Source organism: Eucalyptus grandis, chromosome 1 (assembly GCF_016545825.1).
Source record: "Eucalyptus grandis isolate ANBG69807.140 chromosome 1, ASM1654582v1, whole genome shotgun sequence".
Taxonomy (NCBI): Eukaryota; Viridiplantae; Streptophyta; class Magnoliopsida; order Myrtales; family Myrtaceae; genus Eucalyptus; species Eucalyptus grandis.
Window position 1 is genome coordinate 18598877 of NC_052612.1, and position 72089 is coordinate 18670965.

General features: G+C 39.7%; 2 protein-coding genes, 1 long non-coding RNA gene and 1 pseudogene across 3 annotated transcripts; all 4 read right to left on the reverse strand.

Moving 5' to 3' along the window:
• Positions 1–212: 212 nt before the first annotated feature.
• On the reverse strand, positions 213–9181 carry LOC120295903 (receptor like protein 22-like). Its single transcript, XM_039317519.1, has 3 exons — positions 7775–9181; positions 7217–7226; positions 213–2095 (listed from the first exon to the last, which is right to left on the reverse strand). The coding sequence occupies exons 1-3, from the start codon at positions 9092–9094 to the stop codon at positions 213–215; spliced, it is 3213 nt and encodes a 1070-aa protein (XP_039173453.1). The 5' UTR covers positions 9095–9181.
• A 12438-nt stretch (positions 9182–21619) lies between these two features.
• Positions 21620–42214, reverse strand: LOC120292256 (annotated as a pseudogene).
• Positions 42215–46174: 3960 nt separating this feature from the next.
• LOC120292266 lies at positions 46175–47245 on the reverse strand. The gene is made up of 2 exons (XR_005550059.1): positions 47037–47245; positions 46175–46960 (listed from the first exon to the last, which is right to left on the reverse strand). It is a non-coding gene; the product is annotated as an uncharacterized LOC120292266 (long non-coding RNA).
• Positions 47246–52355: 5110 nt separating this feature from the next.
• On the reverse strand, positions 52356–55627 carry LOC108959212 (receptor-like protein 7). The gene is made up of 2 exons (XM_039317526.1): positions 54137–55627; positions 52356–54055 (listed from the first exon to the last, which is right to left on the reverse strand). The coding sequence occupies exons 1-2, from the start codon at positions 55625–55627 to the stop codon at positions 52490–52492; spliced, it is 3057 nt and encodes a 1018-aa protein (XP_039173460.1). The 3' UTR covers positions 52356–52489.
• Between the last annotated feature and the right edge of the window lie 16462 nt (positions 55628–72089).

Genomic DNA, 72089 nt, shown 5'->3' on the forward strand with positions numbered 1-72089 from the left:
AAGTGCAGGTACTACAGATGAATACCTATTTTTCTTTGTTATGGCGGTTTCTACAATAGATGCAGACCTACTTTTTATTTCGATTAGTAAGCAAGAGTTCAATTGATCAATAAACAAAACCTATCTTTTTTATGGTGATGAAGAACTATGAAAAGAAGAAAGATCAAAATTGCTCTTTGTCAAGTTTAATAACCGAACCTCTGTGGAATTCTTCATGGACGTGAGTGTCCGAACAACGCGTTATCCCAGAATCGATAATAAGCAAACCTCCATGATTTGATAAAGGCTAACGGACTGCAAAATATCCAAAAGCCAACCACGAACCCAAGTGGTATGCCCATGTAAAACCACTTCTTCTCGCTATCATCGTCATCACCGCCATCATCTGGGTCACTTTTCAATGGAACACAACCTGCTTCTTCTGTCCTATTCCAGGTAATTGAGCAAGTTTTCTCGAGTGGAATCCCGCACAATCCAAGGTTTCCTCCTAAAGAACTTGAGCAAATTGTTTCCAGTGGAAATCCACACAATCCACTATTATTTTCGAAGGAACTTGCTGAAAAGGTGAGAAATTGTTTGATTGTTGGGATGCATCCCACAAGTTTATTGTATGAGAGGTTCAACACGGAAAGAAAATTAAGGTCTGAAAGCTGTGTGGGAATCGTCCCATTGAGGTCGTTCTGTGAAAGGTCCAAGGACTCAAGCTGTAGCAATTTTCCTAGGGATGGAGGAATTAGCCCTGAGAATGCATTCCTTGATAAGTTGAGGAGATAAAGCCCTTTAAGATTCCCTAGAGTATCAGGCATGGGACCTTCGAAATTGTTGCATGAGAAGTCAATTGAAGTGAAAACAGTCAAGATTTTCACCAGCTCCACTTGCAGACCTTTGAGGGTGACGCTTACTGAGTCCTGATAATAGAGTCCACTCAAGCGAAGAAATGGATATTGGATATGATTAATGTCTACATTAAACTCCATAGCCTCCCAAGTTGTGAGGCTTTTAACAAGCAGACTGCCACTGAAATTGTTGGAAGATATGTCTACAATTTGAAGCATTTTCCAATCGCCATTGGGACGTGGACATCCAAATTTCCCATGGAGCTTGTTGGATTGTAAAACAAGGACACGTAGACTTGCAATGCTCTTCAGTTGACATGGAAACACATCATCAATCTGGTTGTTTCCGATGTCTAAAACCTCCAGATTTGTGCAATTTGCCAATGACTTTGGGAACTTCCCTTGTAATAGATTATAGCTCAGATCCAAAGTCTTCAAACCACATGTTTCGGCGAAATTGAAAATGCTCCCATCCAAGGCATTATTTCGCAGATTTAACACCTTGAGAGACTTCATCACTAAGCAATCAGGAATATTTCCTGTCAAATTATTATGAGATAGGTCAAGTACTTCAAGATATTCAGCGTTGCAAATGGATTTTGGGATAGACCCGTGGAACTTGTTATTAGACAGGGAGAGAAATATTGCCCCAGAGAGATTAATACCAATACTAGGTGGAATGAATGAAGTGAAGTTGTTACTCGAGAAGTCCACGTATATGGCCAATGGCGGCAGGGGCAATGTTTGTCCACGGAGCCTGTTCTTATGGAGGTCAAGAACAAACAGACTAGAAGTAAGATTAAGTGATGGTGTTTCAAGATCGTCTAGTGAATTAGACGAAAGATTAAGATACAGAAGATTTTGAAGCTTCCATATCCATTTTGGTAGCATGCCCTGAATTTGATTGTTAGAGAGGTCTAGATATACCAATTTGGGTTGCTCAGCCAGGAAATCACGAAAACTCCTCAACTGGCAAGAAGCCAACTTTAAAGTTGTAAGTTCAGGGAAAGAAGATGCCTGGGAAGTAGTATTTGTGGCGTCAATGGAAAAATGATTGTAGGAAAGATCCAAATAAGAAAGATTTCTTAGCTGGCGAACCAAATCAATATGGAATGAGCCACTGAAATTATTGGAAGAAAGTGAGAGGTACTTGAGCCCTTGGAGTTCCCATATTAACACCGGTAGTTCTCCTCCTATATTGTTGTTGCTCAAATCAAGTGTATTCAGTTTGTGCGATGTGGGATTAAAAAATCCCTTCACTTGACCAGAAAATTGGTTGTTGGAAAGTTTTTTTTTTGGTAAAAAGATAACTTGTAATATATTAGGTAACATTACAAATAAAAGCCGAAGCATCCGAAGAGATAATACGAGGAAATTAGAAGGAAAAGAAGCCGCTTGGTTGAGGGCCTTGATCCCTCAGGGCCTTAGCGGCCCACCCGCTGCACCATTTGCCTATCGACGAACGTGTTGAAGCGAAAGGTTAGGGCATCGCTGAAGAAGATCGCTGAGGGTCGCAAAGAGAGAGCGTTCCTTCCATGGCGGCGGCTTGTTCATCCGAATGATCTCCACCAGTGTTGAGCAGTCAGATTCGATCACAACATGCTGAGGATGGAGATTCTTGTGGAGCAGCCGTTGAATAGCAAATATGAGGGCGTAAATCTCAGCTTGGAACGCCGATTGGGCAGGCACCGATTGGGTAAGCATATCTGTTAAAATGCCTCTACTATCTCTGAAAACACAAGCGATTGATCCTTTCTCCGATTCTTGCCGAAAAGCCCCATCAATATTACACTTAATATACCTCCGCCGGTGGTTGCCATCTATATTCGAATCGAATTATCGTCCGTTCCATCTTCTGGGCGAGACCGTAAAACTTGAAGATGGTGTTTTGGGCTAGGGCATCATTGACGGCCTGACGGGGATCAAGAGGGATCTGACGAAAGATAGCATTATTCCGCTGTCTCCAAATCTCCCACAGAAGATGGGCGATCACAGCAAACTCAGGAGATGCGTGTGGGAGGGAAGCTCTTTCTACTAACCAGGCATCAAATCGGTTCACTGAGGTAGGTAAAATTTTGACGCCTATGTCTTCGTGAGTCCAAATTTCAGTTGTCCATGGACAGCAAAAAGATATGCTCTACGATTCCGGAATGCATTGATTGCATAGAGAACAAAAGGGGTGAGGGGTGATATGGCGTTGATAAAGATTGAGTTTTGTAGCAATGGCATTTTTGCAAGCTAACCAGAGAAAAACCTTAAGCTTTGGGGCTGTACACATGTGCCAAATTTTCCTCCATAACATGGGTGGGTTAGTATACGAGGATGAGGGCTGGTTTAGTGGTGGTCGAGATTGTTTAGATAGAGAATGATAACAACTCTTTTCTTGTGTAGGTATGTAAGGAGTTTCTGTCCAAACTAGTTGATCCTGAAGGAGAGATGGAGTGATAGGGGTATTGAGAATTTCCTTACTGACCTGATCATCGAAGAATGTAGTAACAAGCGTGGACTTCCATTCGGAATGCGCAAAATCAATGAGGTTAGCCACTCGGTTAGGCTCCCCTATCTCTGGTAAGCCTCCTATCGGGCCTAATGGCAGCCAATTATCTTCTCTGATGTGTATCTTCGTGCCATCTCTGACTAACCAGCGTAGTTTAGGAGTAATTGCTTGACGACCCCTTAATAAACTCTGCCATCCCCAAGAAGGACGATGTCCTGAGGGAGCAGATTGAAAAGATGAATAGCGAAAATATAAACCCTTAAAGAGCTGACTCCAGATAGCTTGAGGTTGTTGAAATAAACGCCATGCTTGCTTTCCAAGCATTGCAGTGTTAAAGTTGATTAAATCTCTAAATCCCATCCCCCTACAACTTTTGAGAGCTTCAATTCTGACCATTGTTTCCAAAGTGAATTCCAGATTGACTATTTTGTTTACTCCACCACGCCGAGATCTTTCGTTCAATCAATCTGCATAGAGACAACGGAAGCTTGAAGATAGACATGGCATACTGTGGTAAGGCTTGAATTACTGATTTCAATAAGATTTCCTTGCCTCCTTTCGATAAAAATTTTTCCTGCCAACCTGCTAACTTAGCATTTACTCTTGCCAGGATCCAGGAAAACATCTCCTTTTTGGAACGGCCCCAATCCGAGGGAATGCCCAGTGTATTTACCATACTTATCGAGAATAGGGACTCTTAATTCTTGTGCGAGATTTTGTTGTAATGAGATAGGACAGTATTTGCTGAAAAATACACCAGATTTGTTTCTATTAATAAGCTGGCCTGTAGCAACACAATATTGGTTTAGGAGATTGGCAAGGTTATGGCATTCAGAGAGAGTGGCTTTAAGGAAAAATACGGAATCATCAGCAAAAAACAGGTGAGATAATTTAGGACAGTCTCGATTGAATTGAATCCCCTTTATATGGCCAATAGCAACAGCTTGAGTAAGAGTAGTGGATAGAGCATTTGCAATTAAAATGAAGAGATATGGAGAGAGGGATCGCCTTGGCGAATCCCTCGAGTAGGCTTAAAATAAGGGAGCCGTTCACCATTAAACCGAACACTAAAAGAGACCGTAGTAACACAAGCCATTACCTCGAGTAACCCAAATGTCATGGAATCCCAATTGCTTCAAATAGGCTTCTAAAAATCCCATTCAACCCTATCGTAAGCTTTCGCATGTCTGTTTTGAGAATAAGATTGAAGCGTTTCTTGCATGCTCGCACTTTAAATTGATGCATGACTTCTTGAACCACCATAATGTTGTCCTAACTGTCTATTGCTAATAAATGCTGCTTGCTCTTTGGAAATCAAAATAGACAAAAGAAAGGTTTAAGTCTCATGCCATAATTTTTGAGATGATCTTGTAAGCAAAGTTGCAAAGACTTATGGGACGGTATTGTTCTATACTTTCGGGATGCTGGACTTTAGAACTAGGGCAATAATTGTTCTACATTTAGAGTAAGGGCATACAACCTGTGGTAAAGAACTCCTGTACTGTTTTAATGACGGTTGCTTTTATAACATGCCAGTGATGCCGATAGAAGAGGCCTGGAAGACCATCAGGACCAGGAGCCTTTGACGCTCCCAACTGGAAGGTAGCCTGGTAAATCTCCTCCTCTGTTACCCTGCGCATCAAATGTGTATTCATTTCAGGAGTTACCACCGGTGGACATTGATCGAGGAAAGGCCTAAAAGCCCTGTGGCCTACAGATCGGTAAAGCTGAGAAAAGAAGCCCTGAGTGAGGTCTTTTAGCTGTTTTGGTTCTCTGATCCATTGCTGGTGAGTATCCATTAGCATAGTAATTCGATTTCGTTGTCTCCTTTGCATAGTATGTGCATGGAAGAACCTTGAATTATGATCACCCCATTTTAACCATTGAATACGAGAACGCATAGCCCAGAACTGTTCATCTTGAGTCCATAGTTTCTGAATTTCAAATCGTATTGCATTGGCATACTCCTTATCCCCTTCCTGATAGGATGTTCTATTTATAATCATCTCAGCTTGAGATTGCAAGTGATGGATGCGTTGATGACAATTACTGAACCGAGCTTTACTCCATTTTGTTAATCGCGTTGCAACTGCTTGTAATTTGGATATCAATGAGGTACTACTATTGTCCCAAGCCTGTTGAACCATGTCTTTACACTCTGTATCTTGGTTCCAGAAAGCTTCATATTGAAAAGTCTTTGCATGTTTGACATATGATGGCCGAGTTTGCAGCAATATAGGACAATGATCCGAACCAACAGACGGAAGGGCAAATGCTTCGCGAAGGGGTAAACAAAGAACCATTCCAAAGAACAAAATACACGATCCAGCTTCTCCTTTACTAGAGCATCCCTTCGCGATTATTGGACTAGGTAAATTCACAACCTTTACTTTGAATTTTGAGTAATGCACAATCATTGATCACATTCCGAAAGGAGGTCATACGCGGTAATTGGTGGTCGCTTGCCCATTTTTTTCCCAGGAGAAAGGAAGTCATTGAAATCACCTATACACAAACCACGGTAAGTGATTTGCAGCATGAATAACTCGAATGGTATTCCAATTCGACGTAGCTGATATATCGAGGTGCGTGCAGCAAGTGATATGCATGGAAGAGTTCGTCCCTAGGATCAAGTGCAACAAAATCAACACACGATCATCCGAGTATACCAAGGTAACTTTGAAATTATCATTCCGCAAGGCTGACCACCCTTTAAACCATCGATCCTTCACAAAAGAGTTAGAAAATTTAAACTTACGCTGAATCTTAGATACGAAGTGTTTATCCTTCTTCATTTCCATTAAAAACACAAAATCGGGGCTTATCACAAGCTACCATCGCCTTGAGGCTTGAATTGTCGGGATTGCCCAACCCCGACAATTCCAACCGAGGAGCTTCATTTGGAACACGGTGGCCGTTGAGGGCCAGCCCGCCAAAGCCCAAGGATCGTGGATATCTCCTCCACAAATCCGAGTATCAAGAAGAAGGGACTCATCAAGATCTTTGAGTATGGAACTTTGAGTTCATATGGTGTGTATCTTTTGGTTTTTTTACGGAACCCCATGTGGCATTGGCCATGGAATCTTCGGCCTCTTCTGCTGTTGAGTATCCACTGGAAAAGTCTGAGTGTTTTTCATCTTTGCTGCTGCAGGAACTAAATCAGTAGTGAGAGGCGTGGAGGTAACCGGATGCCATTGCTTGGAAGCCCCTTGAGGTAATTCAGGGTTCGAAATAACAACCTCTGTAGCAGGGATAGGAGGGGAGAGCCGGAAGAGTGCATCGCATTTGAGGAGGAGTTTGCACTGTCTCTTCCATGGACTCAACTTGATTTTAGGATTGTAAAAGGCATCCCAAGTAAGGGCTAAATTGTTTAAGTTCAGCTTTGAGCCAAGGTCCATAAACCATCGTGTCACGGCCATCAAATTGTGTTTCAACATATGGAAACTCAGACGAAGTTGCATAGTGACCAAGCCGTCCACAGAGTAGCAATAATGGGACAAATCGCTGCTCATACCGAAAATCAAGCCATACGGTTTTACCTTCAATACTAATAAGTTTACCATTTTTCAGAGGATCTTTCAAATCTAACTCTATCCGTATTCTTGCAGAAATATCTGTTTTCACCTCCAAGATTTACCTATCTGGGATGCAGCTCGACGCAAAATAGGTGGAGAAGTCCACTCAAAGGTAAGCCAATAACATGCACCCAAAACATACATTTGCCGAAATCATACTGTTGCAATGGAGTATTAGGTTGCCATGGACGTAGGTTAACTAAGTGACCAGAAAATAACCAAGGGCTACCATCCAGAATACGACGCTTCTCCACTTATGTTCTAAATTTGATGATATATAGCCCTGTATCTGCCGAAGTGATGTCTACATGATCCATTCTCCAAGCTTTCTTCATAGCAACTTGAAAGGCAGATAAATTCACCGAAGGATTGGTAAATATGTTGCCTACCAGATGAGACGACAATCCTTTAGTTTGGCCGACGCAGGATGTTATCCCAAACCTCCAACGGCTGGTCTCGAGCATAACCGGCCCAAAGGACATTACGAGGGAAGCAATTCGTGAGGTATTATCACCGTCTTCCATTAGTAAAGTGAATAGACAGACGTTAATATGGAAGATTGAAAGAACAGATGACTAAATCGAAGAGTTTCGAAGATTGCATGTTGCAGATCGGCTACATGCAGAGCAGGAATGGCGGGGAATTGCAAGAGAACAAAAAAACAACGGACCCAGGTAGAAGAAATTGCGCATGCAGAAGGAGGAAGGACGAGGAGAAATAGCTAAGGTGAAATGGGCGGAGAACGACGGTGATGCATAAAGACCGCAAAGTTCAGAGAAGGAGCTGAGGAAATCGAAGACATAGTGAAGAGCTCGAACATCACGCGAGAGAAAACTCTAACATAAGCGAGAGAGAAGCGAAATAACGGTCGCGTTGTTGGAAAGTTGAAGCTTCTGAATTGATGGAAGTGTAAATAGAGATGAAGGAATATTTCCTTGAAGTGAATTGAATCGCAGGTCAAGAATAAGAAGACTCGAGAGATATTTCCATTCGGTCGAATTAATCGGACCAATTAGATTATTGTGGGACAAAGTGATTTGTGTCAGATTATTGGACTTGCTTAGTGATGGAATTGAACCACTAAAATTGTTGAATGAGAAATCCAAATAAGTCAGTTGCGAAAGATACGTGAAAGAGCTTGGAATATTTCCACCAAAGCTGCAATTCACCAATTCTATTCTTGACAGATTTCTGAGTTTACCAATTGAATCTGGGAGCCTCCCGGAAATGCTTGTGAAACTGAGAAGCAGTGTCTGAAGAGAACCATTCTCCGGAAATTCTGGCAAAGACCCCTGAAGAAGTTCGTTGAATGATAGGTCAAGGGTCTGAAGTGTTTGTACCTGGAAGATTTTTTGAGGGAATACTCCCTGCAGGCCACAAGAACTGAGATGCAGAGTTTTTAAATTGCTGAAGAGGGCAAAGAACTCCGGGACGGTGGTAGACAGATTATTGCCGTCCAGTTTAATCACCGACAGAGAATGAAGTTTCACGAGGGAAGAGCAAGACTCAATGGGACCTGATAAATAACAACTCGTCACGCTCAACACTTGAAGCTTCAGCACCGAGGAAGACAACGCATTGCACAATTCATTGCCTGTGGCAGACATGTTCACTCCATCAAGGTACAGCTCTCTCAGCTCGCTAAGATTCCCAACAAGCATCTTTAGATTCGGATTCTCGAGTTTCAGTGAAGTGAGCCCTGGAAAATAAAGCATGGATACATCAAGAGTAACCAACCTTGTCAAACGTGATATTCCAATTGGAACCTGTCCTGTGAAGCCCGCATTTGAAAGATTCAGGTAAACCAAATTGGTAAGATTACCGAACCCAGATGGGATCTCCAAAAATTGGAAGCGGTTGAAGGCCAAATTCAGCCTCTGAAGATACTTGAGTCTGAAAAGACTCGATGAGTCATTAAGTCCACCAGCGATACTGTCGTTGCTCAGATCAAGACCCGTAACTTGGCCACCTTCGCAGGTCACGCCATCCCAAGAATCATTGCTCTGATTCCATCCGACCAATTTGGAGGACAAAGAAGCAGTGAAGTTGAGGCTATTCTTCAATTCCAGCAGCAGCGATTTCTGATCGCCAGCGAGACACTGCCCCGAAACCAAAATCCTGCCTGTGCTGAAGGGGTTGGTTTGCGCGAGTATTAAGACCAGCCATAGGAGGGGCCAAATCCTCATTTGTTTCAAGCAGATTAGGAAACACTATTTTACAGAGTTTGTGTGTGAACACATACAAGGAGTTGTGTTCTTAATGGAAGGCAGATGAACATGAACTTCCTTGTATGAGATTCCTATGAAGCTGTGTTTGGTCTAATTCATTTTACATCCTATCATTAATTTTTTAGTCCCTACTTGTCACTATCTAAAGTTGACTTGACTTGCGATTGCAAATTCACCAAGTCACTTGGTTGAGCCAAGGCCTTCAGTGGTTGTGGACTGTTGATGAAGGAAAACCAAGAAAGAAAAACGAGAGCAACTCTTTCCCTTGCATATCATTCCCCGCTTTCTACGGTACAAGTTCCCTTCTAGAGAACAGGTATTCATTTCGCTCCCATTTTGTTTCTACAAGGTCTATCATTCTTGGAGATTTTCTGATTAATGGTCACTATTGGGAAAGTAAGACACTCAAAGATGGAGCTCTCAAGACTCCTTTTCATGTTACATTTAGACTGATCTTCGAAAGTTACGGAAAATGGAGACATCAGCCGGAGCACATCACCAATAAAACTTAGTGATTCGTGTTTCTTGGTCTTTACTTTTTTCATTAATTTCTATATATCAGATTTTTTTTTCCCTTTCAAACTACGTCCTTATTGTGCCTATGGAATGAACAATTAAGGGTCGAACGGTTTTCTCTAATTATCCTGTCTTATGATTCAGAGCTGAACTCCTGAGGTACATTTCCGCCTTACAAATATCTAAGCAATGTTGGGATTTCGAGCAGCGCTACACTGCTGCTGTTTGTGTTCGAAGCATGTCTCCTCTAACGTTGATCCTCATGAGATGTCTAATGAGTATTGACCAGGAGGCTGCGAAATTCGTCAATGATCTCCCTATGGATGTCAGGTTCGATATTGGCTCAAGCTACTAGACCGAGTAAATCGGGGAATTGGCCAAATACCACTGGAACAACTGGCGTGTGAGATGGACAGGGATTAAGCCCGAGCACTTTGGCAGCCCTTGGTGCTTCGTTACGGCTATTGCTGCTTTCGTTCTCTTCGTTTTTAGCATCTTTAAGGCCTTCTTCATCGCTTATGCGTATTATCATCCCAAGAACTAACCAACCTCAGGAACTCAATTTCAGAAACATATTTAGAAAAATCGTATCAAACCAATGAAATATGTGACATGCCTGGCTTCATTTCTTAATATCGCTTTGGCTGCTACTTATAATTGGCTTTATATTGCTTAAAACTTGCATCTTCATTGCAGCTAGATCATGGGCTACCACATGGAACTAATCTTGATAGATGAAGAGCACCATATTGATGCTAAAATTTAACATTTTCAGAAAACTAACAAAATGTTATTGCAGCCAATCGAAATTAGCATACCATATTCTTCATCCAACATGATTGTGGACTTGCGAGTAGCAATAATCAGTGATCAGACCAATGATGAAGTGAACTAGTCAACCAGGTCCAATTTCAAGCACATGAATAAGCAAGAATTTGTAAACCTTTCAGGATCGAAATTTTCATACCCAAAAACTCCACGCAGCTTCTTAGAGCTGGGAAGATTGCACCTTTGGTCCTGTTTGGTGGGCAAACGCGTGAAGAATCTTTATTTTTATCCGAACATAAAGAATGTTTTTAATTGGAGGACTTTTTGACAATAGAGAATTATGGAAAGAAAAGACAATTGAACTTAGTCCAACAAAGCATGATGACCAAAGTACACGCGTTAGCTTTTAGTTGACTTGACTAGGGAATGCCACAATTTCGTTTTAATGGACCTCCCCCATTCAGTGTTCTATAAAATTCCGTTGACGAAAAAAGCAAAATTTTTCCTGTGGAAGGTAATTATATAACATCGACAAAAAATTCAAAATACTGACAATGACATGTAAAAAGTGATCAATATCTAGTTAATTCGATTAGCATTTTGAAATTAGCGATGAAATAACAACTTTATCATTGACAAACTCAATGATATATTACCACTTGTTTTTAGATTTTACAAATGGACTCGTAAGTAAATGTTACAAATGAAATAACAATTTTATTATCCACAAATATGGTAGTAGACTAATTTTATTTTTATATTTTACAGGCAAATGCATAATTGTTTGTAAGTTACCAATGAAATAACAATCTTACTATCTACAAACCCAATAATAGAAAACCATTTACCATGTTGTGATTAAGTTTTGAGTAGTAAATATATAACTAGAACATTTACGGTTATAAGTCACTAATATTGTTGCAAAATATCATCGTATCATTAACTTTAGTCCCTAAGCGCCGCTATCTTAAGCTGACCTGACTTATGAATGCAAATTCATCGTTCCCTGCTTTCTACAGTACAAGTTCCCTTCTAGAGAGCAGATATTAATATCTCCCATTTTATATCTACAAGGTTTATTGTAATCAGGACCCCGTTTTTCTATCTAATGTTCACTATTGGGAAAATAAGGAACTCAAAGATGGAGCTCACGGACTTGGTTTTCCTGTTACATTTGAACTGATCTTTGCGAATTAAGTTAAATGAAGACATCAGTCCAAGGAGATCACTAGTAGAACAAAGGTTATCTGCGTCTCTTGGTCATTACATTTGCATTCTCACACACATATGTCAGATTTTTCTCCTTCCGAACTAAGGTCAAGCCCTTATTGTGCCTATCAAATTTGCGATTGATTGTCCAACAATTCCTCTAATTATCCTATTTCATGATTCAGAGCTAATATCCTGTATGTTTCAGCCTTTGAAAATATGTAAGCAATATGTTGGGATTTCGAGCAGCAGTGCACTGCCACTGTTACCATTCTGAGCTCATCTCCACTAACGCGATCCTCATGAGGTTGTGGGATTCTTCAATGATCTCCCTAAAAATGTGAGGTTCGACATTGTCTCCACTGTTACCATTCAAAGCTAATCTCCCTAAGGATGATAGGATTTCACCTTTCATACACAACATGATAGTTGACTATATTGGGTCAAGCAAGCACGTGAAAAACATTGAACTTACTCTGATCAAGCCTCAAACCGAAGTACACGCAATAGCATTTAGTTGATTTGACTAGAGAATGGAAAATTATCATTGCATCCCCCTCTCCCAAAAAGAAAAAAACCCAAAGTACACGCGGTAGCATTTAGTTGACTTTACTAGATAATGCAAAATTATCGTTGCGGTGTTGGGTCCCCTAGGGATGTCCAAATTCCCATTTTTTAATAAAAAATAATTGCAGTAGGTTCGAAATGTTGGTAATAAATTTGAAATGTCGATAATAACAAACTCAATCGTAGATTGTCACTCATTTTTCTTTCTGTGAGTGACTATGTAAATGTTTATAAGTTACCAATAAAATTAAAGTTTTATCATTCACGAACTTAGCAGTAAATTGCCACTTATTTTAGTTTCTACAAGTAGACGCACTACTTTTTGTAGATTGTCAATTGAAATAACATTTCTAACTTCCACACAACCCAATAGCAATTACCACTTATTTTTTAGATTTTACTAGTAGACACGTAAGTAACTGTTTGTATGTTACCAATTAGATAATAATTTTATCGTCCACAAATCAAATTGTGAAATTAGCACCTTTTTTTTTTAATATTTTACAAGAAGGCGCATAACTATTTGTCAGTTATCAATGAAATAACTATTTTACCATCCACAAGCTAAACAGTAAATATGTAGCGTAGGTGGTAAGTTATTAGAACATTGACAATCATAAGTTTGCACAAACAAGTCAATTTACTTAATCAATAGGTAGCAAGTTGGATGATGAACCACCGTTATATAAAATTTATGGATGGTGCTACAGGTTTATTATTGAATGGAAGCTATTATGTATGGGCCGAACAGAATATTAGACATTGTCATGATTTTTAGACGATTCATCACGACCAAGAATAGAGTACATGGTTTCCATGGCATTTTCTTCGGTCCTACTGTACAGGGCAATTTATTTGATAGCCACTTTGCAATCTTCTCTTGTTTAATATTTTCTGGGCTACAAATAGGATCATGTTTTGGACAATTTCGGCCGTGAAACACAATATGGAACGGTATTCCATACTGTCGAATTTTTGTAAGAGTTTGCCATTGTAAGACCCCGATGGTAGCAAAAATTGACCGATGACTTGCTTGGTCTGTACGTTAGTAATGTACAATCACTTCTTCTTTTTTAAAGTACCAGCTTTATTTGATTACTTGAAGTTAATTATAATTCTATAATTTACCAACACTTATTTTCTTAAGCCACTAGCTCATTAGGCTCGTTTGGTAACATTTCAATTTTTCTATTTTTCTATTCTTTCGTTCACTGAATAGAAAAATAATCGAAATTCGTTTAGTAAAGTTAGTTAATTTTTTCTATTTCCTAAAATAGAAAAGTGGTTAGAAAATAGATTTGAAATAGAAACAATAAGTTAAAAAAAAATTACTTCGTATTCTTGGGAACAGTTTTTGGAATAAGTCATTTTCTTTCTTTTCTTTTTTCTTTTCCCTTTTCTTCTTCCTCCTCTACTAACTAGTCGCCGCCACCTGCCACTAGTCGTCAGCAATCGCCGCCGATTGTTGGTCTTTGGTTGCCAATTGCTGGTCGCCAGTCACCAGCTTGTCAATCACCGGTCACCATTGCTACCACCAAGAAGAGAGGAAAAATGAAAAATCTCAAAAAAATTATTAAAAATTATTAAAAAATTAAAAGAAATTATATCACAAAATTTTTTTGTAGATCGTACAAAACACATTATTTTTTTCTATTATGGGAATAGAAATTTTATATAGTTACCAAATACGTTCTTTTACTCAGAAACTGCTCTTGAAATTGGAAATAGAAAAAGACTATTCTTGAAAAAAACATGATTCATTGAAATAGAAATGTTACTAAACATACCCTTAAAGTTACAAATTTTCTAAACAAAACTACCAACCTTAATTTGAGTCACTTAGCAACATTTTTTTTCCGATTTACCAACCATTTCGATAGTTCATGAAATTTTGTTAAGTCAAATACAAACATGATAAACTTACCTCATAAGAGTTTATTATTCTTCTATAAGAGTTTAGTCGCGTGTAGATTGTAGGTTACTGAGACAGTTGTTGAATGCTAAATAATAAAATAAAGGTCGGTAATTTAGTTAAATAAAGTTAATAATTTCAGAAAAAGTTTGTAAGTTTAAATTCCACTGATAAATTATTGTAATTACCAGAATCGTTGGTAATTTTGAAAAGAGTTGATAATTTCTCTTATATTAAACTAAAAGGAAGAAAAAGGAAAAAAAAAAGGCAAAAGTAAAACGCTGGAAAATGGGCCTTATCTTTACTTAGAGGTATAAAGTAGGGGTGAGCGGTTCCAGGTTCCGGTTCGGTTCCGTCTGGAACCTGGAACCTACCATCGGGTACAGTTCCTCAAAATGAGGAACCTAGAACCCACCGCGTGGGGAATGGAGAACCTGGAACCTACACTGTCACAGGTTCCGTGGTCGGTTCCGTGTTCCAACAGTTCCTTTTTTTTTTTTTTTTATTTTCAGATTTGAACTATAACATATGCGCACGTTACCCAAAAAAACTATAACGTACGCGCACGTTACCAAAAAAACTATAACATATGCGCACGTTACCAAAAAAATATAACGTATGCGCACGTTATCAAAAAAAACTATAATGTGCACGCACGTTACTAAAAAAAAATATAACGTATGCGCACGTTATCAAAAAAAACTATAACGTGCACGCACGTTACTAAAAAAAAATATAACGTATGCGCACGTTATCAAAAAAAAACTATAATGTACGTGTATACTACATGGTAACTTCCCATTGACATGTTATCTTGATACATTAACTTCGCACTGCACAACAATAATAGAATATAATTAGAAATCTCAAAACAAATAGCAAACTAGAAAGTAGAAATAAAACACCACTAGAACAAGAATGTCTAGAGGTACAAGTTTTGAAAACAATTTCGATTAAACCCTTAAATGAACTCAGAAAATTTTGAAATTTGGACACGTTGTATTTAAGACCTAGAGGTACAAGTTTCATGAAGAAATCGTAGTCCAATTCGTTCTGGATTAAAAGATAAAATCGATTTACTTTTCCTATTCTCTACTTGCACATATTTTGAAATTTTTTTGGTTAAATAGGTAAATGAACTAAAAAAATTACGAAATTTAAATATGTTGTAGGGAAGACATGAAGAGAGATATTTCATGCAGAACATATTTCCAAAAGAACCTCATACAAAATGATATAGTCCACGCATTGCAACTTACAAGATCCGAACACATCAGATTGCACAGTTTTAGAAACATTTCCGATTAAATACCCAAATGACCTTAAAAAATTATGAAATTCGACTATGTGATAGCCAAGACCATAAGGTAGATACTTCATGAAAACATCAAAGTCAAATTCGTCCTAGATAATTAAATATGGATGGTTAAAATCCCTGTTCATAGTATCGTAATTCCAGATCTAACCATCTCCAAAGTACCACGATTTCACCTACCTATGCTTGTTTTTTTTCTCTAAATTTTTTATATGTGGTACCTCAGGATGTCCTTTACAACTTTTGTTAAGAAACCGAAGTTAAATTTTGACAAAAAGGTTGCCTTACAGTCCATGCATTCATCAAGGGTCGGTCCCAAAATCTCCAGATCCAGTCTTTCCAAAGAATAACGATTTCACCCACTTATGCTTATTTGTTTTGTCCCAAATTTGAGTATGTTATACTCTAAGAAGTCCTTTACAACTTTCATTTAGAGGCCGAAGCCAAACTTCAACTAGAACATCACATACAAGTCACTAGAACATCCAAGGTCGAGTTTTTTCTGCCCTAAGTAACCGGTTCGGCCCGGTTCCGAAACAGGTTCCGGTTCCGAAATCGGTTCTGGTTCCGGTTCCGGTTCTGGTTCCGATTCCTAGAAAAAAGGAACCGGAACCGGAACTGGTCCCCCTTGGAACCGGGAACCGGAGGACTCTCCTCCGGTTCGGTTCCAGTTCCCGGGTAACCCAGGAACCACGCTCAGCCCTAGTATAAAGGATAGTATAAAGGAAAATAAAAAGAGGGGAAAATCTGGAAAGGTTTAAAATTAAAAGAAAGAAAAATAAAAAGCGAAGTGTAGGCGCAGGGAATTGATCCATCTTTGCACATTGCACGCCAGACAAGTACCATGGCCCACCTCTACCGGTCCAAAGGATTATTACCGTACTTTCTCTCCCTTGTGCGACCTTCACCATACATAATGGAAACGCGTGTTAGTTGGTTAAAGGAGCGTCGACGTTTCACCCATGACAAATTCTAATACTCACCCCCGGGTTTATTCTTTTTGTATTGCATATTGATATATTTAAAGGATTTCTTCCTTCTTTTTTGTTTCGGAGTGAGTTTTGCTATGTTAAGAGTGGTTTGATACAATTTTTTAAGCTTTTATTATTATTATTATTATTATTTGATTGAGTAGTCAAGTACCTAGTTAACTTCCAATAAGACTAAAAAACCAAGAACATAAGGAGAGGAGCAAACTCTCTTCTTATCTAAAACAACACCCGACTATTAGATTTTTAATGTAATTAAATTGTCAAAATCTTACATTAACCAGAAGGGATCCTATTGAGTGATACATAAATAAAAATCAACCCTCCAATGAGCACCACATTGCTCTAGCTAATGGAAAGCTCTATCTTCTCTTTCGGTGCAAGATTTTGACAATGTAATGTGAAAACTAGTTATCCTAATATTGACAAGTGCTAAAGAAACATCATTAAATTGACACCTCTTTTTTAGACAACCTTCATAAAACTGAATGGAAATCCAACTTGATTGCGGCACGCTAAACTAAACCACCCCATGGTGCTCTACTCCTAAATGTTCGACTTGAGCGCCCACAGCTGCCTAGACATTTGACAATGACTTTGCTCGTCGATGATGCTCGCAATTGAAAGAAAACTTAACACGTCTACGGTACATAGGTGTTGCAAATTATTGCAAATTGGTGCATTAATGGCACCATATAAAGCTCTATTTTGTGTTTTTTTTTTCATTTGCAATTGAAAAGGACAAAAAAAAAAGAAAAAAAAAGAAACTAACACCAAAACCAACAAACCAACAGTAATTTGATTTTGACAAAGTAGCAGAGCCAATGACCACGATCAAGAGAGATGCACAAATGAGTGAAGCTAGAGAAAAAAGAACCTCGACTTTCGGTAGACTTCATTAGCTCAATGATGTTTCCGGCATGACTAATGACGCCTTAGAGAAATGGCAACTTCCTCTGGCAACGGGAGAGACCATTGACTCACAAGATAGAGCTATTCTCAGAGACAACGTGACCATATTTGTGACTATAACAAGCAAATGCCTATGGGGTACTCTAGAAGAAGATGACTCGAAAATGAAAATATTAAAATGTTATATCTTTACTTAATAATTTATCTTTATAATGTGTTACAATCAAGGGGTATATATACCTGAACAATATATACAGAAAAGGAAGTAATTTAATGTAACAAGCAAATTAGTTATCTTAATCTAAGAAGGAAACTCTAGGAGATAATCAAATGTCAAAGCAAGATCCCCAATATCTAATAATATCTCTAATAAAAATCTTTTAAAAGGAAATTCTCTAATATTCATAAATATAAAGTTCATAAAAATGAGGACATGTGAGGGAGGCATCCAGGAAATTTCGTGCGAAATGGACAATTTCAAGAACAGAGAAATGCAGCGGGGCGAGGAGGAAAACAAGGGATGCTTCGGCTTGGAAACAAGGAGCAGTCAAAGTAAACTTCTGCTGGTGGGGACGATTCTGTCTAGCGTTAACGTAAGTTGCGGGACTGATGATGTTACTTACTCTGTGGACTCATGCGTCGGGAATAGGAGCAGAAACGCGTTTGTGTCCATTGGCCTTTCTTTTTTCGTTTGTGGAATTTTTGGTGTCAATTTACGTTACGCTGGCTAGACCAAGACAAATCAAACTGTAATGGAGAGGATATGACCAGCTTAGGGAATTGGTATATACACTTTGGTTAGTGATGAAAATATAGATAGTTAAATGGTTGCCCAAATCCAAAGGTTGGTTTAGTATTAGGATGATCAAGATATTGCACTTCTAGAAGCACAAGATTTTATGTTCGGTTCATTCTTGTTGCAGCCACTAGAGCCAAGATTGAATCAGAGATGGATTTGGTTTTCATGTGAATGGTCCATTTTTTGGATTGGAGATATTTGACGAACAAAAGGTTGCTGAAAATTTCAAAAGTTCTCTAATAAAAGAAAGTGATTTTTGTTCACTTGTTTAAGATAGATAACTAATTGAAAACGAAAATTTTTTCTATCGATTGATGATTGTTCTTTTGTTAATGTGTGCTTGTGTCTACTTAAGTGTTCCAACTATTTCAGTAATCTTGACTAGTGGGCAAATGATTCTTATTTGCATACTCAATTTAATTATATCATAATTGTATTGTGTGTTTACATTGGGAACGTATCCGCTAAGGTTGAACCCCATAGTTTATGTAAAGTAATATTTCATGTCCAAATTTTCTTTGCTTTGCCACACTAAATAATGTCGTCTTGCACAAAGTCACACAATACGCAAGATTCTCTTTGAATGAATGTCCAGTGATAACCAAAACTAATTTCTAAATGGTGTCGGGAATATTTTTTAGCAGGTACATAAAAGAGGTCTAATCGATCAAATTGATATCAATATTTGAATTAGACTGGACAAATATATATATACTTGACTCAAACTTAATCTTGTAGAAGCTCAACTTTTTGGATCGAGTTTGACTCGTGAATTTTTTTTTTTTTTTTTTTAAGAAACTTGAAATGACAAGGTTGGATTTGACTTGGGTTATTATAAATGAGTTTTTGTGGGAGCTTGATTCAGCTTGAGCTCAAATTTGAATTTCATAAAATTTGAATTGATGAGGCTTGGACTTGACTCAATCTTGCACTTGAATTAGTAAATAATTTAGGCGATTTCAAGTAGCTTGATCGGTAAGAAGCAATTAAAACCTGATTTCAAAGAAGCACGTGAGAAAATGATAGGAAAGCACATAATCGTTTCAATCTTGAGTGTCATGTATTTCAATCTAGTTAATTTTTTCTTCGAATTGGGTTAAATATATTTTTAATCTTCTAATTCTTAATATTTGTGCGATTGCATCCTCAAGAAAGCAAGCCATTACCACTTCGATGGATAGTTGGAGTCCACCACGACCGCTTCTCCGAAAGTCAAGCCTTTGATAAGTTCTTCAAATTTTCTAACCATCACCAATCATCGCCGGCGGTGGCTGCAGCCACGAAATCCTCCACACCTTCTCGCATCTATCAGTTTTGCACCTTTTTCTTCTACATTTTACTTTCTTATTTTTCCTAAGATAAAACTAGTTTCATTTGACTTATTTCACTTCGAAAATTACTGAGGAAAATCGTGACACTGCGCAATAAAATTACTAAGGATGTCAGGTTCCATATTGGCTCCAGCTACATGACCGAGTAATTTAGGCGAGTGGCCACATACCACCGGAACAATTGGCACATGAAATGGAGGGAATCGGGCGCGAGTACTTTGGCAACCCTTGGTCCAGCTACTACTACTTACGTTCTCTTTGTTCTTACCGTCATTAAAGCCTTCTTTGCCACTTACATATTTTATCATTCCAAGAATTAACCAACCTCAACAACTCAGTTTCAAAAACATAATTAGGAAAATCTTCTTAGACCAATACAATTTGTAACATGCTTGGTTTCACTTTTTCATATCACTCCGGCTGCTACTCGTAATTGGCTAGATTGCTTAAAGCTTGCATTTTCTTTGTTGTGCTGCCACATGGAACTAGTCCATGACAGATGAAGAGCATCATATTAACGCCGGGATTTGATATTTTTAGAAAACTTACAAAATGTTATTGCAGCCAATCGAAATTAGCTGACCATATTTTTCATACAACATGACAGTTGACTTGAAAGCGGCGATAATCACTAGTCAAACCAATGATGCAGTGAACCAGTCAAACCAGGTCCAACCTTAAGCCCATGAAATGGGTTGGAATTTCATGGCCTGGAATTCGAAAACCTTTTGGGATTGAAATTTTCAAACACCTCTTCATGATTAATAAACGACTCATCATGATCAAGACACGAAAACATCTTTGTCTCAAAATGGCGAGTTTCCTCTTGGAGTGGTGCTTGCAATTTCAAAGAGCAAAGGAATTATTTTAAGGGTGCATTTGTTTCATTAGAAAAGTCAAAATAAGAAATAACCCCTTGCATCGCTTATGAAAATGAATAAATACAAAATATTTTCATCACTCATCAAAATAATTAGAAAAAAATTGTTGTTGATAACGAAAATATTTTCTTTTGATTAACTTCTGATATGACCAATCATTTTTCGAGAATTATTTTTAAAATCTTAATTTTTTTTTCATGGAATTTCAAACAAGAGTGCAAGTTCCAAAGGTATTTTCCTTTGTGCTATTTTTACAAGGCATCGTTTGTGATAAGCTACTTTGCAATTTCCGCTTGTTTTCTGGGCTACTAAGAGGATTAAGTTACTTCGGCCCTAAAAAATGGCTTATGTTTCGAGAAACAAGACACGGAACACCATCGGCCATGGCTCATGAATGCAATGAATAACTTCGCTGAAGCTGCTCTCAATTGTCATCAACAATCTTGCAGTGGCTGCAAAGCCCTTTGGGACAAAGCTCACATGTATTCAAGCTTTGCATGAAGAGCTCAGGGGCATCCATGGCCGCAGCCATGGGAACCGATCTGGTCCAGAAGTTGGGGGCATCCAGTAACCATCACTAGGCTCATACACGAGGTTTGCGGCAGTAACCACTTCTGACTCTTTCAAGGGAGGGTCCTAGGCAATGATATGAGGAAGATGATTCTATAATTCAACGTGTTTCAGTATTTTTTAGTTGTTCATCTCTTAAAACTCTGTTTTACTTTCCAATATGTTTAGGCCAACATCATTTAGTTCTTAATTTGTTAATTTAAAAAAAAAATTCAGTTTTTCATCCCTTAAAACTCTGTTTTACTACTTCCAATATGTTTAGGCCAACATCATTTAGTTCTTAATTTGTTAATTTTTAAAATTTTAAGAATTACTTATAGCACCACGTCAGTATACCGCTTAAGCACCATTGACTATGTCATCCACCACAAAGAATAATTTTACTTGGAAACGATGATGATGGTCGATTTCGTCCCTCAAATAAAACTTATGTGATTTTTTCGGGACATCTAGTGAAGTCACTTTTATCCCCCAAGGAAAAAAATAAAATCTTCCTCGGAGTTTTGCCTAACATTTTAAATCAAAATAAGAAACCTTATCTACTTAAGAGAGATGGATGAATATTATAGACAATTATAAATTTTCTTTTAAGTATTACCAAAGGAGATGGTAGAAATCCGACTTCCTAGCCTTTAACAATCTCGGGAAGAAAAATATCGATCATCACTTTTCAACCGTTCAATGAAAAATATGGATAAGGTGAACAGTGAAAGATTAATATGAAACCAAAGGATTCTCAATTGAATTATACTATTGCATGATATACAATAGCTCATCACAAGCATCGTTTGCTAAGGATATCCAAGCTCTCTATTTTCATAGAGAAAACAATAGCAAACTCTATCGACTATTAACTACAAACAAGTGACAGGAGGATGATGAGTGAATTTGTCACCTTTCCTCAGCCTATAAAGCAAAAAACCACAGCTCCTATACGGAACCCTCAGCTGTTGCCGAAAGCTGCCGAGAGACTCTAGCCACTAATCCAATAGGAAATCTAACGTGCTGGTCAGAATAACTCTTCTTCACAGTAGGGACTCAATCGTCGGACATTTCTTCTTTCTCCTGCCTCTGGGCTTGGATCGAATTGCTCATCTAACTCCTCAAAATCATCCTAAACCCAAGGAGCCAAATTTTTTAGGCATGAGGATCATCCAACTCATGTAGTAAAAAGCTGGATTTCAAAAGAGCAGTGAAATTGAATTTCAATATTTGAGAGAATGAGAGAATAGGGCTCACTGGAGTGTAAACATGGCAACCACTTTTCTCATGATGGTCTCTCACGTGCTTACACGCGAACTTCTTGCCACAATCCTTATAGCTGCATACAAATGGCCTCACCTCAAGATGAACAGCCTTCACATGGTGACGTAAATTAGATTTCTGTCAACATGAAAAAACATCAGCAAAGGCACACTCAGCAGCTACACGATAAAAGAACTCAAACTTCAAAGTTTCGAAACAATTATATTCCATGCCAACTAGAATCTACTTTATAGGTGACTACATCTTACTGTTGAAAAAATGCGGAGACAACCCTCAACATCACATCTGAATGCTTCTAAATCAGTCGAATTTTTCTTTTCATGCGTGCGGAGATGTCGTCAGATATTCTTGCTCGACTGCTTAGTCCCACATATGTCGCAATTGATTAATTGGTGAGCCAACCGCTCGTGCTCCTTCAGATAGTCAACATTGCTAAAATATTTCACGCACTCACAACAGAAAGCCTCCACAATCTCTAGTTTGACTGCAGTAGTTGAAATGCCATTATTATTAAATAGCACATTAAACAGCTCGTAGAATCATTTGGCTTCACCAACACACCTTCATAATTAAGTGACTTACCCTGAGAATCCTCATGCTTTCACAACTTCCATGCAAACTTGAAAACCTTTCCACACCCAACCTCCAGAAAAAACATGCTACTTCAGACTCTTACATTCACCAGGCGTTGATGCTAGCTCATCATTGTGAATTTCATTCACATGCTTCTTCATGTTCCCTTGATATGCAAATGACTTATTGCAACCATCAGCAGGACAGCTGAAAATCTTGCCTTTATGCTGAAGAAAGTGACGAGCCAAATGGTCTTTTCTCCTATAGCTGGCAGGGCAATCCTCTATAGAACACTTGAAAGGCCTCTGCAAATAAAATTTAGCATATTGACAGATAGATACAAAGCATACCAAATCTCTAGACATCAATAGAAAAAAAACAAATAATGCTTCAAACCTCAAAATAGAACATGCGTGAGCAAGGCTGACTTGATGGATCTTCTCAGGTGGTCCCCCAACCTGATACTAGTCCAATCAAGATACAAGATTGCAGCCTCTTGCATCTTGGAGTTCTTTTTGGTGGTATGCAATGTGTCACGCCATTATCATATCATAATCAGATGAGCCAACATACTTTATCCTGCAATGTCTTGGTTTCAGTACAGGTAAACTCGTAATAGACAAATGGAAAAGAACAAAACAGCTTCATTTTGCAATCAAAATCAAAAAAGTTTTATCATAGAATTCTATCTTTAACCACACTAAAAGATTGATGCTTTTTCGATGGTGCTTCCATTTTATGATGTTCCACAAGATTACAGCACTATCTTTATAGGTAATCACCATTCCACGGCCCGGGAAATCATGTACATCCCCAACGATAATATCTGAATTGCTGTTTCTGACACCTTAATTAGAAGTTAAAAATGTGAAAGGTTTGAAAGCAAACACCACAACCGAGCATTTTATATCAAAGCCATCTGTTCAACGAGACTGGTGCGACCTTAATGAGAACCTCCCCACTTTACAAACTGTACCTCACCGTCGACTACCTCCATCATAGGTCTAATCAAGTCGAAACTTGACTAAAACTTTCAAAGAACTTGCTTTCATGTTGCATTATGAATAACGAAACAGAGAGTTCAACATAACTCGAGCGAATGGCCCCGCATATGCTGCCTCAATTACCCGGGTTTCTTAAACGTGGCGCCGCATCCTTCGCAAGTATTAGCTTTCGCTCCTTCCTTCACCTCAACCCCTCGAGCCATTGCCCCTTCCATCTCGATAAAGACCAAAGAAACACGAAAACCACTTCACAACAGTGCCCATCGCAGCGGAAATTCAAACGGGAGCTAATTCCGCAAACGCAAAACCAGAAATCGCCGATCGAACTAGTCATATCGTAGCATCAGAACTCGCGGCCCAAAATGAACCGCGCTCCTTACGAAGCATCGAAAGGCGACGAAACGAGGAGAATTGACCTGGCGGTGCGATTGGATGTGAGAAGTGACCGGGGACTTCTAGGAGCTGCAGATCCCGTGGTGCTTGGATCGGTGTTGTTCTGGGCCTAACTTGACTGGGTTCAAAGCTATGATCAGTTTGGGCCCAAATTAGGCCCAGCCCGTTAAGCTTTCCATCGAACGAAATTAGATCTGCGAACAGGAAGCTGCTTACTTCGCCATTGTTGCGTACATAATTAGATACGAGCATGAAGATGTATAGGGAGTTACCGTGAGGTAACTAATCCGCATTGAAACCTAATAGACATTTCATCGAACAGATCGCAGTCAACCGATTGAGGAGCAGATTTTTGCGATTTCAAACTCGTATTTGTGACCTTACGCAAACGAAATGATGTGAAATTCAGAATCAAATACATGACTATAACATGAGCGATCCTAATTGGAGCAAAACGAGCTTTACATTGACTTCTCCTTCGCCAGAATCACAGCATTATGGAGAATCAGAGATTACCTTATCAATGGAGCCAGGCTAAGTTGCTCAGGTAAATTTAATAAGTTATAAGGCAAATTGATGTGGATATATTATTTTCGAAATATCCTGTCACAAAATTCGAATCTGAGCACCTCAGGTAAATTTCCGTAGTTCAAATATTTAACAGCGGTGCTGGCATTTCGAGCACAACGCTACTGTTAATGGTCCAAGCACATCAGTTAAGTGATCCTCATAGGATGTCTTGCGAACATGCGCAGGGATACAGCCTACTAGTCTCGGTGAAGTATTATCCTGGGACTTGATCAGGAGGTTGCAAGATTCTTCAATGATCTCGATATGGATGTCAGGTTCCATGGTTGCATGAGCAAATGGCACCCGCGATGGACGGGGATCAAGTGTGCGTACTTTGGCAGCCCTTGGTCCTCCATCTCGGCTGCCGCTGCTTTCATTCTCTTAGTTCCTACCGTCATTTTGGCCTTTTTTAGCCATTTACGTGAATTATCGTCCCAATGAGCCAACCTCAGCAACTCAGTTTCGGAAACATATTTAGATACATCTTATGAGACTAATGAAATTGGTGAAGTACTGGTTTCATTTCTTGATAGCGCTTTGGCTGCTACTCTTAATTTATTTTCTCGACCATGTGCCACCACATGAAACTAATCCAAGACATAATTTAAGGTACGATGAAGAGAACTGAACTAAATGCCTGCACCGCTGATGGAGATTAGCAGACTATATTTTTATACGACATGATTGTTGACTTGAAAGCAGCAGCAATCAGTAATCAGATCATTGATGAAGTCAACGGGTCACCCCTGCTCCAATTGCACATGCCAAACATGTGAAATCCGTGCACCTTGTTAGAGCTGGGAAGAGGGCACCCTTAGTCCGGTTTGGCAGAGCACATATTTGAAGAAATTTTTGTTAAAATATTAATATATTTTATTATGATTCCAATATTCCATTCTCAATAAATTCCCAATTGATTCCCTATATTAATTCCAATTATTGCCCTTTATTTACCCACGTGTATTAAGTGATATTTGTCCGTTATTACATTACCATAATGGTCTTGATGGGAGATACCGGTAACGTAACCAACGGAATAAAATCGCCAGTCGTCCGTTTCAAACCCTAACGATACGTAAAACACACCATCAAGTTTTTGTGAAGGGGATTGAGCAAGAGAACAGACGTGTGTTTTCTACATTGCAAATTTCTTGTGCTGTGTTGTGTGGATCCATCAAAGATCCGGAGGTTTCCCACTTCTAGATTTCATCAATGGCTGGAGGTAAGTTGATATTATGTTTCCGCTATTCGATCCCGGATTTGTATGAATTTACCTGCGGACAAATTCGGGATCTTCAAGTTTTGTTTATATGCACATCTAACAGTTGGTACGTAGCCTTTATTAGCAATCTCGCCTTGGTGAAGCCTTTTGGAATTTATTTTATTGAATTATATGTGGAAAAATTTCGGATTTGATATGGCTTGATCGGAATTGAGAATTCGACCAAATTCGGGCTACCCCATGAAATAATGGATCTGAATGATCACACCGCCATTAGGAAGAGAAATCTATAAATTTTTTCGACATATTACTGATCCTCGAAGAAATCGAGCGGTGAATTTTTGTGGTTAGGGTTTGATAGGGCAGACTTTTTTTTTGGCTTAATTCTGGTCCATATATGGTCGTTTTTGCCGGATCTTGAATCTATTCGTTCGTCCCGGCGTTTTCGAAAACCCATCATCCAATTTGGGTCGACATGGGCTGTGGGAGGAGACCTGACGGCGGAACAGAGGCGGTCGCGGCGGAAGAAGCGGCGGAAGAAAGCCCGAAAGAAGACTCCGGCGCGTGCGGCGCACGCGCCCGAGCGCAAGAGCCAGGCGCGCGTGCAACGCACGCGCCCGGGGGCCGCAGCGGGCGCGTGGAACGCACGCGCCCGAGAGGCTGCAGCGGGCGCGTGAACGCACGCGCCCGAGTGGCTGAAGCGGCGCGCGTGCACGCGCCCGAATGGGAAAGCACGCGTGAGTTGCACGCGCGCCCGTGGTTTCTCATTTTGCCCCTCCGCTTTAGGAAAATTGCGATTCTGTCCTTGCCCGCAAAATTCTCAATTTTGCCCCTCCGCCTTTATAAAAATTGCGATTCTGCTCTTGCCCGCGCAAAATTCCAATTTTGCCCTTTTTGGCGTGAAATTCTGTTTTACCCCTTAAAAGTAAAATTCCACTGGCCTTGCGTGCAAAATTTCAGTTTTACTCCCTTTGCACGTGATTTTACTGTTCTACCCTAAGGTGCAATTCTATGAAGAAAATTAAATGTTTAGTGATCCGTATATATTTAATTAATTAAGGATTAGCCACAGCATCTTTGATTATATTAAATTATATACATTAAGAGCCTTTGGATCACATATGGTTAAAGACAATAATTGTAATTATTCACATTAATATTATGAATTTTATCCCACAGGAATTTTCAATATATTAATGTGATTAATTAGGATGAAATATTATTTTATCTTTCTTAATTTACCCACAGGGATTAAGGAAGGAATATAATTTGATAGTTTCATCATGAAGTAATTATGAATCAATTTAAATTAGAAACTTAACCCACATGTAGTTTTTTGATGTTATATGATTCATATTTTAAAACATGTTTTACATTGGTAAAATATGATCTAAGTTTATTTGCCTCAAATATATTGATACATAAGTTTCCTTTGATTATAATGCAGTTTTACCACCTACGACACTTCTGGTATAATTGTTCCCGAGCTTACGGGAAATAACTTCAAAGAATGGAGAGAATTAGTTCTTCTCCAATTGGGGTGCATGGATCTTGATTATGCTCTTAGGTCGACGAACCACTTGAACCTACCGAGAGTAGTACTCATGTTGAGCATACTCATTATGCTCAATGGGAGCGGTCCAACCGTCTCAGGTGATGTACATAAAGACAAAACTCTCTCGCTAGCATTCGTGGTTCGGTCATTCAGCATAACAATGCCAAGGAATTGCTGAAGGCCATTGATGCACAATTTGAGTCTTCTCAGAGAAGGCGCATGCCATGACCCTAATTATGAAGTTCTCATCATTGAAGCTTACCAGTGTAAGAGGTGTGCGTGAGCACATCATGAAGATGAGGGACATTGCAGCCACCAAGAATCTTGAGGTTGGGATATCGTAATCCTTTCTTGTATACTATATCCTAAATACTCTCCCACAAGAGTATGCTCCCTTCAAGATCTCTTATAACACACATAACACTAAGTGGTCAATTAATGAACTCATGACCATGTGTGTTCAAGAGGAAGAGAGGCTACTTATGGAGAAAGGAGAAAGTGCTCATATGGCAACACGGGATAAGTATAAAGGGCAAGGCAAGCAAAAGGGGAAGGGTAAGATGTCTCTACCTCCCCAAGCTGGCATTAAGAAGGAATCCAAGTGCTTCTTCTGTAAAAAGAAGGGGCACATGAAGAAGGATTGCGCCAAATTTAAGGCGTGGCTCCAAAAGAAAGGTAACCAACTCACATGTGTATGTTATGAAACTAATATGGTTGATGTGAGTCACAACACTTGGTGGATTGATTCTGGTTCTACAATCCACATTTCGAATTCCTTGCAGTGGTTTTCTTAACCAGCGAATCCAAAGAAGTGAACAAGGCATCTATTCAGAAACAAGATGCGCTCGCGTGTGGAAGCTATTGGGACATGCAGATTAGTTCTCGTAGTGGTTTTGTTTTAATTTTGAAAAGACCTTTTATATTCCTAGTTTTTCTAGGAATTTAATTTCAGTTTCAAGACTTGTACCTTTGGGATACCTTTGAATTTTCAGATTTAATATTCAATTTATCGTATAAATCTGAAATTGTTGGGAGTGGTATTTTGTCCGACGGTCTCTTTCGAATTAATTTACAAGACAATATCGTTAATAATGCGATGCACGTTCATGATAATGCTGGGATAAAACGATGTGTTGTGAATGAGAATTCTCTATGTTGTGGCACCGGAGGTTGGGACATATCTCCATGGATAGAATTAAGAGACTAGTAAATGATGGAGTACTTAATACTCTAGATTTTACTGATTATGACACTTGTGTGGACTGTATAAAGGGAAAACAGACCAACAAGTCAAAGAAAGGTGCTAAGAGGAGTATAGAAATATTAGAAATCATACATACAGATATTTGTAGTCTAGATATGGACTCAAATGGTCAGAGATACTTCATTTCTTTCATAGACGATTATTCACGATTCATGTATCTCTACTTGCTTCGTAATAAGCACGAAGCATTAGATGCCTTCAAGGTATTTAAAACCGAAGTAGAGAAACAATGCGACAAGAAAATTAAGATCGTGAGATCGGATAGAGGTGGAGAATACTATGGTAGATACATCAAGATGGACAAGCACCGGTCCATTTGCGAAGTTTCTTGAAGAGCATGGGATTATTGCCCAATACACTATGCCCGGTTCACTGCACCAAAATGGTGTCGCAAAGAAGAAACCGAACATTATTGGACATGGTGCGGAGTATGCTTAGCAACTCCAAACTTCCTAAGTTTTTGTGGAATGAGGCTCTTAAAACAGCTATGTACATATTAAACCGAGTTCCAACCAAGGCTGTTCCAAGAACGCCTTTTGAATTATTCAAAGGTTGGAAACCGAGTTTGCGACATGTACGTGTTTGGGGATGCCCATCTGAGGTAAGAGTCTACAATCCACAGAAAGAAGTTAGATCCAAGGACTATAAGTGGGTATTTCTGTTGGATATGCCGAAAAGTCCAAAGGATACAGATTTTATTGTCCATCTCACACCACTAGGTTTGTGGAATCAAGAAATGCTAAATTTCTTGAAAATGATCCGATTAGTGGGAGCGATCAATTCAAGGACTTTGTCCACGAAGAAGGTCATTCGATACTCAACCTTCCACCTCGATACCGGATTGGTTGTTTCTTACAACATCCCTTTCAGCTCAACCGGTCTGAGCAACCAATCATTGAAGATCCACAACCAACATATTGATCCAAGACCAAACTGCTCAGCAATTACCAGATATCGTTGAACTTCCAAGAGAACAGCATACTCCTCAGAGAATGTTGATGCGGCATTAAGAAGGTCTACTAGAATGAAGAAATCAGCGATTCCTAATGACTACATTGTGTATCTACAAGAATCTCGACTATAATGTTGAGCTGAAAGTGATCCCCGAGTCGTTTTCACAAGCCATGAGTTGTGATAAATCTAATTTATGGTACAATGCCATGAAGGAAGAGATGAATTCTATGGCATCAAACGAAGTCTGGGATTTAGTTGAATTGCCTGATGGTGCAAAGGCCATTGGTTGTAAATGGGTCTTCAAAACTAAGAAGGATTCATCAGCAATATAGAGAGATATAAAGCTAGACTCGTTGCCAAGGGATTTACTCAAAGGGAGGGAATCGATTACACGGAGACGTTTTCTCCCGTATCCAAGAAAGATTCTCTTCGTACTATTTTGGCATTGGTTGCTCATTTTGATATGGAGTTACATCAAATGGATGTGAAAACGGCATTCCTCAATGGAAAATTAGAAGAAGTGGTTTACATGAAACAACCGAAGGATTCTTCTCTAATGCTGGTGAGCATTTGGTATGCAAGCTTAAGAGGTCTCTATATGGCTTGAAACAAGCATCCCGCCAATGGTACTTAAGATTCCATGAGATCATCTCTTCATTCGGTTTTAAAGAGAATATCATGGATCAATGTATATACCAGAAGGTCAAAGGGGAGCAAAATTTGTTTCCTTGTGCTATATGTAGATGATATTTTACTTGCAACCAATGACAAGGGGTTGTTATATGAAGTGAAACAATTTTCTCTCTAAGAGTTTTGATATGAAAGATATGGGTGAAGCATCTTATGTCATTGGCATTAAGATCCATAGAGATAGATCTCGAGGTATATTAGGACTATCTCAAGAAACCTATATCAATAAGGTCTTAGAGAGGTTTCGGATGAAAGATTGTTCACCAAGTATAGCACCCATAGTGAAGGGTGATAGGTTTAATTTAAACCAATGCCCGAAGAATGATTTTGAAAGGGAACAAATGAAGAACATCCCATATGCTTCTGCTGTTGGAAGCTTGATGTATGCTCAGGTTTGCACTCGACCTGACATAGCCTTTGCTGTGGGAATATTGGGAAGATACCAAAGTAATCCAGGTATGGACCACTGGAGAGCTGCAAAGAAGGTGATGAGGTATCTTCAAGGAACAAAGGGACACATGCTTATGTACGTACGGACGGACAACTTGGAGGTAGTTGCTTACTCGACTCAGACTTTGCTGGCTGCATTGATTCCCTGTAAATCAACATCGGGATATATTTTTATGTTCGCGGCGGAGCTCAGATCCCGGAGGAGTGCAAAACAAACCTTGGTTGCCACTTCCACTATGGAGGCAGAGTTCGTTTCCTGTTTTGAGGCCACCTCACATGGTGTGTGGTTGAAAGGTTTCATATCGTGGCTTAGAATTATGGATTCCATTGCTAGGCCATTAAGAATATTTTGCGACAATTCAGCTGCAGTTTTTATGGCTAAGAACCACGAAAGTGGTGGTCGAAGTAAGCACATCGACATCAAGTATTTAGTCATCAAGGAACGTGTTAAAGAGAAGAAAGTAGTCATAAAACATATAAGTACTGAATTGATGAAAACCGATCCTTTAACTGATGGCATGCCACCAAAGAGTTATAAGGATCATGTTTCTAGAATGGGCATTGGTCCAATTATGTAAATTTTTCTTTATATGGAAGAATTTATGAGACTTTTATTCATTTATAATGTTTTTTCAATACAGTTGTATACATTCAGTTATTATGAGAAAAATAATTACGTTTGACCTGGAGTAAACATAAGGTTTATTCATTAAGTTATTTGATCACATATGGACTGATGAAATACATTGTGATACACGGAAGACAATACTCGCTCTAAGAGGACTCATCGCCGTGATTCATGTGTTTTATTTCAGTATGAAGTTTTGTGGGTTTGGGTTAATAACTCATTTGAATGAATATTGGGATCAAGTGGGAGAATGTTAAAATATTAATATATTTTATTATGATTCCAATATTCCATTCTCAATAAATTCCCAATTGATTCCCTATATTAATTCCAATTATTGCCCTTAATTACCCACGTGTATTAAGTGATATTTGTCCGTTATTACATTACCATAATGGTCTTGATGGGAGATACCTAACGTAAATTAACGGAATAAAATCGTCAGGTCGTCTGATTCAAACCTTTACGATATAGAAAAACACACCATCAGGTTTTGTGAAGGGGATTGAGCAGAGAACAGACGTGTGTTTTCTACATTGCAAATTTCTTGTGCTGTGTTTGTGTGGATCCATCAAAGATCCGGAGGTTTCCACTTCTAGATTTCATCAATGGCTGGAGGTAAGTTGATATTATGTTTCCGCTATTCGATCCCGGATTTGTATGAATTTACTTGTTATGGACAAATTCGGGATCTTCAAGTTTTGTTTATATGCAATATCTAACAATTTTATGTCGTACAAGCTTGAAAAATTTCTTTATTGAAGGGATTTACTAGCACTAGACGTACGGGTCTTGAATACCTTGAGTCCAATCATCTTCTACCAGATGCACATCCTCAGTTCTGCTTCGTAGACCTTCGACAGTTTATGATGGACAATCATGGAGACAAAAAACTATGATCTTACTCCAATCAAGCCTAACGACCAAAGTTCAGTGAACATGATAACATCGCGAAAGTCTGAACAGCAAGTCATCCCAAAACTGATAATACGCATGCCTCCATGGCTGGATAAACATTAGGGGTCCGCAAAAGACCCAGAAGCCAATAACAAATCCGAGTGGCATGCTCATGTAAAACGACTTCATGTCAATCCAGCCGTTGCCCTTGCGATGTTTGGACCTTTTAGTAGGAACAGCAGTTATTGGGCAACTTTTGTCAAGTGGAAACCCACATAGTCCTTCGTTACCTTCAAACGAACCTTCTGAAAATGTGAGAAACTGTTTCCTTGCTGGGATCATACCAGCAAGTTGATTATAGGAGAGGTTCAGGAATGAAAGGAAGTTCAGATCTGAAAGCTGCATCGGAATTGTCCCATTGAGGTAGTTATGTGACAAGTCTAGGGACTCAAGCTGCTGTATTTTTCCTAATGAGGGGGGGATAGGACCTGAAAACACATTTTGCGACAGGTTGAGAAAATAGAGTGCTTGAAGATCTCCCAACGCTTCTGGTATTGGACCCTCCAATCTATTGCTCGAGAAGTCGATTGAGGTGAAAACAGTCAGGATCTTCTCTAGTTGAAGCTGCAGACCTTTGAAAGTAACACTAACAGTGTCCTGATAATAGAGATTGCTCAACCCAAGAAACGGATATTGAAGATGGTCAAAGTGCGAATTAACCTTCATGACCTCCCAAGACATCAGGAAATCTTCAGGAAGCATACCACTGAAATTGTTGAAAGCTAGGTCAACAATTTGAAGCATCTTCCATGTGCCATTATTGACTGGACAACCAATTTGCCCGTGGAATTTGTTGGAATGTAGAACAAGGACTCTCAGAGTAGGTATGTTCTTCAACTGGCATGGGAATACATCCTTAATCCGATTGTTTCCAATGTCTAGCACCTCTAACATGGAGCATTTTGCCAAGGAAATTGGGAGCTTTCCTGTCAAGAGATTACCATTAACATCCAAAGTCCTCAAGAGGCAAGTGCCTGGGAATGTATGCGGAATTCTTCCCGTCAGGTTGTTATTCCTCAAGTTCAACACCTTGAGATTCTTCAACATTAAGCACTGAGGGATGGTTCCCATCAAATGGTTGTTTGAAAGGTCAAGTACCTCAAGATTCCAGGCTTCGCAAATTGATTCCGGGACAGGGCCATGGAAATGATTGTTTGAAAGAGAGAAGAAAATTGTGGAACGCAGACGTTTACCCATATCGTTTTCAAGAACTGAACTGAAATTGTTACTCGAGAAATCCAGGTAGACAATTCTCCGTGGCAAAGGTAACGTTTTCCCTGGAGATTGTTTTTGTGGAGGTCAATAACAGACAGACTAAAAGTGAGATTTGGTAAAGGTTCTCCCAATTTATCGAAGAAATTGATAGAAAGATTGACATAAGAAAGAAATTTACTCTCCCATATCCAATTTGGTATCACTCCTTGAATTTGATTGTCAGAGAGGTCTAGATATCTTAGCATGGGTAGATTTTCCAAGAATTCAGGTAACGAACTCAGCTGACAGGAAGCCAACTTTAAAGTGGATAGAGCATGGAAAACTAACGCAGCAGAAGTGGAAGCAGTAGCATTAATTGACAAACGATTGTGGGAAAGATTGAGATATGTGAGGTTCTTGAGCCGCTGAAAAGCATCAATGTGCAATGAGCCACTGAAATTATTAGAAGAAAGTGAGAGGTAGCTAAGCCCTCGAAGTTCAAAAACATACGCTGGTATGGATCCCTCTAAATTATTGCTGCTCAAATCAAGCAAGGTTAGTTGATAGCAAGTGACGTTTAGAGACCCACTCAGCTCACCAGAAAACTGATTGTTGGATAAATTTATGATCTTGACCGAAGGAAGTATAAAGAGAGACGGGGAATGCTGCCCTCCAGTGAGTTGTACCGCAGATCTAGATTTACTAGGCTTAGAAGTTCTTCCCATCGAGTGGACTTAATCTCTCCTGTTAGAGCATTGCGGAATAGCATAATCTGTCTCAGATTCTTGGACATACTGAGTGAAGGAACTGAACCAGTAAGATTATTTAAAGACAAATCCAAATAAACCAGCTTTGACAGATTCTCCATTGAGCTAGGGATCAATCCACTCAATCTGCAATTAAACAATTCTAATCTCAACAACTTTCTTACATTACCGATTGAATTTGGAAGGCTCGCTGAAATATTCGTGTCACTCAGGATTAGAGTCTCTAGAGAACTGTCCTCTGGAAAATCGGGCAAAGAAACCTGAAGAAGTTGGTTCAATGATAGGTCAAGGATCCGAAGTGTCTGCAGCTGAAAGATTTTACGAGGAAACTCTCCATACAACCCACAATAACACATATGCAGAGAGGTTAGATTGGGGAATCTGGTGAGGAACTCGGGAACTGTGGTTGACAGGTTGTTGCCATTGAGTTGAATGAATGACAAATGATGAAGATTCACGAGAGAAGAGTCAAAAGGACCAGAGAGAAAGCAGTAAGACATGCTCAGCACCTCAAGTTTTTGCACTGAAGAGGACAATGCATCGCACCACTCATTCCCCTCGGAAGACAGGTCTACACCATCAAGATGTAACTGTATTAGCTCCGTCAGGTTTCCAATCAAGGTCTTCAAATTGGGATTCTTGAGCTTTAGTGGATCAAGTCCAGAAAAAGGAAGAAGAGAAAGATCAAGAATACTTAACTTCCTCAAGCGTGCCAACTCTATTGGAATCTGCCCTGAGAATCCAGCATTGGACAAGTTCAGATAAACCAGGCCATGGAGATTTGAGAAGCCAGGCGGAATTGCAGAGGATTTGAAGTTGTTGAAAGCCAAGTTTAGCGTTTGAAGATGCTTTAGTCTAAAGAGACTCAACGAACTGTTAATATTGCAAGAGATTGATTCGAAGCTCAAGTCTAGACCGATGACCTTTCCATCCTTGTCGCACATCACACCATTCCAGGGGCGAGTGTTCTGATTCCACGTGACCAGCTTGGAAGACCGGGATGCATTGAAGATGAGGCTATTTTTCAACTCCACCAGCAAAAATTCTTGATCGCCGAGACATGGACTAGAAGCCAATACCAAATAAATTCCGAAGAAACTGGTGCATATGAATGGCAAGAGAAGGCACAACAACTGCGAGGTTCTCATTGAGTGCAAACTTGGATGCAATTTTACAGAGTTTGTGAGTGAACAAGGAGGTGTTTTGTTCTTATTGGAAGGCAGATGAACACGAACCTGCTTGTATGGGATTTTAATGGAGCTGTGTTTGGCTTAATTCTTCTCACATCAGATCATTGACTTTTTAGTCCCTGTGCCCCACTATCTAAAGATTACTTGACTTATGACTGCAAATTCACCAAACCACTTGATTGAGCCAGTGGCGGCCTGCGGTGGTTCTTGACTGTTGATGAAGAAAAGCCAAGAGAACTGAAAAACAAGAGCATATCTTTCCCCTGGACATCATTCCCCACTTTCTACGGTACAAGTTCCCTTAATCAGGACCCAATTTTCTATTTAATGTTCACTATTGGGAAAATAAGGAAATCAAAGATGGAGCTCTCAGACTCGGTTTTCCTGTTACATTTGGACTGATCTTCGCAAATTAAGGAAAATGAAGACATCAATCCAAGGAGATCACCAGTAAAGCAAAGGTGATCCGCGTTTCTTGGTAATTGCGTTTGCATTGTCACACATGTCTGATTTTTCTCCTTCAAACAAAGGTCAAGCCCTTATTGCGCTTATCAAATTTATGATTGATCGTCGAACTGTTTCTCTAATTATCCTGTCTCATGATTCAGAGCTACGTTTCGGCTTTTGAAATATATAAGCAATATGTTGGGATTTCGAGCAGCGGTGCATTGCTACTGTTACCATTCTGAGCTCGTCTCCACCGACGCGATCCTCATGAGGTTGCGATATTCTTCAATGATCTCCTTAAGGATGTCAAGTTCGATATTGGCTCCAGATACATGACCGAGTAATTTAGGCGAGTGGCCATATGCCACTGCTACAATTGGCACATGAAATGGAAGGAATCGGGCGCGAGTACTTGGCAACCCTTGGTCCAGCTGCTACTACTAGTTACGTTCTCTTTGTTCTTACCGTCATTAAAGCCTTCTTTGCTGCTTATATATTTTATCATTCCAAGAATTAACCAACCTCAACAACTCAATTTCAAAGACATAATTAGAAAAATCTTCTTAGACCAATAAATTTGTAACATGCTCAGTTTCATTTCACTTCGGCCGCTACTCGTAATTGGCTAGATTGCTTAAAACTTGCATTTTCTTTGCTGTGCTGCCACATGGAACTAATCCATGACAGACGAAGAGCATCATATTAACGGTGGGATTTGATATTTTTAGAAACCTTACGAAATGTTATTGTAGCCAATCGAAATTAGCAGACCATATTTTTTATACAAAATGACAGTTGACTTGAAAGTGACAGTAAATCACTAGTCAAACCAATGTGCAGTGAACCAGTCAAACTAGGTCCAACCTTAAGCCCATGAAATAGGCTGGAATTCGAAAACCTTTCGAGATTGAAATTTTCAAACCCAAAATTTCCATGCACCTTCCGAGAATAAGAGCTGGGAAGATAACACCTTTGGTCCAATTTGGTGGGCACATGTGTGAAGAATCTTTATTTTGTCTGAAGTTGAAGAACTTTTCTGATTGAAGGACTTTCCGACAATAGACAACAACAATGAGGAAAAACAATTGAACTTATTCCAATAAAGCATGACGACCAACTACGTGCAATAGCTTTCAGTTGACTTGACTAGAGAATGCAAAATTGTCGTTTAAGTGAGGTCCCTGATTCGGTGATTTATAAAATTCCATTCACGAATAGAACAAGCAAATGTGTAAAGAATTTTTATTTTATCAAAATGTAAAGAATGTTTCTAATTGACGGACTTTCCGACAGTAGGCAATTATGGAAAGGAAAAACAATTGAACTCACTCCAATAAAATATATTGACCAAACTTCACACAATAGCTAGAAAATGCTAAATTGTCGTTTAAGTGAGCTCCTTGATTCACCAATTTACAAAATGCAGTCAACCAGATCCAACTTCAAGCCCGTGAACTGAGCAGGAATTTGAAAACCTTTCGGAATTGAAATTTTCAAACCAAAAATTTCCATGCACCTTCTTAGAAAAAGCTGGGAAGGCCTTTGGTCTAGTTTGGCGGCCAATACACGGCGGCTACACACATTCTTAGAAAATTATGGAGAGGAAAAACATTGAACTTACTAACTACAATCAAGCATAACGACTAGTTGTTTTCAATTGACTTGACTAGGAATGCAAAATTGTCCTTTCAGCACAACTCCTCAATCCGGTGATTTATAAAATTCTGTTGACAAATAAAACAGAAATTTTTCCGTGGACTGTAATTATGTAATGTTGATAATAAATTCAAAATACTGATGGTAAGTAAAAAGCTATCAATAATTTATTGATTAGCTCATTTGTAATTGGCGATGGAATGACAATTTTACCATCGATAGACTCAATATTATATTTCCACTTCTTTCTTTTTTAGATTTTACAGATGAACACATAAGTATATGTTGCCAATGAAATAACAATTTTATTGTCCACAAATCTAATAGTTGATTGATGCTAACTTTTGTATTTTACAAGTGGGTGCATAATTGTTAAGTCACCAATTAAATAACAATTTTACAATCCACAAACTCAATATTAGACAACCATTTACCGTGATGAGATTTAGTTTAAGTGGTAAATATATAACTAGAACATTGACAATTATAATTCACTACTATTGTTGCAAAATCATCAATATACACCATCATTGAAATTTCAGGAATGGTATTACAAATTTACTATTGAAAGGAAAATTATTCTATTTGGGCGAGACGTAAGGTTAAACACTTGTTTCTGATTATAAATGACTCATCATTGTCAGGAAACAAGAAAACAGCCACCCTTCCCTTGTCTCGATGTAGCAAGTATCCTCTTGGAGGGGTAGTCGCAAGCTCGAAAAGCAAATGAATGATTTTAAAGTTGCATTTGTTCCACAAAAAACACAAAATTTAGAATACATTTTTTCGAGAAATAATCTTTTGTGTTGCTTACAAAAATAAATGAATAAAATATATTTCCATCACAAACGAAAATAGTTAGGCATAGCTTGTTATCGATCATAAAAACATTTTCTATTGATTAACTTTTCTAATTGATATAACCAATAATTTTTTCAAAAAAATACATTTCACATCTTGAATTTATCTTAAAACAAATGCATCTTGAATTTCAAAGAATATGACAGGCTTCGACGCCATTTTCCTTGTGTGCTACTTTACAGGGCATTGTTTGTGATAATCACGTTGCAATTTTCTCGTTTTCTGGGCTACGAAGAGGGAAAATTTTTTGGACACCATCGCAACGCTCATGAGCGCAGTTGAAAACTTGGCTGAAACTGCTTTTAATCGTCACCAGCCCATCCCCCTCGTTGCACACACACACTCTCTCAGTCGAGGTATTGCTCGCGGCCGTGAGAACTCCCGTGGCACGAGCCTGAAGCTCAGGGTGGCTGCGCTGCCCTCTGGGATAGAGCTCACATCCATTGAAGCTCTGCCCGAATAGCTCATGGGCATCCATGGCTGCAGCCATAGGACCCAATCTGGTCCACTGGTTGGGGTCGCCCAACCTCGATCTGGACCAGATTCCAGGCAATAACCATCGCTGGGCTCATACTTGGGGTTTGGGTGACACTCACGAACGACTCTTCAAGAGACGATCTTAGGCAATGATACGAGGAAGATGATTCTATAATTCAACCATTTTCAATAACTCCAATTTACTTTCCAACATAATTTGGCCAAAAACATTTTAGTTTTAATTTGTTATTTTTTTATTAATTTTAAGAACAAATTAAAGCGCGAGCATCATCCGCTATGAAAAAAGATAATGATGGTCACTTTCGTCCCTCGAGTAACTCCGTCATATTTTTGGGACATTTGGTGAGGTCATTTTTATCTCCTGGAAATGCGTACATTATCTTTCTTGGGATTTAGCTTGACATTTAAATTAGAAGTAAGAAATTTTATGTGCTTAAGTGAAATTATTTTTATAAACAATTATTACTTCATATAAAAGTTACCAGACGGGAGAGTACAAATCCGACTTCCAAGCCTTCAACAATCTCGGGGAAGGAAAATATCGGCCAAGACTTTTTAACTGTTCAACAATAGAAATTGATCAAGTGAACAGTGACAGATTAGTATGAGACCAATGGTTCGGTTGAATTTTACTATTATATTGCATGATTTACAACTGACAATAGCCCATCACAAGCATCTTTTGCTAAGGATTATCAACTCGCTCTCTTATGTCCATACACAAAACAATAGCAAGCTCTATCTACTAACTACAAACAGGTGATAGGAGGATGATGAGTGAATTTGTCACCTTTGCTCAGCCTATAAAGCCAAAAACCATAGCTCTTATACATAACCCTCAGCTGCTGCCAAGTGCTGCCGAGAGACTCTAGCCACTAATCCAAAAGGAAATCTAGCTCGTTGGGTAGAGTAACTCTTTTTCGCAGTAGGGACTCGATCATCGGGCATTTCCTCTTTCTTCCGCCTTTGGGCCTAGATTGAAATTGCTCATCTAACTCCTCAAAATCACCCTGAACCCAAGAAGCCAAATTGCTAGGAATGAGAATCATCCAACTCTCATGTGGTAAAAAGCTGGATTTCAACAGCAGTAAAATTGAATTTCAATATTTGAGAGAACGAGAGAATGGGGCTCACTGAAGTGTAAACATGGCAACCAGTTTTCTCATGATGGTCTCTCACGTGCTTATATGCAAACTTCTTGCCACAATCCTTATGGCCGCAAACAAATGGCCTCACCCCAAGTTGAACAGCCTTCACATGCTAACCTAAATTTGATTTCTGTCAACAAGAAAATAATCAGCTAATGTACACTTAGCAGGCACGCGATAAATGAGCTCATGCTTCAAAGTTCCAAAAGATTATAAATCCATAACCAGCCAGAATCTACTTAGTAGGTGACGGCATCTTACTGTTGAAAAAATGCGGAGACAACCCTCAACTTCACATCTGAATGCTTCTGAATTAGCCGAATTTTTCTTCTCATGCGTGAGGAGATGCCGTTGGATATTCTTCCTCAACTGCTTAGTCCCACATATGTTGCAATTGACTAATTGGTGAGCCGACCGCATGTGGTCCTTCAGATAATCAACATTGCTGAAGTATTTCATGCACTCACAACAGAAAGCCTCCACAGTCTCTAGTTTGACTGCAGCAGTTGAAATCACATTATTATCGACTAGCATGTTAAACAGTTCATAGATATCATTCGGCTTCACCAAGACACCTTCATAATTAAGTGACTCACCATGAGAATCCTCATGCTTTCGCAACTTCGTTGCAAACTTGAAAACCTTTCCACACCCAACCTCCGAACAAACATGCTGCTTCAGACTCTTACATTCACTAGACGTTGATGGTTCCTCATCATTGTGAATTCCATTCAAGTGCCTCTTCATGTTCCCTTGATATGCAAATGACTTATCGCAACCATCAACAGGACAGCTGAAAATCTCGCCTTTATGCTGAAGAAAGTGACGAGCCAAATGGTCTTTTCTCCTATAGCTGGCAGAGCAATGCTCTATAGAACACTTGAAAGGCGTCTGCAAATGAATTTAGCATATTGACAAATAGATACAAAGCATACCAAATCTCTAGACATCAATAGGAAAAGAAAAAAAAGGAGAATGATGCTTCCAATCAAGATACAAGATTGAAGCCTCTTGCATTTTGGAGTTCTTTTCAACGGGATCCAATGCTTCACGCCATTATCATATCATAATCAGATGAGCCAACATACTTTATCCTGCAAGGTCTTGATTTCAGTATAGGCAAACTCGCAGTAGACAAATGGAAAGGAACAAAACAGCTTCATTTTTCAATCAAAATCAAAACTTTTTTTATCATAGAAACCTATCTGTGAAACTAGACCACACTAAAAGATTGATGCTTTTTCAATGGTGCTTCCATTTTATAATGTTCCACAAGACTAAAGCACTTTATCTATAAGTAATCACCATTCCACAGCCCAGAAAATCAGGTACATCCCCAACGATAATATCCGAATTGCTGTTTCTGACGCCTCATTAGAAGTTACAAATGTGAAAATTTTGATAGCGAAGACCACAACCGAGCATTGTGCATCAAAACCATCTGCTCAACAAGACCGGTGCGACCGTGATCAGAACCTGTCCACTTTACAAATTGTACCTCACAGTCGACCACCTCCACGACAGGTGTAATCTAATCGAAACTTGACTAAAATTTTCAAAGAACTTGCTTTTCATGTTGCAGCATCAATAACAAAACAGAGAACTCAACATACCTCGAGCGAATGGCCCTGCATATGCTGCCTCAAGTACGTGGGTTTCTTAAAAGTGGCGCCGCATTCTTCGCTGGTATTATTAGCCTTCGCTCCCTCTTTCCCCTCGACCCCTTGAGCCATTGCCGCTTCCAACTCATCCTGATAAAGACCGAAGCAACACGAAAACCACTTCACATCGGTTCCCCATATTCCCATCGCGGCGTACATTCAAACGCGAGCATATTCCACAAACGCAAAACCGGCAATTGCCGATTGAACTAGTCAAATCGTAGCGCCAGAACTCGCGGCCCAAAACGAACCGAGCTTCTTGGGAAGCATCGGAAGGCAATGAAGGGAAGAGAACTCACCTCGTGGCGCGAGTGGATGTGAGAGGCGACGAGGGACTTCCTGGACCTGCAGATCCCGCAGTGCTCGCGGTTGTAAAAGCCACCAACTGGGATAGACGCTTGGATCGGTGTTGTTCTGGGCCTAACTTGATTGGGTTCAAAGCTATGATCAGTTTGGGCCCAAATTAGGCCCGGCCCGGTAAACTTTCCATCGAACGAAATTAGGTCCGCGAACAGGAAGTTGCTCACTCCGCGATTGTCGCGCACATTATTAAATACGAGCATGAAGATGTATACAGAGCAACCGTGAGGTTTCGTTGCAGAGATTGCTGAGGTAGATTTTCGTGAAGGACATGGAGGTTGACGACGGTTTGGAAGCACGAGGTACATTATTCTTGTTTTATTTCATTCACTGATATTTGTCCTTCTTGACCTTTTCCTCTTACAGATCAAGAACCACCAGATTATACTCAAACGCTACATGAGTTTCAAAGCTACGATTTGAGATCAAGACACCCAGACTCCAGGCTGCACATAGACAAACTTAGCCATCAACCGTTTGTATTCTTACACAAACAACTGATATCGGTCACAATCTCCAGCCTCTGCCTTTAACCGTTATAATCCACCGTGACTCATACACGGACTCGCAAGGAAACCAAGCGGGAGAGACTAAGGGTGTGCATGCAAACGTTTCTGTTTCTCTTGGTTTTACTCTTTTGTTCCCCGGAACAAAAAAAGAAAAACCCTGTTTGCTAACGCCACATTGTTTTTGTTCCCGAATAAAAACTTAGCCCTGGAATGGTTTGGGAAACGAAACAAGAAGCAAAAAAAGTTGCTTCTTGTTCCTGAACAATTGCTAGAAACAAGCTAATTTTCTTTTTAATTTTCTTTTTTTTTTTCTTTTCTTGCTGCGACCACCATGAACCGCACGGAGCCACCGCCGCCGCCGCCGCCGCCGCCCGCCCACCGGCGCCGCCGCCGCCGGCTGTCGCCCGCCACGGCCGCCGCGCCCCACCGTCGCCGCCGCCGCGCGGGCCGCTGCCGCCGCCGTCTGGACGCCTCGCCGCCGTCGCCGCCGCTGCCGGACGCCCGCCGCCCGCCGGGCCGACGCCCTCCGCGCCGCCCGCCCCGGTTGCCGGACGCCCGCTGCCGGCCGGGCGCCGGACGCCGCTGCCCGCCCGATCCTTCGACGCCGTCGCCGGACCGCGCCGCCCGCCGCGCGCCGCCCGCCGTCGCCGCCGCCTCCGTCCGCCGGTCGCCGTCGCCGGCCCGCGCCGCCCACTGCTGCGCACGACCGCCGGCCGCCGACCGCACGCCACCGCCAGCGCCGGAAGCCGCCGCCGCCCGTCGCCGCTCGGCCGGCCGCCGTCTCCGGGCCTCGGTCCGCCAGCCGCCGCCCGCCGTCGCCGCCACCTCCCGCCGCCCGGTCGCCGTCGCCCGGCTCGCCCGGCCACCGCTGCCGCACGACCGCCGGCCGCCGGCCGTCACCGCCGGCGCCGCCCAAGCCCATCGGCCGCCGACGACCGCCGGTCGCCGCCGCCGCGGCAGCGGCCTCTCCGCCTCGGTCGCCGCTGCCGCCCGCCCGTCGCCGCCCTCCTCCGCGCGCCGGTCGCTCGCCGGCCCGCCCGGCCACCCCGCCACGACCGACGACCGCCGCCGACCGTCACCGCCCGGGCGCCGAAAGCCCATCGGCCCCGATGACCGCCGGCGGCGGCCCGCGGTCGTCGGCGGCCGATGGGCTTCGGCGCCCGGCGGTGACGGCGGCGGCCGGCGGTCGTGCGGCAGCGGTGGGCTGGCGCGGGCCGGGCGACGGCGACCGGCGGCGGGAGGCGGCGGCATTCCGTCGGCAAGATTAAAAAAATGAAAAATACAAAAAGAAATTGTTGCGTTATCAAACGCATTTCTATTCTTTTCTATTCCCAGAGTAGAAATTTTGTGTCGTTATCAAACGGGTTCTTTTACTCAGAAATTGTTCCCCGGAGCGAAATAGAAAAGAACCATTTCTGAAAAAAAACTCTTCCCGGAATGTAAACGTTTGCATGCGCTACCTAACACGGTAGAAGCCTCGGTCAAGAATGTCACCAGAACTGAAGGTCGAGAACAATAACGCCAGATCATATACTCATCGCCCACAACCATTGGAAATCATCGGCGACGTAGCACAGAACGAAGAATTATAATGGTTAAGAAACGTATTCGGCCATTGTGAAAACATCAGAACTCATGCTTAAGTGACTTGAAAATCAATTAATATCACTTAATCTATGTCACCATACTTTCGGATTCCGAAAAGGACGAAACTAATCCGCATCGAAACCTAATAGACATTCCGTCGAACAGATTACAGTCAACCGATTGAGGAGCAGATTTTTGCGATTTCAAACTCGTATTCGTGACCTTAGGCAAACGAAATTAACATGTGAAGTTCAGAATCAAATACATGACTCTAACATGAGCGATCCTAATCGAAGCAAAACGAGCTTTACATTCGCTTCACCTTCGCCGGAATCACAGCATTATGGAGAATCGGAGATTACCTCATCAATGGAGCCAAGCTAAGTCGCTGTCGGCAGTCCGATCAGCTAAGGGAGCTCTCATGATCGTCATTGTCAGTTAAAATGAAGACCGGTAGAAGAGCTTCAAGCAAGTTTCGGCCACTTCAATCTTCACGGCCACGAAACAGTATTGAACAGGGGGCTTCCCGGGAGGCGGCCGTCCGGCGATGGCGACGTCGCCTGGGGTGGTGATGAGCTAGACGCGAGAAAGAAGTCTCTGGAAATAGATTCCCGAAGGAAATCCGAAATGGGCTCCGATTTGGCAATCGCGGAGTGAAAGTTTATGGGTCAAGCGACCCCACACGTTGGTTGAAGTCTTATGGGTCACATTCATGAGCAAATGGGTTTGGGCTTGAGTTGATGGGTTTGGATCAAGCTATCGGGCCAAATTTAAATTCAGAATCGTCCAGTGGAGCATTTGCCAAAATGTCTTGCCGACTAAAGATAACTTGCTTAGGTGAAGAATATTACCTGACCTAGGGTGCCCATCCTATCACCATGAAGTTGAGACGATCAAGCACCTCTTTCTACTTTGTCCCTAGACTAGTTTCGTTTAGACAAACCCTGCCATCCAAATCCATATTTCGAGTTATAACGTCTCACGAATAGAAGGTTGGTTGAGTAATTTTCTCGGACAACAAAACCACTCATCTCCCTTTGACACAATCGCGGCTACTCTCTTGTGCATTTTTCTTTTGTGCTACTTTTACAGGGCATTGTTTGTGATAAGCTACTTTGCAATTTCCTCTTGTTTTCTGGGCTACTAAGAAGATTAAGTTTCTGGACGACTTTGATGTTTCGTGAAACAAAATACAAAACACCATCAGCCACGCTCAGGAATGCAGTTGAATAACTTCACTGAAACCGCTCTCAATCGTCATGGACGATTTCGTGGAGGCTGCAAAGCCCTCTGGGACATAGCTCACGTGCATTCAAGCTCTGCATCAAGAGCTCGTGGGCGTCCACGGCCGCAGCCATGGGAACCGATATGGGGCGTCCAGTAACCATCGTTGGGCTCATGCATGAGGCTTGCGGCAGTAACCCATCTCTGACTCTTTCAAGGGACGATCCTAGGCAATGATCTGAAGAAGACGATTCTCTAATTCAACGTGTCTTAGTATTTTATTTTATTTTTCAGTCTTTTCGTCCCTTAAAAACTCTGGTTTCCTTCCAATATATTTTGGCCAACATCATTCAGTTCTTAATTTGTTAATTTTTTAAATTTTAATAATTAATAAAAGCACCACGTCAGTGCACCACTTGAGCACCATCAGCCATGTCAGCCGCCACAAAGAATAGTTTTACATGGAAATGATGACGACGGTTGATTTTGATTTGTTACGCGATTTTTCAGGACATTTGGTGAAGTTTTTTTTATCTCTTGAGGAAAAAAAAATATCTTTCTTAGGATTTGACCTGACATTTTAAATGAAAAGTAAGAAAACTTATGTACTTACAGAGACGGATGAATATTACAGACAATTATTAATTTTCTTTGAGTATTACCGAAGGAGATAGTAGAAATCGGACTTCCAAGCCCTCAACAATCTTTCACATACATTACATATTTTTCCCTTTCTACATTCGGGCGTGCTAGGTGGCCCAGCAAATCAGCATGACCCTATTATGGTTTCAGACCTGATCAATGAAGATTCAAGCACATGGAATGAACCTCTAGTACTTAATACTTTTGAAGAAGCTACGTCGAATGAAATTTTGGCAATTGATCTCAACACTCACCCAGAGAAAGACTGTCTTGTGTGGACAAGAAATAAGACAGGAGAATACACAGTGAAGAGTGGTTATAACGGAGCCCCTACCCCTACCAAATCTGAGTTCATCAGAGCTTCCTGCTCTTACACTATGCCGAGATCCTTGTGGACTAGAATATGGTCTATTTCTATACCCCCAAAGCTGTGAATCTTTTTATGGAGCTTATGTCAGAATGCTATTCCTACAAGAGAGAACTTGTACAGAAGGCGAATCATCCCTGAACCCCTATGCCCCTTCTGTTCTACCCACATGGAAACAACAGAACACCTGTTCCTGCTGTGTAAATGGACAAAACCTATATGGACTGACCCTCGCATCAACATTCACTGCCAACCCAGCAACATCAGAAGATTCGATATATGGCTCATGGAGGTTTTTCAAGGAAAGCAAGGCTTACCGGAGCAAGAACTTGCCTCAACCGTATTTTGGAACATCTGGAAATCTCGAAACAAATTTATCTTCAGAGCAAAACCCCCTCAAACAGCAGATCTTGTCGACCTTGCACAAGAACATCAACGCAATTTCAGCAGATGACAAATCAGAACAAAGGCAAACCCTAAAATCCACAACGAACTTGGTCAATGGAAGCCGCCGGAGGGGGATGCGTTGAAGCTCAACGTCGACGCTTCGTAGCTCCCAAGAGAGTTCCTCTGTTCAACCGCCGGAATCATCCGCGACTCGAAGGGGATGGTGGTTGCGGGATTTGCTTGTGAAGCTAGGGCTTCCTCACCCACACAAGCCGAAGCCCTCTCTCTCTTGCACGGGTTGAAGTACTTGAAGGAAAAAGCTTATTCCCACGTGAAGCACTTCTCGACTCAACCGGTTAGATGGGTATGTGAAAGTAATAATCTGACTTTGGTTGAGATGGTGTTGGGCCGGGCCGAACCCCCATGGAATTTAAAGGAAATTGCTGAAAGTTGCCGAGACATGATGAATCTTTGCAGTCCAGTCCAGGTCTTATATGTTCCACGCGAAGCAAATCGAGCGTCTGATTGGGTCGCAAGGTCTCACCGTGCAAAGAAGCTTCCTGTTAATTGGGTGAGTCATCCTCCCCCTCCTCTATCGGAAATTATATGTTCCGAATTTTACCCATGGATGTCGTGTAAGACTTTTACACTCTTATGAATGAATGAAGTATCCTCTTTTCCGACCAAAAAAAAAAAAAAAAAAAAAAAAAACTAAGGCAAAGCAATTGTAGTGCCCCTTAAATTTAAATGTTTATTGGTAGAATTCAACAAAATTATCAAAAAAATCCTAGACCTATTACATTTGTGCCAATTTAATCCTAAACATGTTGGCCAATGAGGGTGAGGAGGCCCTTGCCCCGCCCAGACTAGGCAAGTGCCTAGCGACCCTTGCCAATGGCCAACGAGGGTTATAAAAAAAATGGAAAGAAAAAAAGTAGACAAAATTTTAAAAAATTATTCATGTCATCACCGGTCATGCCACATGAGATTTAGAGATTTGCTCAGCTCCCCGGAAAACTGATTGTTGGGCAAATTTATGATCTTGACCGAAGGAAGTATAATGAGAGACAGGGGAATGCTGCCTTCCAGTGATCTTGACCAAAGGAAGTACCGCGGATCTAGATTCACAAGGCTTAGAAGTTTTTCCCATCGGGGAATTAATTTCTGTTAGAGAATTGTGGAATAGCATAGTCCGTCTCAGATTCTCGGACACACTGAACGAAGGAACTGAACTTGTAAGATTATCTAAAGACAAGTCCAAATAAGTCAGCTTTGACGGGTTCTCCATCGAGCTTGGGGTCAATCCACTCAATCTGCAATTAGAAAATTCCAATCTCGACAATTTTCTAAGATTACCCATTGAATCTGGAAGCCTCCCTGAAATACTCGTGTTACTCAGCACCAGATTCTCAAGAGAACTATCCTCTGGAAAATTGGGCAGAGTACCCTGAAGAAGTTGGTTGCCTGATAAGGATCTGGAGTATCTGCAGCTGAAAAATTTTACTAGGAAACTCCCCATAGAACCCACAATAACTCAGACACAGAGTAGTTAGATTGGTGAATCTGGTAAGGAACTCAGCAAATGTGGTTGACAGGTTGTTGCCATTGATTTAAATGAATGACAAATGATGAAGATTCACGAGAGAAGAGTCAGCAGGATTAGAGAGAAAGCAATTAGACATGCCCAGCACCTCAAGTTTTTGCACTGAAGAGGACAATGCATTGCACCACTCGTTTCCCCGGGAAGACAGGTTGATGCCGTCAAGATGTCACTGTCGTAGCACCATGAGATTTCCAATCATGGTTTCAAATTGGGATTCTTGAGCTTTTGTGTATTAGTTCTAGGGAAATAAAGAAGAGAAAGATCAAGAATGCTTAACTTCCTCAACCGCGCTAACTCCACCAAAATCTGCCTGGAGAATCCAGCATTGGACGAGTTCAGATGAACCAGGCCAATGAGATTTGTGAAGCCAGACGGAATTGCAGAGAATTTGAAATTGTTGAAAGCCAAGTTTAGCTTTTGAAGATGCTCTAATCTAAAGAGACTCGATGAACCGTTAATATTGCAAGAGATTGATTCAAAGCTGAAGTCTAGTTCGATGACCTTTCTGTCCTCGTCGCACGTCACACCATTCCAAGGGCGAGCATTATGATTTTACATGACCAGCTTGGAAGATCGGGATGCATCGAATACAAGGTTATTTTTCAACTCAACCAGCAGCAATTCTTGATTGCCGAAACATAGACTAGAAGCCGGTACCAAATAGATTCCGAAGAAATTGGTACATATGAATGGCAAGAGAAGCCACAACAAATGCGAGGTTCTCGTTGAGTGCAATTTCGATACTATTTGACAGAGTTTGCGAGTTTACTCATGCAAGATGTGCTGATGTTATGGGAAGGCAGATGAACATGAACCTCCTCGTATGGGATTCCAATGGAGCTGTATTTGGTCTAATTCATATCACATCGTATCATTAATTTTTTGGTCCTCATGCGCGACTATCTTAAGTTGACTTGACTTGGATTGCAAATTCATTAAGCAACTTGGTTGAGCCAGTGCTGGCCTTCAGTGGTTCTTGACTGTGGATGCAAATTTTTCAATGATCTCGCTAACGTTGCCACATTCAATATCGACTTGAGCTACTTGACGGAGTAATATGGGCAAGTGTAGATACCACCGGAACAAATGGCGCACGAGTACTTTGGTAGCCCATTTTTCTTTTTGTTTGATGTTATCCTATACCTATTTCACAATACACTTTTCTGAGTAGGTTGCGAAACATCGCTCCCTCACTTACGCATCCTCACCTCAATGCCGAGAATGATGGAAAATGAACTCCATACCTCCCCATTTTTAAGTGGGAAAAGTCGCCACTTGAGCAATTCCAATAGTTATAGTTTTCTAGCCCTTGCTCCTTCATTTCTGTTGCTGTTTTCTTTCACTTTTTTTTTTTTACCCTACTTAAGACATTCACCTCAAAGTTGACTAGAGAATGCAAAATGGATATTTCTGTGGTGCTAAAATTCCGCATAAGACGGACAAAAATGGAAATTGTTCCGTGCGTTGTTAGTTAGTAACAACGGTAATAAATTTAATATTTTGATGATGAGTTGATTACAAACTAAATAATAATTTTTCCATCATCAAACTGAATAGTAGATTATCACTTACTTACATTTTACAAGCAGGTGCATAAATGTTTCTAAGTTATCAATGAAATATCAACTTTACCACTCATAAAACACAATATTAGCATACCACTTGTTTTTTTTTTTATTTGAACAAGGGGGGCCCATTTGTAAGTTACTAATTAAATAACAAATTTATCACTCACAAAAGCCAATAATATATTGTCACTTTTTTTGTGATTTTATAAGTGGCCGTATAAATGTTTGTAATCACCAATGAAGTAGAACCTTTACTATCCACAAACCTAATAAAAAATTACTACTTGTTTTGGTTTTTACAAGTAGGCACATAGCTGTTTCTATGTTGTCAATAAAATAACAATTTTACCATTAACAATACCAGATAGTAGATCCGCATCTGTTTTTAGATTTTGCATGTGGGCACGTAAGTGTTTGTAGGCAAGCATGGTAGTCCATTACCACTTGTTGCAAGTTTTAAATGTGGGAGCATCATTATTGGTAGGTTATCAATGAAAAAACAATTTTATTATGTATAAAACCCAGAAGTGGGCAGGTAAGATACCAATAAAATAACAATTTTACCACATTACCGATATACTCAAAAATAATTTACTACTTGATTTTAGATTATACAAGTGGACAGGTAGCCGTCTGTAAGTTGTTAATGAAATAATTATTTTACCATCCAAAAATCTTAATACTAGATTCTCACTGATTTTTTATAATTTACAAGTGAGTGCACGACAATTTAAAAGTTACTAATGAAACTACAAATTTACTATCCATAGACCCACTGGTAGATTATCACTTATTGCGTTATGATTGAGTTATGAGTAGTGAATACACAACATAATTGGAAAGCTACTAGAACATTGATGGTCGTCAGTTGCTAATACTGTTGCAAAATCAAGTCAATATACATGACCAGCAGGTAACAGGTTGCGCGATTTTACCACCGTTATTCATAATTTGTGGATGTTGCTACAAATTTACTGTTGAACGGAATTTTCTTGTACGGGCCACGGAATGCGAGACACTTCCTCGTGATTCTTAGACAACTTATTGTGAGCCAAAAAAAAAAAAAAAGTAGCACCGTCCTTCCCTACTCTCAACATTAGCAAAGCTTCCTCTTCTAGTTTTCTTTCTTCCACAGACGTCCATATGGAGTGTCCACGTCAGTTTGATCCCTAACAGCAAATCAACATTTTTTTTAACGGCATTTAATCCACTTGAGAAAAAAAAAAATCATCGCTGTAACTCCTCAAAATTGGACAGAGACCCTTTTATAAATATGAGGACCATTTTGAAGAAAAGAAAAGTAAAAAAACAATTTTGAATTTCAAGTAAGAGTACAGGGTTCTGATAGCGTCTTCCTTCTATCCTACTATATTTCATGTTTTATATTCTTCTAGTTACAAAGAGGATAAGTTTTGGACGATTCTACTGTTCCGTGAAATAAGGGATATGTGCTCTGAAAGTTCTAAAATTTACAAAAAAATGCAAGCAAATTCTAAAACTTGCTAAATTAGTACAATCAAGTCATTGTGTTAACTTCGTTCATTTAGATTAATGAAAAATGTTGACGTTGCCTTTTTTTATATTTTCTCTCTCCTACGTGGCGATGACGTGGCAAAAACATGGAACACAAAGCTAAAAAAATATTTTTGGATTAATTTTTTACTTTTTAATTAAAATTAAAATTAAATAAAATAAAAAGTATTTAAAAAACACCAAAAAAAAAAAAAAAAAAAAAAAAGAGCTAAGGGCAAGGGGGCAAGCTCTTGTCGGTGCCGCCCCCATTGCTGAGCTCCCAAATTAATAATCATAAGTTATTAAAACAATGTGAAATAATGCAAAAAAATAAAAAACACAAACAAAAACAAAAAGGTTGGTAAGTAGGCTCCAGTAAAACTTGGTAGCTCAAACAATCTTGTGATAAGTTCTTCATATTTTCTAACCATCGCCAATTATGGCTGGTGGGGGCTGCTGCCACTAAGTCCTCCACCCCTTCTCGTGCATCTCAGGATCCCACTTTTGTCGTCTACATTTTGCTTCCTTTTTGTTATTATAAAATATAATTAATTTCCTTTGATTTTAACATTATTGATTTGTACTTTTTGATAACAAGAAAAATATCATCTTAGCATACCACATCTAACATACTAGGAGTTATTAAGAAGAATTGGGTAGAGTTAGAGGACTTGATATCAATATATATATATATATATATATATATATATATATATATATTTGAAGGATTCAATTGCTCAAGCAACAAAAGTGTAAATACTCTATATGCAGATCAATAAACAAAACGTCTTTTTAAAGGTGATGGAGAATTATGAAGAGAACAAACAAAGGAAAATACTTTTTCTTGAGTTTAATAACTGAACCTTAGCTGAAATCTTCATGGACGTAAGTGTCTGAGCAATACTTTATCCCATAATCGATAATAAGCAAATCTCCAAGATTTGATTGACGCTAACGAACCACAAAATATCCAGAAGCCAACCACGAATCCAAGCGATATGCCCATGTAAAACCACTTCTCGCTATCATCACTGTCGCCGGCATTGCCTTCAAAGGAATCTGAGCGATTTGTTCCCTTGCTATTGGGATCTGAGCATTCTGTGGGTAGCGGTGGTCCACACAATCTGGCGTTGCCTTCGAAGGCATCTTTTGAAAAGGTGGAAAATTGTTTGGCTGCTGGAATGCTACCTTCAAGCTTATTGTATGAGAGGTTCAGGAAGGCAAGAAAAGTAAGATCTGAAAGCTGTTGGGGAATCGTCCCATTGAGGTCGTTCCATGAAAGGTCCAAGGACTCAAACTGTTGCAAGTGTCCTAGGGATGAAGGAATTGGCCCTGAGAATCCATTCTTTGATAAGTTGAGGAAATAAAGCGCTTTCAGATCCCCAAGAATGTCAGGTATTGGACCCTCGAAATCATTGCATGAGAAGTCGATTGAGGTGAAAAGAGTCAAGATCTTCACCAGCTCCAATTGCAGACCCTTGATGGTGACGCTTATCGTGTCCTGATGATAGAGTCCGGAAAGGAATGGATACTGGATACGATTCATGTCTACATGAGCCTTCATAGCCTCCCAAGTTGTGAGGTATTTAGAAGGCAGAGTGCCATTGAAATTGTTGGAAGATATGTCTACAATTTGAAGCATCTTCGAAGTGCCACTAGTCTCCGGACATCCAACCCCTCCATGGAACTTGTTGGATCGTAACACGAGTACACGTAGACTTGCAATGCTCTTCAATTGACATGGATACACGTCATCAATCTGGTTGTTTCCGACGTCTAAAACCTCCAGAGTTGTGCAATTTGCCAATGACTCTGGGAACTGCCCTCGTAATAGATTAGAGCTGAGATCCAAAGTCTTCAAACCACATGTTTCGGGGAAATTGATAATGCCACCGTTCAAGGCATTGTCTCGCAGATTTAATACCTTGAGAGACTCCATCACTAAGCAGTCAGGAATATTTCCCGTCAAATTATTATGAGATAGGTCGAGCACCTTGAGATATTCAGCATAGCAAATTGATTCTGGGATAGACCCCTGGAAATTGTTATTGGACAGCGAGAAGAATATTGCCACAGAAAGATTCGTACCAATAGCAGGTGGAATGACTGAAGTGAAGTTGTTACTCGAGAAGTCCAAGTGAGTGGCAAATGGCGGCAGTGGTAATGTTTGTCCACGGAGGCTGTTATTATGGAGGTCAAGAACATACAGAGAAGCAGAAGTGAGATCAAGCGACGGTGTTTCAATTTCTTTGAGCAAATTAGACGAAATATTGAGATACAGAAGATTTTGAAGCCCCCATATCCATTGCGGTATCTTGCCCTGAATCCAATTGCGAGAGAGGTCTAGATATAACAATCTGTGTTGCTCAGCAAGGAACTCTGGTAAAATCGTCAAATGGCAAGAAGCCAACTTTAAAGTTGTAAGGTTAGGGAATGAAGATGCCTAGGAAGCAGTATTTGTGGCATAAATGGAAAAACTATTGTAGGAAAGATCCAAATAAGAAAGATTTCTCAGCTGCTGAACCAAATTAATGTCGAATGAGCCACTGAAATTATTGGAAGAAAGCGAGAGGTACTTGAGCTCTCGGAATTCCCATACAGACTTTGGTAGTTCTCCTCCTATATTGTTGTTGCTCAAATCAAGCGTAACCAGTTTGTGCGGTGTAGCATTAGAAAATTCCTTCACTTGACCAGAAAATTGGTTGTTGGAAAGTTTAAGCTTCTGAATCAATGGAAGTGTGAACAGAGATGAAGGAATATTTCCTTTCAGTAAATTGAATCGCAGATCGAGAATAAGAAGACTCGAGAGATATTCCCATTGGGTTGAATTAATCGGACCAGTCAGATTATTGCGGGACAAATTGATTTGTGTCATATTCTTGGACTTGCTGAGGGATGGAATTGAACCAGTAAAATTGTTGAATGAGAAGTCCAGATAAGCCAGTTGCGAAAGATTGGCGAAAGAGCTTGGGATATTTCCATCAAAGCTGCAATTCACCAATTCTATTCGTGACAAATTTCTCAGATTACCAAATGATTCTGGGAGCCTCCCGGAAATATTCGTGAAACTAAGAACCAGTTTCTGAAGAGAACCATTCTCTGGAAATCTGGGCGAAGAACCCTGAAGGAGTTCGTTGAATGATAGGTCAATGGTCTGAAGTTTTTGTACCTTGAAGATTTCTTGAGGAAATTCTCCCTGCAGGCCACAATTACTGAGATGCAGAGTAGTTAAATTGGAGAAGTTGGAAAAGAACTCCGGTACAGTGGTAGACAGATTATTGTTGCCCAGTTTAATCACTGACAGAGAACGAAGTTTCACAAGGGAAGAGCAAGAATCAATGGGACCTGATAAATAACAATTCGTCATGCTCAACACTTGAAGCTTCAGCAGCGAAGAAGACAACGCATTGCACAATTCATTGCCCGTGGCTGACACGTTCACTCCATCAAGGTACAACTCTCTCAGCTCGATAAGATTCCCAACAAGCATCTTTAGATTTGGATTCTTGAGTTTCAGTGAAGTGAGCCCAGGAAAATAAAGCATGGATACGTCAAGAGTAACCAACCTTGTCAAATGTGATATTCCAATGGGAACCTGTCCTGTGAAGCCCGCATTTGAAAGATTCAGGTGCACCAAATTGGTGAGATTACTGAACCCAGGTGGGATCTCCAGAGACTGGAAGCGGTTGAAGGCCAAATTCAGCCTCCGAAGATACTTGAGTCTGAAAAGACTTGATGAATCGTTAACTCCGCCAGCAATACTCTCGTTGCTCAGATCAAGCCCCGTCACTTGGCCCCCTTCGCACTTCACGCCGTCCCAAGAATCATTGCTCTGATTCCATCTGACCAATTTCGAGGACAAAGAAGCAGTGAAGTTGAGGCTAATCTTCAATTCCAGCAGCAGCGATTTCTGATCGCTGGCGAGACACTGCCCCGAAACCAAGATCCTGCCTATGCTGAAGGGGTTGGTTTGCGCGAGTATTAAGACCAGCCATAGGAGGAGCCAAATCCTCATTTGTTTCTAGCAGATCAGGAGACACTCCTGTAATTGAGAGAACCAGCTGCTCTGAGTTCAGGAAACCCAAAGCCCATGTTGCGGCTAGCAGGAGGAGGAGGAGGAAAACAGGGGACGGTTCAGAGTGGGAACACGAGGAACAGTCAAAGTAAGCGCCTGCCGGAGGGGACGACTTTGTCAAATGTATCTACAAATCTAATAGTAAAATTAGCACTTTTAATATATATATATAAACTTTGCAAGAAGGCACATAACTGTTTGTAAGTTACTAATGAAATAATATTTTACCATTCACAAGCTCAATAGTAAATATATATCATAGGTGGTAAGCTATTAGAACATTGACAATCGAAAGTGCCCAACATAGTTGCACAATCAAGTTAATTTACTTAATCAATAGGTAGCAAGTTGGATGATTAAGTACTGTTATTTAAAATTTATGGATGGTGTTACAGGTCTACTATTGAATGAAAACTATTCTATGGGGGTCAAACGGAATGTTGGACACTTCTTCGTGATCCTTAGACGACTCATCATGACCGAAAAATGAGTACAGGTTTCCATGCCATTTTCTTCGGTCCGACTGTACAGGGCATTTTATATGATAGCTACTTTGCAATCTTCTCTTGTTTAATAATTTCCAGGCTACAAAGAGGATCAACTTTTGGACAATTTTGGTTGTGAAACACAATACGGAACATTGTTCCATGCTGTTGAATTTGTGTAAGAGTTGGCGATTGTAAAACCCCGTTGGTCGCAAAAATTGACCCGTGACTTGCTTGGTCTGTACGTTAGTAACGTTCAGTCAGCTTTTTTTTCTTTTTTCTTTTTTTAAGTACCGGCTTTATTTGATTCTTTGAAGTTAATGATTATTCTCTAATTTACCATCATTAATTTTCTTAAGCTACAAGCCTGTTAAAGTTACAAATTTTCAAAACAAAACTACCAACCTTAATTTGAGTAGCTTAGCAACATTTATCTTATTTTTCCAATTTAACAACCATTTCAATAGTGTATGAAATTTAATTAAGTCAAATACAAACATGATAAGCTTACACATAAGAGTTTATTATTTTTTTAATAAAAGTTTAGTAGCTTTAGGTTGTAGATTATCGAATTAATTGTTGATTAATAAATAATCATATAGAGGTTAGTAATTGAGTTAAATAAAGTTAATGATTTCATAAAAAAGGCTATAAGTTTAAATTCCATTGATAAATTATGGTTAAGAGTTGGTAAGGGTTTGTTTGGTAATTGGCTAATTCTTTGCTATTTCTATTCATTTGTTTTCCTGAACAAAAAAGAATGGAAAATTGTTTAATAATGGCCAAGGAATTGATTTGGAACATAATAAAAAAGTTGAAAAAAGTTACTTTTTTGTGTCTGGAAACAATTCTAGAAACAAGCCATTTTCTTTTCTTTTCTTCTTCTTCCACCTCTAGTTGGTTGCCTGAGCTCGGTGATGGCCATCAATTGGCTAGAGACATGGTCCGGCAAGCTTGTTGGCCCTTGGCAAGATTGGGCTTCGCTTGACTATGGCAAGGCTCCCTTGAGGCCGATGAGGTCGCCAGCTCTCTTCTCTGGCCAATTGTTGGCCATCACTAAGTGACAGCGACTGGCAAGAGGAGGAAGAAGAAGAGAAGAAAAAGAAGAAGAGGAAAACCTCAAAAATTATTAAAATATTAAAAGAAATTCTACGTCACAATTTTTTTTTGAGAATTTTACCAAACACATTTTTATTCCTTTTTTTATTCTAAGAATATAAATTTTATGCAGTTACCGAATGTGTTTGAGTACCCAGAAATTCATCTAGGGAGCATAATTAGAAGAAACTATTTATGAGTAAATTTTTTTTTTCTGATAACAAAATAGTTACACAATGCACCCTAAATTTGAAAAAGAGTTGATAATTTCTCTTATATTAAACTGAAAGAAAGAAAAACAGGAAGAAAAAGGAAAAAAAAAGGAAGGCACTAGTAAACGATGCAAAATGGGCGTTATCTTTACTAGGAGGTATAAAGAACAGTATAAAGGAAAATAAAAAGAGGGAAAAATCCGAAAAGATATAAAATTAAAAGAAAGAAAAGACAAAGTGAACTATAAGCACATTTAATTGATCCATTGTGTACGCTGGAAAAGTACCATATCCCCCCACCTCTAGTGGGCTATCACCATACTTTCATTCCTTGATGCAACTTTTTACTATATGTTATAGAAATGCTTATCTAACTCATATGTTGTGCACACTAAAAAAGTACCATGGCCCGCCATGTGACATCCTGAAAATTCGACTCTGTCTCGATAATATGAAATTATTGTTTCGTCGATGCGCCTATGGTCATTTTACTCTGAGTTGGCCACTCACGAGTTAATTAATCTGTTAGGTGAAGCCGTTAAGGGATATAAACACGACAAACTATAGAATTTGATCGGAAATCGACCGGTAAACACGTAATTGAATTACGGGTGATTCCTCGGGATTGCGAAATTCATGTCGAATGGTACTAACCTGATTTTCTATCGATTTTATACTCAGGACATGTATTTGAAACCTTGCGATTTTTACAACAACCGAGAGTCGCCTATGAGTCGGAGATGCACAAATATGGATAAAAAATTATCGACCACGGGTCAAACGTGCTAAAATCCCTAAACGCTACCCGATAGGTTAGATTGTACTAAAATCGCATTCGAGAAATTGAATTCCGTTTCGGGAATCGGACGTTCGAGCGTGTCATGATTCATTTTTAGGACATCATTTGATCTTTCGGCGAATTTTGGTCGAGTCTGGGATGTTTACAGAAAATTGATTTCGGCAAAAAAAGGAAAAACAAGGGAAATTCGTATGGGCTGCTCTAAGGGGATTTTTGGCTGCCCAAATTACTTTGTTTGTGAGAAAATGAAAGGAAAATAGCCATTGGAGGAGCAATTGGCTTTGAGCTGAAGACTTTAGGGGATTTTAATCATCATTTGGATATTTTGCAAGTCATGTGATTGGCCAAGCAATGGACTTTCATTTCTTCCTTTGTCTTTCCCAATTTCCTCCTCCCTCTCTTGCGTTCACCCTCAGCCGACCGAAGCCCCTTTGCCTCTCTCCTTCTTCACACTTCCTTCCTTTTTCCCTTGGTTCAGCTTGTTCCCTCCACCATTTCAGCCCACCCTTTTGTTGCTTCACCTCACGCCTACCATTACTTTGTCTCACCCCACAGCCCCGTCCCCCGAGCCGCCGTTCGCCTTGGCTGTTGTTCCGCCCGCCCGCCTTAGCCTAGTAGCCGCCCGTCTCAACTTCGAGAAACCTTAGCCGCCCTTAGTCCGTCCATCTGCCAGTTCAACCGTTGCCACCAATTCCGACTCCAGCGGCCGCCGCACCACCCCACGATCTCTCACCCTCACTGTCCGTTGGTCTAGCTCACCAGTCCCGCCGTCCGCCTCACCATCTCACCACCAGGCTGCCTAAGCTCACCCCGAGCTAACAACCAGCTCCGCCCATCCAGCACCACCTCACATGCCGTCCCCGCGCCTTCACTACCACTAGCTCGCCAGCCCAGCCGCGCCATAGCCAACCCCATCCAGATCGACCAACTCAGCCTCAAACAGAACTGCCAAGTAGCCCTTGGCCGTGAGCCTTGTAAGGCTTTTTAGCCGCCGTTAAGCCTCCATTGGAGACCCGGTTGTTTTGGGTTTTCACCACTGTCGCGCTGCCATCACCATGAACCCGCCGCCGCCCAATTCCAATAAGTTAACTCCCTAATCCCAGATTAGGTTGTTAATGACACTTAAGTGGTTAGTTTATTGTTAATTAGGATTAGTGTCAATCCTAGTTAGTGCAACTAGTTAGTTAGGTTAGTTATTTAGTTAGATTAACTAGTTAGTTAAGTTGGTTAGTTTAGTTAGGTTAGTCTACCCTAGGTTAGATTAGTTAACTTGGGTTAGTTAGTTAACCATGGTTAGATTAATTAACCATGGTTAGATTAATTAATCATGGTTAGTTTAATTAAGGTGTATTAATTCAATTAATCACAATTTATTTAATTAATCGTAATTAGCATAATTAGTGACGCGATAGCCGTTTAGTGAAATTTTACGCTCGTTCTCATGGTTGAATTTATATGTGAATTTGATTGCTTATCTGTGCAATTGAGTGCTTGGTGGTTGTTATGGATTATTATTGCAAAATTTGATTTTATGGTATTTAAATAGAAAAATACCGGGCGTCGGTTTTTTACGCTAAATTTTTATGTACTATATAAAATCGTGGAATTTTAAATTGGTAGCGTATTGTGTTTAATGGTTCAATTTAAATCTGTGACCACACACAATTATTTTACTGGGATTTTTAATACGAAGAAAATTGGCCAAGTCCATTATTTGAAATTGAGGTATTTGAGTGCAAGCACGGTGTTCTTGGTCAAGTATGGATGTGCATATGGTCACTATTGGAACCCGTTACCCAATGAGAGTCGGGGAGGTGATGCCTAATTAAGTTCGGATGCTCCATGTCAACGGATGCCGGTCGCGGTGGAGGCTGGGCCAATGCTCCTTTATGAAATGTCGTCTAGTTGTAGACGTTGCCGTGCTCGATGCAGCGGGACCACGCTCGGTTATGCTGGATGACCACCGACTGTTGAGTTGGCCGTGGCCGATGAGTCGTAATAATTGGAACACACTTGAGTGGTTGTGATACATATGCCTGATTATGGGGCAAAATTGTGTGGTATGGAATGTGACGTGTCATAACGGTTTTATCTTATAATCGGGACCCTTGTGATTGTTTGCAAGATGATATGATGTGTTCTGTGTATCAAATACGCTTGTGGTATTCACATGATATATGTGGTGCACTAATATGCAGGGATGTGCCGAGGCGAGGTAAGTTGTTGTGATGCATGTTTAGGCTGCCTTTGGATGAATTTGCGTCCTAATCGAAGTTTAGGGTTTTGACTCACTGAGATTTTATCTCATCTAGTCGTGGTTAAATATTTTCAGGTCCCTAGTATGGAGATATGTCACGTCTGTTTTGGGTGCCCATGGGAGATGGAGTCGGAGTCTACTTTCTTCCTTATTCTCGGGACCACCTGAACCCGTGAGTTAGTGGTGACTATGATTTGGGTCGACGAGGGCCTCCTTCACTTGGTGCCTCATCGCTTCAAAGCGTGGTTCCTTAACGAGCCTAACAGGATTCGGGAGGGTCCTTTGTAGGGTTTTGATGGACCTACTGTCAAAACCGATGATGGGGAGGTAGCTCACCCCAAGGACATCAACATCCCAAATGGTTTCGTGGAGAACCCGGACTCCGAGGTGGAAGGGTCCGGAGCATAGGTGGCCCACGTGACATCCCAGATTTTCAACTTTGTTTTATACTGAATAAATCGAGCATTTCATTGACGCGCCTATAGGATTATTGTCGAGATAACTAGACTATTTGGGGAAACCATTAAGGAATTTTAAGGCAATAAACTTGAGAATTCGACCAGAAATCGGCTTCTCGACCGTGTCCATCATTAGAGGCCATTACGGCACAGTTAAAAATCGATTTGAAATCAAAGATAGATTGGTTCGACAAAGATGTGGGGCTAATTGTGGGTGACGCCACTAAATTGAAAAATTCTCGTCGGCCAGCACTAGATTGATTTTCTTATTATTTTGGTACCCTTTATCCGTATTTAAATTCTCAAGATTTTCATGACAATCGAGAGTGAACTAGAAGATTATGGATTTGTTGGGATTTAGTGAAAACATGCATAGGTGGAAATAAATCAAAATTACAAGGAAAGCAAAAACCCATACATGTATCTCAAAAGTATTGTTTGTGCAATTTAATTCTTATTGGTGGAAAAAAAAAGAATAAAATAAAAGGAGGGCTAATCAAATTATCCTCATAACATGCCCAGAGTAATTTGGTCCAAACATTCCTTGGAGCATGCTCAAGGTAATTTGGTCAAGATGTTCTTCAGTTCTAACCTCACAAATGTCAAACCTCTAGTTCAGACACACCACTAATCACATGTCGAACGGTAGAAAGAATACAAGAGAGTTCACCACTTCAATGTGCTAGCAATTTTGTGTGAAAATAATTTTGATTTGATTACTCTAATATCATCAAACTCCAATTTATTTAAATTAATCCGGCCATTAATTCTAAAATCGTTTCGGGGCATTAATTATGTTGTTGACTCAAAAACTATTTCAGAGCATTAATCTGCCCTTTTAAACCTAAAATCGTTTCAGAGGACTAATCTTAGGCATAACTAGTGCTGATTTTGTGCACACGTTACTATGCGTGTGCATCATATGCATGCATGACCATGGCCCAAAACAATTAATTAAATCCCATTAATTAAACTTCAGCTCGACTTGTAATTGCAAATACATTTGCAATAACATTTCTCCATTTCAAATGTCATTTTAAATTAGTTATGGTGTGTGACCTCTCTAAGTTCATCACTAAGTTAGCAATATAACTTGTACTAACACATTAGCACTCTTAAGAGAATTGATTGTCTTCATCAATCTCCAGTTTCTACAAGCCATGAGTGATAAGCAATATGTCATTGCTATCCAGATAGTGTGAATATTTTAAGAGCATAATGAATCCGTCATCTTTGGCTATCATATAATTCAATCATTTTTTCTTACTATATCCCAATCGAACAAAGATAATGGAAATTACTTGTCAAGCCACCTATTCAACCATATGCATAGACCTAATTGACAGATTTTTTTAATGAGGCATGAACTATTCATTCTTGGTTATAACCCCGGATTAGGATTTCAATACAATGTCATGATTAAATAGTATAGGACATAATTATTGTACCTTTTATATAAAAGAAGACAAATTCCACATTGCTTATTGGAAGAAGTGGGATTTGTTGAAAACAGGGAAAGGCGAAGGGGGATTGGGATTTAAAGATCTACAGACAGTTAACAAAGCACTGCTAGCAAAGCAGATGTGGCGCATAATTCAAAATCCAGACTCTTTGTTAACCAGATTATGGAAAGGGCTATATTACTCACAAGGAGATTTCTGGACTGCAGGCAGAGGGTCAAGGCCTTCGTGGGGATGGCAGAGTATCATCATGGCAAGGGACTCGGTTGCTCCTCAGGTCATGCATAGGATCGGCAATGGCAAAAACACTCCAATTAGAACAGCGAGATGGCTAAAGAGTGGTATAATAGAAGGCCCAAAGATCACAACATGAACCAGAAAAAGTCGCGTAACTCATATATCCGCATACGTACATGGAATGAACCCTTAATACATTCTATGTTCGATGAAAGGAGAGTGCAGGAAATTCTAGCCACACCCATTGGCTTACCTGACGAGAATGACAAGCTGGTATGGATGCACACAAAAACAGGAGAGTACTCAGTAAAGAGTGGCTATTTCATGTTTAGGAAAGCCTCTGTTATCACACAGGACAATCAAGCAACATCATCTTACCAGGCTAGTCCCAATCTATGGAAAAATATATGGCAGTCCACAATCCCACCCAGAACAAGAATTTTTCTCTGGAATGCATGTAATAATGCCCTAGCTACAAAGGAAAACTTGCACCACCGTAAAATCGTACCTTCTCCCTTGTGTCCTCTCTGCAAAAAAGAAGCAGAAACGCTGGAGCACACCTTCCTTCTCTGCCCATGGACTGTAAAGGTCTGGAGTTCGGCCCCCTTGCATATACAGATTCCCAGAGTCGGCCTTTCCCGATTTGAAGAATGGATCTGCGACATACAACAGTCTTCAGCAACCTCGGGTAAATTCAACCTAATTGCTGAGGTATTATGAACATCTGGAAGGAACGAAATCGATTCATCTTCAAACAGCAGATTCCGAGACCAAAATCAATCATAGCCGAGCGAAGCATTTACAGAAAGCTATAGATCCGTAAATGGCGAAAAGAACAACAAGAAGAAAACCGAACACTTATCTGACTCTTGGCTTCCACCTCCTCCAGGAACGATTCGTATTAATGTGGATGCAGCTTTCGACCCAGATCTGGAAAGGAACACAGCAAACACCGATACGACAGAACCTCCCACCGAGATGACAGAGACTCCTCGACATCGCGCGGCCATAGCATGTGTATGCAGAGATCACCGAGGCCTCATCGTTGATGGTTTCGCGGCCGCTTCTGCGACTTCGGCTCTCCAGGGCAGAGACGATCGCGATCGTCGAAACCCTAAATTTCATCGAGACCCGGAACTTTCTCTCTCCTCAAGTACACTCTGACTGCTTATCTCTTGTGCACGCTTTGAAGTCTTCAACAGAGTTGAGTTGGGAACTGAATCCGACCGTGAGCCGGGCCCAGGCAAAATTACTTCACCTTCCGGGCCTGACATTGGCCCACTGTAGCAGAAACTTAAACCGCCCTGCGGACTGGATCGCGAAGGCATGCCGAAACAACTCTCTACCCCCAGACTGGATTTATAATCCCCCTGTTTTATTTGATCTACTATGCTCTGATGCTCTGAGTGTTTTGTTTCATCATATGAAGTAGTAAATAAAATGATGATGGTTTACAGATCAAAAAAAAAAAAAAGTATAAAGAGGTTCGATGAAGCATCACTATGTGTATTTGTGAACCATAGCTATCCAAAACACAAGTCAATACCGTGCCTCAGGTCTAAAGATTATTTACACAAAAATTGGAGCATAAATGATTAGACATTGACAAAGCTAAAAGCTTTCATGTTGCCAATCGTTCTATGTATGCCATGTTCAGTGAAGTTGTCCGGTAAAGTTCAGTGATCCGTTGATTGGGAGTAGTTTAAAGATTCAAATTAACTATAAACCTGACACATATTCTTAATGCCTTAGGAATACATCCGGTCAAACCTAAACTAATAATATCATTCACACACACACGCACACACGCGCACACACACACACACACACACATATATATATATATATATATATATATATATATATATATACATAATTGGGCAATGAATGAATACGTCTTTGTCAATAAATAAATAATACAATTGAAAGTACAACCGAAATCCCTAACATGTAACTACTGCATGATTACTTTAGGGTATATACCCAACAAGATTTGCGCAAATTCTATTGGAAATATTTTCATCAATTACATTGTACACATGAAGAATTTTTTGTATTGAAGGACCCTTTTTGCAGCAAGAAATAGAACCGATCTCGAAATTCTTCAGCCTAGTCATCTTCTCGTTGATGCAAATCCACAAATCTACTTCATTGACCACTAACACAGCAAAGGGCAATTGAGAAGCGGAGAAGATTGAAACATCACTAAGATAGCAAAGGGCAATCGAGAAGAGGAGAAGATTGAAACATACTCCGGATCAAGCATAACAACTGTGATATTTGGGTTTGTTGACTTCGTCAAATGAAGTGGGTAATTACAAAAATGGATAGTAAACTTTCCTTTTTCTTTAACCTGTAACCTGAAAGTTGACTATTCATAAAGAAAAAGGAAAGTGGACTCTCTTATTAAAGGGGAAAAGGAGAGCATGCAAAGCACGCAAGATAGAGGAAAGGAAAGAAAAAGAAGAACAGAAAAGAAAAGGGAAGAAAGAAAGAAAAGGGAAATAAGTACACGTCACGGCAGCCATGCCAAGATAGATTAACTTTATTTTGCAATGTCCGGTAAAGATTTAAGCCTTTTATTCATCTAATTGGAGTAGTTTTCGGAATTAGGGCACAAATTCAAAGTTATGTAAAATTTGAATTGTGAACTCTGATTTTTGAGTTATTAAGATGAGAAATTTCATGAAAATGATAGACTAGGGTGCTGTGGAGCCGTGGGTTATGGTGAAAATTGATTTAGAGTTCCATACTCAAGTTCATCATTACGGATAGTTTTGAATATCCACTTCGGACAACAATTTTGTTAGCATATAGTGAACTTGGTTTAGCCGTTGTTTCTCGCTTATTTGATAAAATTGCGAGTTCAACGGTTTAAATAACCTTTGTAGTTTGGTTTTAGACATTTCCAAGTGAGTGGTGATGGCTCTTCTTTGAGTTTGTAAACTCATATTTCGAAAGCAATATGGATTAAATATAGTATGAGTTATGAAATGACATTTTTGTTGCATAAAAGTTTAGAAACATGTTATGAAAGGTATTGTGAAATTTAATATATATGTGTGTGTGTGTGTGTGTGTGTGTGTGTGTGTGTGTGTGTGTGTGTGTTACTTTACAATTTGGCAGTTAAGCTGAATTAATGATAGGTAGTCGCCGATGTTATTTGGAATAAAAGAAGTGATGTTGTTGCTTGAGAAATCAAGTTGTAAGCGTATGATGGCAAGGGTGGCATAGCTGTAGAGTAGTCCAACGTAAATGCAATCTAGTGTGAATTTTCAGGATGTCATTAGTCATCAAATTTGACTTATGATACTTCAAAAATCCTAACTATTGAAATATTATGTCACATCAATTGACATCGTTTTGTAGATGTTTTTCATATGCATGTAGTCTCCCTTCACCTATCAACTTAAACTTTTAGATTAGATTTTCAAATATGATATTAGAGCAGAAGATTTTGACGTCAAATCTTTCAAGCCCTAAAGCTTTAGCTTTTAGAGTGTTGTTAGTCTTGACGACATATCTTCAGAGTGTTGGATTTTCTAGAATTAATAGAATTCGACAACATTGCACAACAAAATGATATTTTGTTATCATAATTTTTCAATCGAAACGAAAGACCATATTTATGTTTTCTAGGAATAAAGGAAAATATAAAAGAAATTATGCCTCAGATGTTGAGATCAGAACTCTACATCACTTGAAAATGCTTTCGGCTGATCTTATTTTAAGATCATAAAATTAATGACATTATGTAGTCAATATTTGTCTTTGTACATCAACATTAACCATGCAGAGATCAGTTAAAAGCAAACAATATAGATATTATATCCGATTATTTAATTTAAAAAGTAGGTTAAAAAAAGAAGATAAATAAAATGATTTACTTTGTAAAATTTTTAAAAGACTGTAAAAAGAAAAAATATATATATAGACTTGAGAATTAGGATGGAACAGAACCTTTCCATGCACATAAACCGAGCAGGAATTTGCAGGAATTTGAAAAACAATTGGGATTGAATTCTTCAATCCCGAAAATTCTGAGCTGCGGAGATTGCGCCTTTGGTCCAGTTTGGAGGGGTAGATGCGTGAAGAATCTTTATTTTATCTGAATTTGAAGAATGTTTCTGATTGGAGGACTTTCCGACGATAGACAATGGTGAAGAGGAAAAATAATTCAACTTAGTCCGATCAAGCCTAATGACCATGGAACACGTAATAGCTTTAAGTTGATTTGGCTAGAGAATGCAAAATTGCCATTTCGGTGGTGCTCCTCCTGTTCGCGAATTTCCAAAATCCCCTTTTCGAATAATACGAAATTTCATTAATGGATGGTTAATACGTAACGTCGATTGTAAATTTGAAATGTCAATCATAGTGAACCCAATGGTAGATTATCACTTATTTTTTATTCCACAACTGATTGAGCTTATTTTGTAAGTTACTAACAAAATTAAAATTTTATCACTCAGGAATTCAACAGTAAATTATCACTTATTTTAGTTTCTACAGGTAGTCGCATGACTTTTTGTAGGTTGTCGATTGAAATAACATTCTACCTTCCACAAAGCCACATAGCAGGTACCACTTATTTTAAGATTTTACCAGTAGACGCATGAGTAAGTGTTTCTATGTTAGCAATTATATAACAATTTCATTGTCCTCAAATCTAATAGCGAATTAGCACTTTTTAGATATTTTACAAGAAGACGCATAACTATTTGTAAGTTATCAACGAAATAACAATTTTACCATCCACAGACTCAATAGTAAATATATAGCATAGGTGGTTAGCTATTAGGACATCGGCAATTGTAAGTCTCTAACATTGTTGCAAAATCAAGTTAATTTACTTAATTAATAGGTAGCAAGTCAGATGATTAACACAGACCAACAAAAAAAAAAAAATCGGATGATTAACCATTGTTATTTAAAATTTATGAATGGTGTTATAGATTTACTATTGAACAAAAACTATTCGCTATTGCCCAAATGGAATGCTGCACAATCAAGTCAATTTACTTAATCGATAGTAGGTCGGACGATTAACCATCCTTACTTAAAATTTATGAAATATGTACAGATTTACTATTACATGGAAACTATTTCGTATGGGCCAAACAAAATGTTAGACACTTCCTCGTGATTCTTAGATGACTCATCATGACCAAGATACGATTTTCATGGCATTTTCTTCGGTCCTATTGTACGGGGCATTTCTTGTGATTGCTACTTTGGAATTTTCTCCTATTTAATATTTTTTGGGCAACAAAGAGGATCAAGTTTTAGACAATTTTGGTCGTGAGACACAATACGTAACACTGTTCCATGCTGTTGAATTGTGAAAGACTCTACCATTGTAAAACCCCATTGGCCGCAAAAATTGATCGGTGACTTGCTTGGTCTGTTATACTTTAGTAACATACAACCACTTTAGAAAAGTACCGATATTATTTGATTCTTTGAAGCTATCGATTATTTTAGAGTTAACCAAATTATTACATTTGTGATAAATTTATCTTAAATTAATATTTTACCTACTAAAAATCACAAACTGATATACATGTGACAAATTTACCCAAAAGTACTTTTTGACCACAAAAAACCACAAATTGATATATTTTTGACAAATTTATCATTTGTTAGTTTGCGTTAAATTGGATTAATATTATGAAAAACCACAAATCAGTAAACTTATGACAAACGGAGGGTAAAACCTAAAATTGGTACATTTGTTAACCATCATGTATTATTCAACTTAACAATTTAACAATAAAATTTAATGGAAACTAACGGAGAATAAATTTGTCATAGATGTATCCGTTTAGGATTTTATGTGGTAAAAATATTAGTTTTGGGTAAATTTGTCATAAGTGTACTAGTTTGGGATTATTTGTAATATCAACCCATTATTTTATAATTTACCAACATTTATTCTCTTAAGTTGCCAGGGTGATGTAACTACAAATTTCAAGACAAAGCTACCATAATTTGAATTGCTTAGTAACATTTATCTTACTTTTCCAATTTACCAACCATTTCAATAGTTTTGCGAAATTTTCTTAAATCAAATGCCAACATGATAAACTTACCACAAAAGAATTTATGATTTTGTATAAGATATAGTAGTTTGTAGGTTGGTAGATTATTAATATAGTTAGTGATTACTAAATAATCAAATAAAGGTTGGTAACTAAGTTTAAATAGAGTTAATTATTTCATATAAAAGTTTAAAAGTTTAAATTCCACTTATAAATTATGATAACTATGGGAATAGTTGGTAAATTTGAAAAGACTTTATGACATCCTGGATTTTTCGATTCTACTTTATCGATGCGCCTATAGGGCTGTCTTAAAGCTGATCACTCTCGAGATAACTAGACTATCTGGGAAAGTCATTAAGGAATTTTAAGGTAATAGACTTGAGAATTCGATTAGGAATCGGCTATTCGACCGTGCTCATCTTTAGAGGCCATTACGGCACAGTTAAAAATCGATTTGAGATCAAAGATAAGTCGATTCAATTGAGATGTGTGGCTAAACGTGGGTGACTCCACTAAATTAGAAAATTCTCGGCGATTGGTATTAAACTGATTTTTCTATCGTTTTGGTACTCTGTGTTTGCATTTGAATTCTTGAGATTTTCATGACAACCGAGAGTCGCCAATGTGTCGAGTGAGTTCATTTTGGCTCGATGAAAATCAACCACGGGTCATTTGCACTAAAAATTTCTAAAAGTTACCAATAGCCTAGGTCACGCTAAAATCGCGCCGAATTGAAATTAACCGCAAATTTGAGTCTGATTTCAGAAATTAAAAGTTATGTCATGTCACAATTAATTCTAAGAGCGTTGACTCAGTCTCAGAAGATTTTTCTGCAAATCGAGACTTTTTGGGAAAAAAGTCGTCATAGGGCCATTTTATCTAGAAAAAGTCAGAACAGTTTTTGGTCCCGCAATTGGGATGCAAATGGGATCAATTGGTGAGGAAAAATACCAATTGGATTGATGAGGTGTTGATTGATTTTTGAAAGGCCAAATTGGATTAATTTAAGGGAGATTAAATGTCCAATTGAGATGAAATCTTCCAAAATTCATAGCTCCTCCTTGCTTATGGCTTTTAGACCATTTCAAAAGTCCTAAGATGAGCCTTGGTAGCTGATTTGAGGCCAAGGACTAGCTAGTGGTGATGGATGGGCAAGGAGACAAGAAGATGAGGCTTAGAGGATAAGGTGGCCCCCCTTCGTTCCCTTCTCTCCTCCATCCTCTCTTTTCCTCTCCAAGACCGGCTGACCACCTCTAATTTCCCCTTCTTCCTTGCCGTTCAAGACTTCTAGGAGCGAGAAGTCGGCCGTTGCAGCCATCGTTGAAGCCAGGATCGCCGCCGGACCGCCCGCGCCTACCCACGAAGCCCCGCTGCCCCACACGTGCCACCGCGCCTCACTGTGCGCGCCACCGCCCCATCTCGCCCTCACATTGTTCTAGCAAGCTGCCTCAGCCGTGCCAGAGCCGTTTGGCCCACCTCCAACCACCATGAGTTCCCGCTTGAACCCAATTTGGCCCTTTCAACATTCCTCGGTCCATCCCCACCTTAAACCGAGCTTGTTGCCTTCTGTTTCAGCCCAAAATAGAAGTTGGAAGTGTGGGTTTCTAGCAGTGGTCTAAGCTTGTTTTGGCCTGTTTCCCAGCCCTAAAAGCTAGGCCCGACTTGGAGAGAATCGAGCCTTATTGCGTCCCCGTCGATTTGAACCGATCAGATCACCGAACAAGTGAGTTTAACTCACTAATCCTCGCTTAGTAGATTAATGACACTTAAGGGTTGGTTAGATTAAGTTAAGTACAGTTAGGTGGTTAGTTAGATTAGATTAGTGAAATTTAATTATTTGCCGATGCATGTTAGGTGGATAGTTAGTGTAAATAGGGCCTAGACGAGCTCTAGTATTTATCTAGAGTGACTCGAAAATTTTCCGGGTCCATTTCGGCGTTTAATTAGGCTTTTATGGGCCTAAGTTGATTTATTGTCATTTATTTAATATTTTCTATAATTAATTAATTTCCAGAAATTAGACCGGGATAGTTGGTGACTGGAATTTTGTGCTGATTGCATTGGTGCTCTCTGTTTATTTAATTGAGTACCTGATTGTGCATTGTGATTAGTGTTTGTGGGTATTTAATTCTAAAAATGGATGATTTTGGTAATTAATTGGAGAATTACCAGGTGTTGGTCTACAGCGCCAAAAATTTATTATAGGACTACTGAAAATAGTGGGAGGTTCAAAAGTGAAAACCTTGCATTTTGGCTAAGGCCGGCCGTGTACTCACACATATGTATTTTTATCGGGTATGATAAAAATGAGAATTGATTGCACAATCGGAATAGTATACTATAACGGCTTGATAGCTCTATATGTCATCTTGGAAAAAGAATGTTACACTATATTGGCTCGATGACTTTACATGTCATCTTGGAGAAAGAACAGGATATTATATTGGCTCGGTGACTCTATATGTCATCTTGGAAAAAGGATGATATACTATATCAGCTCGGTGACTCTATATGTCATCTTGTAGAATGGACAATATATTATACCGGCTCGATGACTTTATATGTCATCTTAGAGAATGAACAGTATGCAATATTGGCTCGGTGACTCGATATGTCATTTTAGAGAATGAATAGTATACTATGATTTAGCCCTTGAGGCAAGCTACTATCTATTTTTCAGCTTAGAGCAAGCTGTCCGCAAGGTGGTCGGACTTTATAGATAGTATTGTTTTGACCAGGTGATGGTCTAATAACACGGAATCAACTGAGTCAATTGATCGATGATTCTATCTATAGTGATTGATTGGATGTCTATTTGAATTGTACTAATTTGTAGGGAGGAACTAAGGCTAAGGTAAGTTCTCTGTCCCGTGTTGTGCTTAGGCAGCCCTTAAGGTATATTTGCTTCCTAGTCGGGTCTTAGGAGGTGGAACTCGCTGACACGTCGTCTCACCCCGTCGTGGGATAACATTTCAAGTCCATAGATGGCTGCACCTCCAGCTCCTCCCGAGTAGTTTGGTCAGCCCAAGAAATTCACCGAAATAGGTTATCACATTCTGATACACCACCACCCTGAAGGATTGGAATATGTACTGGTGAAATCAACCGTCTGGGTTGACGTGGGTGAACCCCACAAGGTACCCCATGAATACCGGTCGTGGTATTGCCATTACAATGATGGACAAAGGGTGGGCTCTGTATCGAAATCTGATGTACCTCTGTACATTTTGGAGGCTGCGTTCGGGAAGGGGACAGCTAATCCTAAGGGTGGATCAGTGGTGGATACGAAGGATTCCAAGCTAGAAGGCAATTTTGATTCTCCGGTGTACTCAACCGTGGGCTCCAGCTGGAG

Coding starts and splice junctions, on each gene's coding strand:
- LOC120295903 (XM_039317519.1), bottom strand. CDS start 9,094: ATGAGGATTTGGCCCCTCCTATGGCTGGTCTTAATACTCGCGCAAACC.
- LOC108959212 (XM_039317526.1), bottom strand. CDS start 55,627: ATGAGGATTTGGCTCCTCCTATGGCTGGTCTTAATACTCGCGCAAACC. Junction 54,056..54,136: donor GCTCATTCGACATTAATTTG/GTTCAGCAGCTG, acceptor ACTGCTTCCTAG/GCATCTTCATTCCCTAACCT.